At 36.0% G+C, this 72,089-nt stretch overlaps 3 protein-coding genes across 3 annotated transcripts; 1 reads left to right on the top strand and 2 right to left on the bottom strand.

The window, feature by feature from the left end:
* The first annotated feature begins 31,849 nt into the window (after positions 1–31,849).
* LOC139845074 (lysine histidine transporter-like 8) lies at positions 31,850–50,426 on the top strand. The gene is made up of 5 exons (XM_071835299.1): positions 31,850–32,294; positions 48,738–48,871; positions 48,968–49,401; positions 49,502–49,633; positions 49,721–50,426. Exons 1-5 carry the CDS (start codon positions 31,984–31,986, stop codon positions 50,207–50,209), a joined length of 1,500 nt encoding a protein of 499 aa, XP_071691400.1. The 5' UTR covers positions 31,850–31,983; the 3' UTR covers positions 50,210–50,426.
* LOC139839748 (uncharacterized) lies at positions 37,093–37,701 on the bottom strand. The gene is made up of 2 exons (XM_071829895.1): positions 37,348–37,701; positions 37,093–37,255 (listed from the first exon to the last, which is right to left on the bottom strand). The coding sequence occupies exons 1-2, from the start codon at positions 37,694–37,696 to the stop codon at positions 37,239–37,241; spliced, it is 366 nt and encodes a 121-aa protein (XP_071685996.1). The 5' UTR covers positions 37,697–37,701; the 3' UTR covers positions 37,093–37,238.
* Positions 50,427–51,089: 663 nt separating the features above from the next.
* Positions 51,090–58,695, bottom strand: LOC139842607 (lysine histidine transporter-like 8). Its single transcript, XM_071832727.1, has 5 exons — positions 58,148–58,695; positions 53,040–53,176; positions 52,284–52,714; positions 51,719–51,850; positions 51,090–51,578 (listed from the first exon to the last, which is right to left on the bottom strand). Exons 1-5 carry the CDS (start codon positions 58,693–58,695, stop codon positions 51,090–51,092), a joined length of 1,737 nt encoding a protein of 578 aa, XP_071688828.1.
* Between the last annotated feature and the right edge of the window lie 13,394 nt (positions 58,696–72,089).

The following is a 72,089-nucleotide window of genomic DNA, read 5'->3' as shown; positions in this document are numbered from 1 at the left end:
AATAAGAAATTAGCGTGTCGAAACTTAAAAAGTACTAAATACTAAATATTAAAAGTTACGTCTAAAGGAAATAAAACTTAAAGGAATTCTGTATCCAAAACGGCAATAACTTAAAAAGTACTAAAATCTTAAAACGGCGTCGCAAAATTCTAAAGCACCTAAATCTTAGTCTAAATAAAAAGCACTTAAGGGATTTTACGGCAAATCTTAGAAATCTAACAATAAAAATAAACTACGACAAAATACTAAGTTACGAACTAATTACGAACGATAAATATACAAATTACGATTAAACGATTAAAAAGATACGAAATATAAAAATAAAACTTAAAGTTATAAAAATATAATTTTTATAAAAATATTATTTTTATATTATTTATATAAAAGTATTAGTTTTATATATATAATAATAATTATCAAACTTAATAATACTAATTAAAACTAAAAATACAACTAATTTAAACTAATTATTATTTTAATTAAACCCTAATTATAATTAATTATATAATAAAACTAACCCTAATTCGTTGGTCAAAGGTACCAGACCTGTCCAATCAGCTCATGCGATAGTGTTTTAATACCATGTGGTCGCATGGCTTCGGGTACCAGGCCAAATATTGGGCTGCTACAGTGTAGTGGCCCGATTACTTTTATATTTTTTTTTCTGTTTTATCTTTATATAAAATATTTATATAAATAAAAACTTATATTTTAAAAACTAAAATAGAAATAGAAATACTTTATAATTTTTATATATTTTAAACAACTCTTTAAAATATATATATATATATATATATATATATATATATATATATATATATATATATATATATATATATATTTTATATTTTTGTATTTTTTAATATTTAAAACGTATTTTTACAAAAGTAAATTAAGAATTAATAAAAAAAAAATTTATAGCGTTTCGCTTCGGCGTTTAAGATGTTCCCCGGCAGCGGCGCCAAAAATACTTGATGTTATGCGAGGTGTATACGAAATAGTTATATTTTTACTACGAAATACTATTAAATACGATACAATTTTACACAAGTTATTTATTTATTTATAGAGTGGATATACCTAAACATTGCTACAACACTATAGGCAGTGTACCTAATCGTACAGTAGTGTAGTTTTTAGTAAGTCCGGTTCGTTCCGCAGGGAGCTAGCCAAGTTTAACGCTATATTTATTTTAAACTATATTTGTATATATATATATATATATATATATATATATATATATATATATATATATATATATATATATATATATATATATATATATATGTAATATTATTATTGTTATAAAAGGGGGATTTTACCGTTTAATGACCGGTTTGTCGATTTATGTCTTAAGTCGCAATTAAAACCAAATGTAAAATATTAAATATACAAATGACTTAATTTAAATCGTAAAGTAAATAATGATAATAAAAGTGCGATAATTTAAAGTGCGATAAATAAAATGACAGTAAATAAAATTGCGATAATTAAAAAGTACGATAATTAAAAGTGCGATAAGATATAAAATAAAGGAATTATGCTTATTTAAACTTCCGTAATCATGATGTTCGACGTGTTGATTTTAGTTTATTACCATGGGTTAATTGTCCTTTGTCCTGGATTATTCAATATGTCCATACGGTTTTTGTCCATAACAGTCCATCAGTCATAAATATAAAGTGCGAGTGTCCTTGTCAAATTATCCTTATACCCGAAGTCAAATATTCCAACTAATTGGGAATTCGAACTGAAACAAGGTCTTAATACTTTGTTTAATGAATACACTAGGTTATTGACTGCGTGTAGTCCAAGGTTTTAATACTTTGTTAACAATTACACCAATTACCCTTAAATGTAATCTACCCCTGTTTCAACGAGTCCATTGACCATTAATCCATCCCCGTGTCCGGTAAAATGAACAATTATTGGTATTTATAGATATCCCGCCCACCGTACCCGATTAAGCATATGTGGTTATTTATAGATACGTCGAATTGTAACCTTTAATATTAAATTAACGAGGTATCGTTTAGTTAATATAAAGCCCATTAATAGCCCATAGTCTAATTTCCACAAGTGTCGTTCTTTTGTCCAAACCCCAATTATGGTACAAGCCTAATTACCCCGTCTTTAATATTAAGCCCAACATCACGATTACTTCGGCTTAAATAAGCATAATAATAACTTAGCTACGAGTCATTAATTTAAAAAGGTTGAACATAACTTACAATGATAATTAATCGCGTAGTGTTACACGGACAGAATTTCGACTTACAAACTTACAACATTCGCTACCATAACCTTATTATTATTAATTTTAAATTAAAATTATAAATATAAATATATACATATTGAGAGAGTTAGGGAGAAGATTGAATTGTGGTGTATAATATTCGTCCGAAAAACGCTTCAATTTATAGATGTGGCAAGTGGTGGGTGCCATGCGATTGCATGGGATTAAGCCTTCCTGGCCATGCGATCGCATGGCTGTCATTTCCTGGTCACATTGCATTTTAAACGTGGGCTGCTCGTATTTATTTAATATATAATATAATATATATAATTTTATATACTTATATATATATATTATATTATATTCTTGTACTCCGTTGACTTGTAATTTTAGCTCCGTTGCGTCGCGCGTTGATAGTTGGTTCATGTCCCAGTTCCGAATTTTCGAACGTCCTTGCGTACAATTTAATATCTTGTACTTTGCGTTTTGCGGCTCGTACTCTTGTAACTTTTAGACGTTTCTCATCAATAAATTGAACCACTTGGATTGTATTTTGTACTTTTGAGCTTTATGGTCGTTTGCGTCTTCAATTCGTCGAATCTGTATTTTATCTTCACCTTTTATTATTTAAACGAATATCACTTGTAAATAGAACAATTGTAACTAAAAGCTTGTCTTTCTTGAGGGATAATTCTATGAAATATATGTTCATTTTTAGCATTATCAGTCAACCAACTCACTCACCATCCTAGTGTCATTTTGACCCATGGTGCAATTTCGACCCATTTTCACCCTTAACCCTAATATTAGGTCAATTCCGCCAAAACCCTAACACGAGTCAAATATGGTCTTAATACTCTTTTCAACACAAGGTTATTGCATTTCTTACACTCATTAAACAACTTAGGTCATCAAAGACCCATTTGACCCATTTCAAGGTTAACACACCCATTTGGGTCATCAACATACCCAAATAACACTCACTTACTAAATATCAAAGTGTGCTAGTGATTAACTAACTATATAAGACTCATAACACCAATTATCACTTTAAAACCCTAGGTTAGTTCTTCTTGAGTCCCCGTGACTCAATCTTAACCAAAAGCCCCCAAAATCACCAACAATGAGTTTTATGTTCATCACTAATGAAATGTCCCGTTCTTATTGATTAAAAACGTTCCATATTAATTGATTTCGTTGCGAGGTTTTGACCTCTATATGAGACGTTTTTCAAAGACTACATTCATTTTTAAACAAACTATAACCTTTATTTTATCAATAAAGGTTTAAAAAGCTTTACGTAGATTATCAAATAATGATAATCTAATATATCCTGTTTACACACGACCATTACATAATGGTTTACAATACAAATATGTTACAAGAAAATAAGTTTCTTGAATGCAGTTTTTACACAATATCATACAAGCATGGACTCCAAATCTTGTCCTTATTTAAGTATGCGACAGCGGAAGCTCTTAATAATCACCTGAGAATAAACATGCTTAAAACGTCAACAAAAATGTTGGTGAGTTATAGGTTTAACCTATATATATCAAATCGTAACAATAGACCACAAGATTTCATATTTCAATACACATCCCATACATAGAGATAAAAATCATTCATATGGTGAACACCTGGTAACCGACAATAACAAGATGCATATATAAGAATATCCCCATCATTCCGGGACACCCTTCGGATATGATATAAATTTCGAAGTACTAAAGCATCCGGTACTTTGGATGGGGTTTGTTAGGCCCAATAGATCTATCTTTAGGATTCGCGTCAATTAGGGTGTCTGTTCCCTAATTCTTAGATTACCAGACTTAATAAAAAGGGGCATATTCGATTTCGATAATTCAACCATAGAATGTAGTTTCACGTACTTGTGTCTATTTTGTAAATCATTTATAAAACCTGCATGTATTCTCATCCCAAAAATATTAGATTTTAAAAGTGGGACTATAACTCACTTTCACAGATTTTTACTTCGTCGGGAAGTAAGACTTGGCCACTGGTTGATTCACGAACCTATAACAATATATACATATATATCAAAGTATGTTCAAAATATATTTACAACACTTTTAATATATTTTGATGTTTTAAGTTTATTAAGTCAGCTGTCCTCGTTAGTAACCTACAACTAGTTGTCCACAGTTAGATGTACAGAAATAAATCGATAAATATTATCTTGAATCAATCCACGACCCAGTGTATACGTATCTCAGTATTGATCACAACTCAAACTATATATATTTTGGAATCAACCTCAACCCTGTATAGCTAACTCCAACATTCACATATAGAGTGTCTATGGTTGTTCCGAAATATATATAGATGTGTCGACATGATAGGTCGAAACATTGTATACGTGTCTATGGTATCTCAAGATTACATAATATATAATACAAGTTGATTAAGTTATGGTTGGAATAGATTTGTTACCAATTTTCACGTAGCTAAAATGAGAAAAATTATCCAATCTTGTTTTACCCATAACTTCTTCATTTTAAATCCGTTTTGAGTGAATCAAATTGCTATGGTTTCATATTGAACTCTATTTTATGAATCTAAACAAAAAAAGTATAGGTTTCTAGTCGGAAAAATAAGTTACAAGTCGTTTTTGTAAAGGTAGTCATTTCAGTCGAAAGAACGACGTCTAGATGACCATTTTAGAAAACATACTTCCACTTTGAGTTTAACCATAATTTTTGGATATAGTTTCATGTTCATAATAAAAATCATTTTCTCAGAATAACAACTTTTAAATCAAAGTTTATCATAGTTTTTAATTAACTAACCCAAAACAGCCCGCGGTGTTACTACGACGGCGTAAATCCGGTTTTACGGTGTTTTTCGTGTTTCCAGGTTTTAAATCATTAAGTTAGCATATCATATAGATATAGAACATGTGTTTAGTTGATTTTAAAAGTCAAGTTAGAAGGATTAACTTTTGTTTGCGAACAAGTTTAGAATTAACTAAACTATGTTCTAGTAATTACAAGTTTAAACCTTCGAATAAGATAGCTTTATATGTATGAATCGAATGATGTTATGAACATCATTACTACCTTAAGTTCCTTGGATGAACCTACTGGAAAAGAGAAAAATGGATCTAGCTTCAATGGATCCTTGGATGGCTCAAAGTTCTTGAAGCAAAATCATGACACGAAAACAAGTTCAAGTAAGATCATCACTTGAAATAAGATTGTTATAGTTATAGAAATTGAACCAAAGTTTGAATATGATTATTACCTTGTATTAGAATGATAACCTACTGTAAGAAACAAAGATTTCTTGAGGTTGGATGATCACCTTACAAGATTGGAAGTGAGCTAGCAAACTTGAAAGTATTCTTGATTTTATGAAACTAGAACTTTTGGAATTTATGAAGAACACTTAGAACTTGAAGATAGAACTTGAGAGAGTTCAATTAGATGAAGAAAATTGAAGAATGAAAGTGTTTGTAGGTGTTTTTGGTCGTTGGTGTATGGATTAGATATAAAGGATATGTAATTTTGTTTTCATGTAAATAAGTCATGAATGATTACTCATATTTTTGTAATCTTATGAGATATTTCATGCTAGTTGCCAAATGATGGTTCCCACATGTGTTAGGTGACTCACATGGGCTGCTAAGAGCTGATCATTGGAGTGTATATACCAATAGTACATACATCTAAAAGCTGTGTATTGTACGAGTACGAATACGGGTGCATACGAGTAGAATTGTTGATGAAACTGAACGAGAATGTAATTGTAAGCATTTTTGTTAAGTAGAAGTATTTTGATAAGTGTATTGAAGTCTTTCAAAAGTGTATAAATACATATTAAAACACTACATGTATATACATTTTAACTGAGTCGTTAAGTCATCGTTAGTCGTTACATGTAAGTGTTGTTTTGAAACCTTTAGGTTAACGATCTTGTTAAATGTTGTTAACCCAATGTTTATAATAACAAAAGAGATTTTAAATTATTATATTATCATGATATTATGATGTACGAATATCTCTTAATATGATATATATACATTAAATGTCGTTACAACGATAAACGTTACATATATGTCTCGTTTCAAAATCATTAAGTTAGTAGTCTTGTTTTTACATATGTAGTTCATTGTTAATATAATTAATGATATGTTTAATTATCATAATATCATGTTAACTATATATATAACCATATATATGTCATCATATAGTTTTTTTACAAGTTTTAACGTTCGTGAATCACCGGTCAACTTGGGTGGTCAATTGTCTATATGAAACCTATTTCAATTAATCAAGTCTTAACAAGTTTGATTGCTTAACATGTTGGAAACATTTAATCATGTAAACATCAATCTCAATTAATATATATAAACATGGAAAAGTTCGGGTCACTACAGTACCTACCCGTTAAATAAATTTCGTCCCGAAATTTTAAGCTGTTGAAGGTGTTGACGAATCTTCTGGAAATAGATGCGGGTATTTCTTCTTCATCTGATCTTCACGCTCCCAGGTGAACTCGGGTCCTCTACGAGCATTCCATCGAACCTTAACAATTGGTATCTTGTTTTGCTTAAGTCTTTTAACCTCACGATCCATTATTTCGACGGGTTCTTCGATGAATTGGAGTTTTTCGTTGATTTGGATTTCATCTAACGGAATAGTGAGATCTTCTTTAGCAAAACATTTCTTCAAATTCGAGACGTGGAAAGTGTTATGTACAGCCGCGAGTTGTTGAGGTAACTCAAGTCGGTAAGCTACTGGTCCGACACGATCAATAATCTTGAATGGTCCAATATACCTTGGATTTAATTTCCCTCGTTTACCAAATCGAACAACGCCTTTCCAAGGTGAAACTTTAAGCATGACCATCTCTCCAATTTCAAATTCTATATCTTTTCTTTTAATGTCAGCGTAGCTCTTTTGTCGACTTTGGGCGGTTTTCAACCGTTGTTGAATTTGGATGATCTTCTTGGTAGTTTCTTGTATAATCTCCGGACCCGTAATCTGTCTATCCCCCACCTCACTCCAACAAATCGGAGACCTGCACTTTCTACCATAAAGTGCTTCAAACGGCGCCATCTCAATGCTTGAATGGTAGCTGTTGTTGTAGGAAAATTCTGCTAACGGTAGATGTCGATCCCAACTGTTTCCGAAATCAATAACACATGCTCGTAGCATGTCTTCAAGCGTTTGTATCGTCCTTTCGCTCTGCCCATCAGTTTGTGGATGATAGGCAGTACTCATGTCTAGACGAGTTCCTAATGCTTGCTGTAATGTCTGCCAGAATCTTGAAATAAATCTGCCATCCCTATCAGAGATAATAGAGATTGGTATTCCATGTCTGGAGACGACTTCCTTCAAATACAGTCGTGCTAACTTCTCCATCTTGTCATCTTCTCTTATTGGTAGGAAGTGTGCTGATTTGGTGAGACGATCAACTATTACCCAAATAGTATCAAAACCACTTGCAGTCCTTGGCAATTTAGTGATGAAATCCATGGTAATGTTTTCCCATTTCCATTCCGGGATTTCGGGTTGTTGAAGTAGACCTGATGGTTTCTGATGCTCAGCTTTGACCTTAGAACACGTCAAACATTCTCCTACGTATTTAGCAACATCGGCTTTCATACCCGGCCACCAAAAATGTTTCTTGAGATCCTTGTACATTTTCCCCGTTCCAGGATGTATTGAGTATCTGGTTTTATGAGCTTCTCTAAGTACCATTTCTCTCATATCTCCAAATTTTGGTACCCAAATCCTTTCAGCCCTATACCGGGTTCCGTCTTCCCGAATATTAAGATGTTTCTCCGATCCTTTGGGTATTTCATCCTTTAAATTTCCCTCTTTTAAAACTCCTTGTTGCGCCTCCTTTATTTGAGTAGTAAGGTTATTATGAATCATTATATTCATAGATTTTACTCGAATGGGTTCTCTGTCCTTCCTGCTCAAGGCATCGGCTACCACATTTGCCTTCCCCGGGTGGTAACGAATCTCAAAGTCGTAATCATTCAATAATTCAATCCACCTACGCTGCCTCATATTCAGTTGTTTCTGATTAAATATGTGTTGAAGACTTTTGTGGTCGGTATATATAATACTTTTGACCCCATATAAGTAGTGCCTCCAAGTCTTTAATGCAAAAACAACCGCGCCTAATTCCAAATCATGCGTCGTATAATTTTGTTCGTGAATCTTCAATTGTCTAGACGCATAAGCAATCACCTTCGTTCGTTGCATTAATACACAACCGAGACCTTGCTTTGATGCGTCACAATAAATCACAAAATCATCATTCCCTTCAGGCAATGACAATATAGGTGCCGTAGTTAGCTTTTTCTTCAATAACTGAAACGCTTTCTCTTGTTCATCATTCCATTCAAATTTCTTCCCTTTATGCGTTAATGCAGTCAAGGGTTTTGCTATTCTGGAAAAGTCTTGGATGAACCTTCTGTAGTAACCAGCTAGTCCTAAAAACTGGCGTATGTGTTTCGGAGTTTTCGGGGTTTCCCACTTTTCAACAGTTTCTATCTTTGCCGGATCCACCTTAATACCTTCTTTGTTCACTATGTGACCGAGGAATTGAACTTCTTCCAACCAAAATGCACACTTTGAAAACTTAGCGTACAATTCTTCCTTCCTCAATACTTCTAACACTTTTCTCAAATGTTCACCGTGTTCTTGGTCATTCTTTGAGTAAATAAGTATGTCATCAATGAAAACAATGACAAACTTGTCAAGGTATGGTCCACACACTCGGTTCATAAGGTCCATGAACACAGCTGGTGCATTAGTTAAACCAAACGGCATGACCATAAACTCGTAATGACCGTAACGTGTTCTGAAAGCAGTCTTTAGAATATCATCTTCTTTCACCCGCATTTGATGATACCCGGAACGTAAGTCAATCTTTGAATAAACAGACGAGCCTTGTAGTTGATCAAATAAGTCGTCGATTCTCGGTAGTGGGTAGCGGTTCTTGATGGTAAGTTTGTTCAACTCTCGGTAGTCGATACACAACCTGAATGTACCATCTTTCTTCTTGACAAACAAAACAGGAGCTCCCCACGGTGATGTGCTTGGTCGAATGAAACCACGCTCTAAAAGTTCTTGTAATTGGCTTTGCAGTTCTTTCATCTCGCTGGGTGCGAGTCTGTAAGGAGCACGAGCTATTGGTGCAGCTCCTGGTACAAGATCTATTTGAAATTCAACGGATCGATGTGGGGGTAATCCCGGTAATTCTTTCGGAAATACATCGGGAAATTCTTTTGCAATGGGAACATCATTGATGCTCCTTTCTTCAGTTTGTACTTTCTCGACGTGTGCTAGAACAGCATAGCAACCTTTTCTTATTAGTTTTTGTGCCTTCAAATTACTAATAAGATGTAGCTTCGTGTTGCCCTTTTCTCCGTACACCATTAAGGGTTTTCCTTTTTCTCGTATAATGCGAATTGCATTTTTGTAACAAACGATCTCCGCTTTCACTTCTTTCAACCAGTCCATACCGATTATCACATCAAAACTCCCTAACTCTACTGGTATCAAATCAATCTTAAATGTTTCGCTAACCAGTTTAATTTCTCGATTCCGACATATATTATCTGCTGAAATTAATTTACCATTTGCTAATTCGAGTAAAAATTTACTATCCAAAGGCGTCAATGGACAACTTAATTTAGCACAAAAATCTCTACTCATATAGCTTCTATCCGCACCCGAATCAAATAAAACGTAAGCAGATTTATTGTCAATAAGAAACGTACCCGTAACAAGCTCCGGGTCTTCCTGTGCCTCTACCGCATTAATATTGAAAACTCTTCCACGGCCTTGTCCATTCGTGTTCTCCTGGTTCGGGCAATTTCTAATAATGTGGCCTGGTTTTCCACATTTATAACAAACTACATTGGCATAACTTGCTCCGACACTACTTGCTCCGCCATTACTCGTTCCGACACCATTTGTTCCTTTCGTTCTATTAACCCCTGGTCCGTAGACCTCACACTTCGCCGCGCTATGACCATTTCTTTTACACTTGTTGCAAAATTTGGTGCAGAACCCCGAGTGATTCTTTTCACACCTTTGGCATAGTTGCTTCTGATTGTTGTTGTTGTTGCGGTTATTATTGTTGTTGGGATGATTGTTGTAGTTGCTGTTGTTGTTGTTGTTGTTGTTGTTGTTGGGCCGTTTGTTGTAGTTGCGATTGATGTTGCGATTGTTGGGATAATTGTTGCGATTATTGTTGTAATTGCTGTTGTTGTTGTATTGGTGATTCTTATCACCGTTTTCCTCCCACTTTCTTTTGACTTGCTTCACATTGGCCTCTTCAGCAGTCTGTTCTTTAATTCTTTCTTCAATCTGGTTCACTAGTTTGTGAGCCATTCTACATGCCTGTTGTATGGAGGCGGGCTCGTGTGAACTTATATCTTCTTGGATTCTTTCCGGTAATCCTTTCACAAACGCGTCGATCTTCTCTTCCTCATCTTCGAATGCTCCCGGACACAATAGGCACAATTCTGTGAATCGTCTTTCGTACGTGGTAATATCAAATCCTTGGGTTCGTAACCCTCTAAGTTCTGTCTTGAGCTTATTGACCTCGGTTCTGGGACGGTACTTCTCGTTCATCAAGTGCTTGAATGCTGACCACGGTAGTGCGTACGCATCATCTTGTCCCACTTGCTCTAGATAGGTATTCCACCATGTTAACGCAGAACCTGTGAAGGTATGCGTAGCGTACTTCACTTTGTCCTCTTCAGTACACTTACTTATGGCAAACACCGATTCAACCTTCTCGGTCCACCGTTTCAATCCGATCGGTCCTTCGGTTCCATCAAATTCCAAAGGTTTGCAGGCAGTGAATTCTTTGTAGGTGCATCCTACACGATTTCCTGTACTGCTAGATCCAAGGTTATTGTTGGTATGTAGCGCAGCCTGTACTGCGGCTATGTTTGAAGCTAGAAAAGTACGGAATTCCTCTTCATTCATATTCACGGTGTGTCGAGTAGTCGGTGCCATTTCCTTCAAAATAGTTAAATGGAACAAGTTAATCATACAGAATATTAAGAGTAGTTAATAGTATTTCGTAGCATAATATGAACTCATTTATAAAAGCTTTTTCTTCATATTAGCGTTTTATAAGTTTAAATTCGGGTAGTACCTACCCGTTAAGTTCATACTTAGTAGCTAATATACAATTCAACTACTACAATTCTATATGAAAAACTGATTATAATAATATTTCGCGTTCAAACTTTTATACAATATTTTACAAACTTACAATACCGCTTATTTTACATAAAGCATGAAATATAGCACACAATAACTTTGATACAAGATAGTTGTGAAGACAATTCTAGCTAGTACACAAGTCGTTCAGCAAAGGTAATAAATACACGTAATTCATACGTCCAGAAACAAGTCATGCATTCTGGTTTTACTAGGACTACTTCCCATCCTTGGTCTTGTGCAACATAACCGTTATGGCCGTTGATAAGACAGCGTGTTGTAACGTCATCAAAGGGACGAGGGTTACGTAATGTCCAACAGTCCCGTAATAATCTAAAAACCTCATTTCTTACCCCAATTACCGACTCCGTCACTTGTGGAAACGTTTTGTTTAATAGTTGTAGCCCGATGTTCTTGTTCTCACTTTGGTGAGAAGCGAACATTACTAATCCGTAAGCATAACATGCTTCTTTATGTTGCATGTTAGCCGCTTTTTCTAAATCACGAAGTCCAATATTCGGATATATTGAGTCAAAATAATTTCTTAACCCGTTGCGTAAAATAGCATTTGGGTTCCCCGCAATATATGCGTCAAAGTAAACACATCGTAACTTATGGGTTTCCCAATGTGATATCCCCCATCTTTCAAACGAAAGTCTCTTATAAACCAAGACATTCTTGGAACGTTCTTCGAATGTCTTACAAACTGATCTCGCCTTAAATAGTTGTGCCGAAGAATTCTGGCCGACTCTAGACAAGATTTCATCAATCATGTCTCCGGGTAGGTCTCTTAAAATATTGGGTTGTCTATCCATTTTGTATTTTTAAACTGTAAAATAGACAAGAGTTAGATTCATAAAAAAAAAAATACTTATTAATACAAGCAATTTTTACATATATCATAAAGCATAAGAACACTATATTCCATATATTACACCACACGAATACAACTATCTTATTCCGACTCGCTCGTTTCTTCTTCTTCGGTTTTGGTTCGTTTTGCCAAGTTTCTAGGGATATATGATGTTCCCCTAATACGAACCGTCGTTGTCCACATTGGTTTAGAAAAACCTGGTGGTTTAGAGGTTCCCGGGTCATTGTTACAACTTAAGGACTTCGGGGGTTGACGATACATATAAAGTTCATCGGGGTTGGAATTAGATTTCTCTATTTTTATGCCCTTTCCCTTATTATTTTCTTTTGCCTTTTTAAATTCAGTTGGGGTAATTTCTATAACATCATCGGAATTCTCGTCGGAATCCGATTCATCGGAGAATTGGTAATCCTCCCAATATTTTGCTTCCTTGGCGGAAACACCATTGACCATAATTAACTTTGGTCGGTTGGTTGAGGATTTTCTTTTACTTAACCGTTTTATTATTTCCCCCACCGGTTCTATTTCTTCATCCGGTTCCGATTCTTCTTCCGGTTCCGATTCTTCTTCCGGTTCCGACTCTTCTTCCGGTTCCTCTTCGGGAACTTGTGAATCAGTCCACAAATTATTCCAATTTACATTTGACTCTTCATTATTATTAGGTGAGTCAATGGGACTTGTTCTAGAGGTAGACATCTATCACATAATATCAAACACGTTAAGAGATTAATATATCACATAATATTCATATGTTAAAAATATATAGTTTCCAACAAAAATGTTAAGCAATCATTTTTAAAGAAAACACGGTCGAAGTCCAGACTCACTAATGCATCCTAACAAACTCGATAAGACACACTAATGCAAATTTTCTGGTTCTCTAAGACCAACGCTCGGATACCAACTGAAATGTCCCGTTCTTATTGATTAAAAACGTTCCATATTAATTGATTTCGTTGCGAGGTTTTGACCTCTATATGAGACGTTTTTCAAAGACTGCATTCATTTTTAAACAAACTATAACCTTTATTTTATCAATAAAGGTTTAAAAAGCTTTACGTAGATTATCAAATAATGATAATCTAATATATCCTGTTTACACACGACCATTACATAATGGTTTACAATACAAATATGTTACAACAAAATAAGTTTCTTGAATGCAGTTTTTACACAATATCATACAAGCATGGACTCCAAATCTTGTCCTTATTTAAGTATGCGACAGCGGAAGCTCTTAATAATCACCTGAGAATAAACATGCTTAAAACGTCAACAAAAATGTTGGTGAGTTATAGGTTTAACCTATATATATCAAATCGTAACAATAGACCACAAGATTTCATATTTCAATACACATCCCATACATAGAGATAAAAATCATTCATATGGTGAACACCTGGTAACCGACAATAACAAGATGCATATATAAGAATATCCCCATCATTCCGGGACACCCTTCGGATATGATATAAATTTCGAAGTACTAAAGCATCCGGTACTTTGGATGGGGTTTGTTAGGCCCAATAGATCTATCTTTAGGATTCGCGTCAATTAGGGTGTCTGTTCCCTAATTCTTAGATTACCAGACTTAATAAAAAGGGGCATATTCGATTTCGATAATTCAACCATAGAATGTAGTTTCACGTACTTGTGTCTATTTTGTAAATCATTTATAAAACCTGCATGTATTCTCATCCCAAAAATATTAGATTTTAAAAGTGGGACTATAACTCACTTTCACATATTTTTACTTCGTCGGGAAGTAAGACTTGGCCACTGGTTGATTCACGAACCTATAACAATATATACATATATATCAAAGTATGTTCAAAATATATTTACAACACTTTTAATATATTTTGATGTTTTAAGTTTATTAAGTCAGCTGTCCTCGTTAGTAACCTACAACTAGTTGTCCACAGTTAGATGTACAGAAATAAATCGATAAATATTATCTTGAATCAATCCACGACCCAGTGTATACGTATCTCAGTATTGATCACAACTCAAACTATATATATTTTGGAATCAACCTCAACCCTGTATAGCTAACTCCAACATTCACATATAGAGTGTCTATGGTTGTTCCGAAATATATATAGATGTGTCGACATGATAGGTCGAAACATTGTATACGTGTCTATGGTATCTCAAGATTACATAATATATAATACAAGTTGATTAAGTTATGGTTGGAATAGATTTGTTACCAATTTTCACGTAGCTAAAATGAGAAAAATTATCCAATCTTGTTTTACCCATAACTTCTTCATTTTAAATCCGTTTTGAGTGAATCAAATTGCTATGGTTTCATATTGAACTCTATTTTATGAATCTAAACAAAAAAAGTATAGGTTTCTAGTCGGAAAAATAAGTTACAAGTCGTTTTTGTAAAGGTAGTCATTTCAGTCGAAAGAACGACGTCTAGATGACCATTTTAGAAAACATACTTCCACTTTGAGTTTAACCATAATTTTTGGATATAGTTTCATGTTCATAATAAAAATCATTTTCTCAGAATAACAACTTTTAAATCAAAGTTTATCATAGTTTTTAATTAACTAACCCAAAACAGCCCGCGGTGTTACTACGACGGCGTAAATCCGGTTTTACGGTGTTTTTCGTGTTTCCAGGTTTTAAATCATTAAGTTAGCATATCATATAGATATAGAACATGTGTTTAGTTGATTTTAAAAGTCAAGTTAGAAGGATTAACTTTTGTTTGCGAACAAGTTTAGAATTAACTAAACTATGTTCTAGTAATTACAAGTTTAAACCTTCGAATAAGATAGCTTTATATGTATGAATCGAATGATGTTATGAACATCATTACTACCTTAAGTTCCTTGGATGAACCTACTGGAAAAGAGAAAAATGGATCTAGCTTCAATGGATCCTTGGATGGCTCAAAGTTCTTGAAGCAAAATCATGACACGAAAACAAGTTCAAGTAAGATCATCACTTGAAATAAGATTGTTATAGTTATAGAAATTGAACCAAAGTTTGAATATGATTATTACCTTGTATTAGAATGATAACCTACTGTAAGAAACAAAGATTTCTTGAGGTTGGATGATCACCTTACAAGATTGGAAGTGAGCTAGCAAACTTGAAAGTATTCTTGATTTTATGAAACTAGAACTTTTGGAATTTATGAAGAACACTTAGAACTTGAAGATAGAACTTGAGAGAGTTCAATTAGATGAAGAAAATTGAAGAATGAAAGTGTTTGTAGGTGTTTTTGGTCGTTGGTGTATGGATTAGATATAAAGGATATGTAATTTTGTTTTCATGTAAATAAGTCATGAATGATTACTCATATTTTTGTAATCTTATGAGATATTTCATGCTAGTTGCCAAATGATGGTTCCCACATGTGTTAGGTGACTCACATGGGCTGCTAAGAGCTGATCATTGGAGTGTATATACCAATAGTACATACATCTAAAAGCTGTGTATTGTACGAGTACGAATACGGGTGCATACGAGTAGAATTGTTGATGAAACTGAACGAGAATGTAATTGTAAGCATTTTTGTTAAGTAGAAGTATTTTGATAAGTGTATTGAAGTCTTTCAAAAGTGTATAAATACATATTAAAACACTACATGTATATACATTTTAACTGAGTCGTTAAGTCATCGTTAGTCGTTACATGTAAGTGTTGTTTTGAAACCTTTAGGTTAACGATCTTGTTAAATGTTGTTAACCCAATGTTTATAATAACAAAAGAGATTTTAAATTATTATATTATCATGATATTATGATGTACGAATATCTCTTAATATGATATATATACATTAAATGTCGTTACAACGATAAACGTTACATATATGTCTCGTTTCAAAATCATTAAGTTAGTAGTCTTGTTTTTACATATGTAGTTCATTGTTAATATAATTAATGATATGTTTAATTATCATAATATCATGTTAACTATATATATAACCATATATATGTCATCATATAGTTTTTTTACAAGTTTTAACGTTCGTGAATCACCGGTCAACTTGGGTGGTCAATTGTCTATATGAAACCTATTTCAATTAATCAAGTCTTAACAAGTTTGATTGCTTAACATGTTGGAAACATTTAATCATGTAAACATCAATCTCAATTAATATATATAAACATGGAAAAGTTCGGGTCACTACAACTAACCCAAAACCCTAACCCTTAAACAAATTAAAATAAGGAAATCAATATTATGACTTACCACCACACTCCAAACGTAGCTAGGGGCTAGATGAACAACTTTAAAACTCGAGCTTAGGCAAGATTCCTTCTTCTTCTTCCTCAAAGTGAGCTTTCTCTCACTAAAACCTTACTCTCTCTCTAAATTGAATGTGGAAGTGATAAGGTAGATGAAAATGAAGTTATGGCACCCACCAAATTGATCTTGGGGCCTTAAACTTGTCCAACATGTGAAACTACCAAAATGCCCCTTTAAAATATCTAAAAGAAACGAGTGAGCTGTCAGCTCGATACGCGTGCCGCGCACTTCCTGTTTCGCAGATTCCAGCTTCTTTTATTTATATATAAAAGGTACAATTTGGATTCGGGTCTTACATTTAAAAGTTTAAAACTCATAATAACAAGTTTTGCTTATCGTGTCAGAAATTTTCAATCGTATAAAGATTTGACTAAAATAAGTCGAAATTTTCCGGGTCATCATAGTTTGCAAGTTGTTGTTAGAAATCTCACAAAGACGATAAGGTGAGTGAAATATTTATGTATGTATGTATATGATTTATTTTCCCGTATTAATTGTGCACATAGCCTTTTTGTGCACATGGTTGTGAGTAATAGCCGTTATTAAGTGATTCCATAGCCGTTGGAACACTTTGGGGTGATACCATAGCCGTTTTGGGACACCTCGGGTTTAGCATACCATAGCCATTTTTGGGCGCTAACCGAATAGCTGGTTCTTACTCACACGTTGATCAAGTGATGCCATAGCCGTTTTGGAACACTTGGGGGTGATACCATAGCCGTTTTTGGGACACCTCGGGTTTAGCATACCATAGCCATTTTTGGGCGCTAACGGTTGTTATGAACACCGATGACTTGTTCGCGAGGTCATTCCCTTGTGATTTTTGGTTAACCATGGTTTATACTTGTTGATGTTTAGCATTTCATTATTATTATGATTATTATGCTAATGATGTTGCTAGTTGTACGATTTGACGATACTAGCTTTTGTTATGAGATTATATGCGATTAATGCCTTGGTGAATATGTGGACTAACTATGCTATGTTTAGCATTTCATTATTATTATGATTATTATGCTAATGATGTTGCTAGTTGTACGATTTGACGATACTAGCTTTTGTTATGAGATTATATGCGATTAATGCCTTGGTGAATATGTGGAGTAACTATGCTATGTTATGATGTTACTAATCATGCGTTATTTTTTTGGACATCAAGCAAGATGGTTGTGGTACATTTGAGCGTGGCACGGCGTGCGAGCGTAATAGTGAGTCGCGACTACTATTACGGTTGCAAGTCAAGTCAAGTAAGGACGTGCGACAAGTATTGAGCTAGGTGTGATGTGCGTGCGGAAATATATATATATATATATATATATATATATATATATATATATATATATATATATATATATATATATATATATATATATATATATATATATATATATATATATATATATATATATATAATGTTTTGTTAGTGATGTCTAATCCGTTTCGATCTTTAGAATGAAGATGAGAAATGGAACGGAGACAAACAATGGTGGTGGTACTCAATATGTTGAAGAAGATGAAATGACCACCAAAATAGAGGCCGCTCTAGAAAACTACGTCTCGATTTTCTCCCGAAAAGTTAAGCAAATACTTGAAGAGTCAGTTTCGGAACATGTGGTCGATTTGATTCGAGAACAAATGGCCGATTTCGTGAAAGAAGAAGTTGAAAGGAGGTTTCCTAAACCTCAAAATGGGGGAGAGATGGTGTTTAGCTATAAAAACTTTATGGCGATTAAGCCTCCTCACTTTTCCGGGGATCCCGACCCCATTAAAAGTACGAATTGGATCTCCGATGTTGAAGGTTGTTTTCGCACTAGCGAGTGCCCACCTGAAAAGAAGACAAGGCTTGCCACTAGTTTGTTGAGGGGCCATGCTAAATATTGGCTTGATGGTAAAATTGACATGGTGGGTGACGCGGCTTTTGTAGGTTTGTCTATGGGAAGAGTTCAAGAAAGAGTTTTTCCTTGAGTATCGTACGCAAGCGGATCTTTCTAAATTGCGCAACGAGTTAAGAAACATGCGTCAAGGGTCTTTGGACCTAAACACTCTTAAAACCAACTTTCTCGCCAAAGCGCGTTTTTGCCCCGAGTATGTAGGGAATGACCAATTGTTGATGGAAGATTTTCATGTGACTCTTAGAGAAGATTTGAAGGGTAAGATTAGTATTGGTCATGTTGAGACTTTTGCTAAGCTCTTGGTGGTTGCAAAAGGGTTTGAAGCGCAAGCTCTGAGTCTGGTTGGTTATGTGTCGAGTAAGAGAAAATTTGAAGGATCTAGTTACTCCAAAAAGAAAAACAAAGGTATGTCTGAAAGCATCGGAAGTGTGAAAAGAAGTGGTTCGAATACTTTTACACCTACGTGTTATAGTTACGGGAAGAAGGGTCATTTCACCAGCGATTGTTTGAGTAAGACGGTCACGTGCTTTAATTGTCAAAAAGCGGGCACCGGAAGTCGGAATGTCCCGAATTGTTAGGTGACTAAGTGAAGAAGCTAGAGAAGGTGGCGGGTACGGCTAGGGGACGAAATTATTTGATGACTAATGATGAAGCCAAACGATCCAACGAAGTTGTCTCAGGTACTTTCATTGTTAACTCTAATCCGGCAAGGATACTATTCGATAGCGGTGTTAATTTATCGTTTGCGTCTCCGAGTTTTGTGCTAAGCTTACGAAGCCGCTAGCTAAATTAAGTCATCCGGTAGAAGTCGAAATAGCGGATGGCAAGACGGTGCTAGTGGTCGATGTCTGTAAAGATTGTAATGTTGTGTTTGGTGCCGAAACCTTTAAAATCGATCTCATTCCGATGACTTTGGGTGAGTTTGATATTGTCATTGGTACGGATTGGCTCGATCGTCATAGAGCCGATATTGCATGCCATGAAAAGTTTATTCGTGTGAAGACCCCAAGTGGGGAAGAGTTAATTATTCATGGCGAGAAACGGAGAAGAGTTGTGCCATTATGCACTTATGCACGGGCGCGTCGTTTCCTCAATAGTGGTGGCATGGTTTTTCTTGCCCATGTAGTTGATACTCGTGAAGAGCCACCATCCATTCGTGAAATTTCAGTGGTTAGCGAATTTGAAGATCTATTTCCGGATGAGTTACCTGGTGTTCCGGTGGAAAGATAAGTTGAATTTCGCATTGAGTTGATTCCGGGAGCTAATCCCATTGCTAAGACTCCTTATCATTTAGAACCAACGGAAATGCAAGAATTGATAAACCAAACCCAAGAGTTGCTTGAAAAGGACTTTATTCGACCGAGTGCTTTGCCATGGGGCGCTCCGGTTTTATTCGTGAAGAAGAAAGATGGTAGTATGCGGATGTGCATTGACTATCGGGAGTTGAAAAAATTGACGATCAAAATTGTTATCCATTGCCTAGGATCGACGATTTTTTGACCAACTCCAAGGCGCGACTTACTTTTATAAAATTGACTTACGGTCCGGTTATCACCAAAAGTTGGTTCGTGAAGAAGATATTGAGAAAACGGCCTTTTGAACTCGTTACGGGAATTTTGAATTTGTAGTTATGCCCTTCGGTCTTACGAATGCACCAGCGGCATTCATAGATCTTATGAACCGAGTGTGCCAACCTATGTTGGACAAGTCGATAATTGTGTTCATTGACGACATACTTGTCTATTCCAAGAGTATGAAGGAACATGAACACCATTTGCGCGAGGTGTTGAAAATGTTGAGAAAGGAGAAGTTGTATGCTAAATTCTCCAAGTGTGAATTTTGGCTAAGAGAAGTGCAATTCCTTGGCCATATTGTGAATAAAGAAGGCATTCAAGTAGATCCGGGGAAGATAGAGACGGTAAAGAGTTGGGGACAACCGACTACACCTACGAAAATTCGAAGCTTTCTCGGATTGGCCGGTTATTATCGTCGGTTTATCCAAGACTTTTCTAAGATCGCCTCCCCATTGACAAAGTTGACGAGGAAGAACACGAGGTTTAATTGGGAAAATGATCAAGAGATTGCTTTCTAATTGTTGAAAGAGAAATTGTGTCAAGCTCCGGTTTTGGTGTTGCCGGAAGGTGTAGAAGATAAGACAGTTTATTATGATGCCTCATTAATTGGGATCGGGTGTGTTCTAATGCAACGGGGTAAAGAGATCGCTTACGCCTCTAGGCAATTAAAGGAACATGAAAAGAATTACCCGACGCATGATCTCAAATTAGCGGCGATGGTCCATGCTTTGAAAATTTGGCGCCATTACTTGTATGGTGTCAAGTGTACGATTTATTCAGATCACAAGAGTTTGAAACATGATTTTGATCAACGAGATTTGAACTATCGTCAACGTAGGTGGATGGATGTGGTAAAGGATTATGATTGCGAGATACTTTACCATCCGGGTAAGGCGAATGTGGTCGCGGATGCGTTGAGCCGAAAGAGTCAACATCCGGCGATGCGAGTAGGATCGTTACGCATGACTATTACTAACAATTTCCTAGTAAAGCTTGGGGAGATTCAAATCGAAGCCATCGTTAATAACAAGCATGAGGAGAGAATCAAGGGATAAACGGAATCTATTCAATTAGGCCTTCACGGGTTGTTGTCCTTTCAAAATAGAGTGTGGGTGCCAAAGATGGGAGATTACCGAAAAGTGCTTCTTGATGAAGTGCACAAGTCAAAGTATTACATTCATCCGGGTGCAACGAAAATGTACCTTGATTTGAAGAAAGAGTATTGGTGGCCCGGAATGAAATGTGATGTGGTTAAGTATGTTGAACAATGCGTTACGTGTTTGCAAGTAAAAGCCGAACATCAAAAACCTTATAATAAGTTGCAACCTTTAGAAATCCTGAAGTGGAAGTGGGAGCATATTACCATGGACATTATTACAAAGTTGCCAAAGACGGCGAGAACCCAATATGATACTATTTGGGTGATTGTCGATCGATTGACGAAGAGTGCCTTGTTCCTTCCGATTCGTGAAGCGATTACGTCGAAGGCACTTTCAAAGTTGTTCCTTAGGGAAGTGGTGGCGAGACATGGAGCTCCCGTGTCTATTGTTTCGGATCGAGACACCCGTTTTACATCTCGGTTTTGGAAAAAGTTGCATGAAGACATGGGTACAAGGTTGAACATGAGCACGGTATATCATCCTCAAACGGATGGTCAAACCGAACGTACTAATCAAACCTTGAAAGACATGTTACGGGCGTGCGTGATTGATTTTGGAGGTAGTTGGGACGAACATTTACCATTGGTGGAATTCTCGTACAATAATAGTTTTTATACTAGTATTGGAATGCCACCATATGAGATGTTATATGGTAGAAGGTGTCGAACCCCGATTTGTTAGGGTGAAGTGGGTCAAAGGGAAGTCGGGAGCACCGACTTGGTATTAGAGACTAATAGTAAGATCGAAATGATTCGGGCTCGTTTGAAAGCAGCGCAAGATAGAGAAAAGTCTTATGCGGATAAACGTAGGTGACCGATCGAATTTTAAGAAGGTGATATGGTGATGCTTAAGGTTTGGCCATGGAAGGGTATTATACGGTTCTAAAAATGAGGGAAACTTGCTCCTCGGTTTATTGGACCTTTCCGAGTTTTAGCTCGAGTTGGTGAAGTGGCGTATCGTTTGGAGTTGCCCGAAGAACTTGCGAGGATCCATAACACATTTCATGTTTCCCATCTTTGTAAGTGTCTAGCGGACGACTTGGCGTGGGTTCCTTTAGACGAGATTGTGTTGAACAACAAGTTGGAGTATGTTGAAGAGCCGATTGCAATACTAAATGAGAAAGTAAGATGTTGCGAAACAAAGAAGTTAGAACTTACAAAGTGCATTGACGACATCGAAAGGGTTCCGAGTTTACATGGGAACCCGAAGAGTTTAATTTGGTGTATCTTCCAGCTTGTCATACGGCTTGGATCGTGAAGATGCGCTCCGATTCAAGTGGGGGAGAGTTGTAACACCCGTTTTCCTAAGTTACATCGCATGGGACATCTCACGTAGTCCAAAGGTACGTAATTAATCTTTAAAACGCATCTACATAGTTACATATGACTTAAAATGGTTTGAAATTGAGTTTGGGGTGAAATCTGGTAATCTGTCGCGTTTAGAGGTGGTGTATCGCGTTTTGGTGTGTCGCGATACGCGACAAGTATGCTTGAAACGCGACAACTCAAAAACCCCATCCCTGACCAACCTATCGCGTTTTGGTAAGGGGTATCGCGTTTTGGTTATCGCGAATCGCGATGGGGTGTCGCGAAACGCGACCCGCGAGCAGATCTGGTATTACATTTGATTTTTAATGCTACTTTTGAGGGTGTAATGGTCTTTTCACATTGTGGACGGTTTGAGGCCATAAGAACTGACCCAAAGCTTATCCTTATCTCATTTCTTACTCTTTCACCTACACAATTTCATTCTAGAGAGAGAGTTAGGATTTTAGAGAAGGAGAGCTCATTTTGGGGAAGAAAGAGACCAAATCTTGTCCGAGTCCAGGTATTAAAGTTGTTCACTACGTCTCTAGCTATGTTTTGATAGTAGTGGTAAGTGTTAATTCCGAGTTTCAACTCTTAATTGATTTATGACTAGTGATTTAGTTATGGGTTTGGGTGTAAGACCCATTTTCTTGTTAAATGGGTGAACTTGGGTAAAATTGTTGTTTGGAAACTCAAAGATTTATAAACTAGAGTTGATATTGTTAACCTAGGGTTTATGATGCGATCTTGTTGTAAAAATCACTAGCTCACTTGTATTGTTAGTGAAAGATTTATTATTGGGGTTCATGGTTGACTTGAATGGGTCAAATGGGTAAGTTTGACCTAGTGGGTTAAATTGGGTATGAAAATACCCTATCTTTGTGTTAGTTGGTGTTATTGGACTTTAATCACTAGCTTTTAGTGATTAGTTGTGGACTTTGACCTTGTTGGGTGATTCTAGTGCAAATGGGTCATAAATACCCTTTTGGGTCATAAATGCACTAGTGAGGTTAGTTGGTAAATAGTCCAACTTGTTATGTGTATTAATTGGGCATTAATTGTATTAGGTGACTTGCTTTGAAGGTTTGCAAGTTGTTGTTGGAAATCTCACAAAGACGATAAGGTGAGTGGAATATTTATGTATGTATGTATGTATATGATTTATTTGCTCGTATTAATTGTGCACATAGCCTTTTTTTACACATGGTTGTGAGTAATAGCCGTTATTAAGTGATACCATAGCCGTTTTGGAACACTTTGGGGTGATACCATAGCCGTTTTGGGACACCTCGGGGTTAGCATACCATAGCTGTTTTTGGGCGCTAACCGAATAGCCGGTTCTTACTCACACGTTGATCAAGTGATGTCATAGCCGTTTTGGAACACTTGAGGATGATACCATAGCCATTTTTTGGACACCTCGGGGTAAGCATACCATAGCCGTCTTTGGGCGCTAACGGTTGTTATGAACACCGATGACTTGTTCGCGAGGTCATTCCCTTGTGATTTTTGGTTAACCATGGTTTATACTTGTTGATGTTTAGCATTTCATTATTATTATGATTATTATGCTAATGATGTTGCTAGTTGTACGATTTGACGATACTAGCTTTTGTTATGAGATTATATGAGATTATATGCATTATATGATGTCGTGGATGCGAGTAGGTAAATTGTGTATGCATGTATATATTTATTCTACTCACTAAGCTTTAGCTTACCCTCTCGTTGTTTATATTTTTAGATGCGGGCGCGGATCGTGGCAAGGGTGAAGTTGTGGACTAAGCTTTTTCCTCTTTAGTGCCTTGTGGATGTTTTTGGAAGTTCGACCTAATGTTTGGGTAGTTTAACCCCAAACCCATGCTCTAATGATTTTTGGAACTTAAACTAATTGGTCGAAACTTATATTTTTGGGAATTGTAAAATGAGTCTTTGAACCCGAATGTTGATGTAAACTTTTAATTAAGTGTATGCGCCTTTTTGAAACATGTAACAATTAATTATGATGTGATGGTTTGATGTGTATAACGACATGTTATATTTTAAAAAAAAAATATATGCACGTTTTTCTTAATATAACGGGTCGGGTCGTTACATGATAGTATTAGTGTTATTGAATTTATTAGTATAGATATGAAAAATTTTATTATATAAAAGGCCTTGTTTGTATTTGCTGAACAGGGTTCATAATTTTAACGAGACGGCCATGTTCATTTGTATTATTATACGTAAATAATTGTAAGCCTCCCTCAAGACACAATTTATTTTATGTAATTATCTGATTATTGAGTAAGCCACTCGCATCAGTAAATCTCGGTTTCGCCTCTGTTCATCACATTGAAGTTGTATACTAAAATCTACCGTGATTGTTTTTTATTCGAACGGCAAATTATATTAAATCGCGAAAATTATAAAGTTTCACACAAGATGTAAAGCACAACGATACCGAGCTAGAATCATATGCTACATCTACAATTGTACACGAAATAAACTCAAATAACAATGATTACATAACAAATAAACGTGGTTTTTGCAACCAATCGAGCCAATCGAAATTTTTTGTTTTGCACCTCTCCGCGATCCATTCATAGCTCTTCACTTGTATGTCGTTTAACGCAACCGGAGGAGACCAACATGTATTTTTGAAACCCATTTGATTCCGATTATTCCAAATGAGGTAAACGCTTGTCCACACCAATGCTTGCCAAATTTTCATACCCAAATCCGAGCCTTGAAAATAAGAATTACCGCTAAGTAAATTATCAAGGCCATATTGATTTGAACCAATTCCCCACCAATTTAATACTTTATCCCATATATCACGAACCTTTCCACACGAGAACAAAGCATAATCAACCTTTTCTACCACATTACCACATTCTTTTGAACATTTCTATAGTGATTGTTGTTGTTCATTTTCTCCCCATTTGTCATTTTACTTGTTTTCCCTAAACTTATTTCATAGTTGAGAACAAATTTTATTAAATTAAAGTTATATACTAAAGTTTAAGGTGAATGTTGTTGTTCTCTGTTCATTTTCTCCTCATTTGTCTTTTCGATCACGTGTTTTTCCCAAACTTATTTCATAGTTCAGAATAGAATTTCATGTTTAAAAATGAAAGTAAGGTTAGCCTGGATAATGTTCGGGTGATATTAGTGTCGCGTTAGATAGATAGCTATCTTAAAGAGCTTAGACAATCAATTGATCTATCATAGGTTGTAGGTTGGGAAATCCAAGTTACTCATACCAGCCCCTAGTTTCTAATATGTGGTTTTCTACCCGGCCTTAGACTATTACTCAGAAAAGTGAAATCGCATACTCGCCTATCTTAGGGCTTGAACAACACCAATTTAAGCCTTCAAAGCAGCTAATGCTTTTATTGAAGTTCCTTTGACCTAATATTGAGGGTATGGAGCCGCTTTATATATATATATATATATATATATATATATATATATATATATATATATATATATATATATATATATATATATATATATATATATATATATATATATATATATATATATATATATATATTAAATAATAAAATAATAATAATTATAATACTAATACCTCAGAGCAAGGTTGTAAATAACGCGAGATGAGTCGAGATGGTCGGGATCTTAGACCATCGCAACGGTCAAGACGGGGTCGTTGAGATGGATGTTTAGTAGACTTTTTATATATATTTCAAACATGTATATGTAAAATTTAAGGCAAATATTTATGTTTAATTTTAAATATTTTCCTTTTATTTAAAATAATTTTATGTATAAAATATATACTAAAAGTAAACGTTGGTCAAAATCCGTCTCAACTCCGTCTCAATCGTTTTTTAAGATTTTTGACCGTTGTTGACCATCTTTTACCCATTTTTAGTCGTCGATCATTTTCTTGCGACAGTACACAAGTAAATCTACTGCGACAGACGTCGCAGCCATTTTTTTTTTCAACAGTGGCTCAGAGGAGGCTATAATCACCCTTTTATCTCTACTAGGATTCGCCACCTTACTGACACTGTATTGAAGATTTTGATTGGATGAAAATATATATTTATATCGGATCTTGTTTGAAATCTCATTCCATAACATATATTTATATATTTATTTATGTCGTTTTCAGTAATCAGTGCTAATTATTTGCTAGACTTTTGGATCGAATTTATTGGTATTTTATTAGAAGTGAAAGGTTCAATTTTGGATTTCAAGTAATAAAAAAATTACAAAGAATCTTGATGCATTCGTCATAATTTTCACTAATCCTATATTATATTATATTCCTTGTATCCACTGAATTCAATCAATTATGTAACCAGCCAACTTGTACATTAAAAATTATTTCTTGGAGGACATAATTTTTATTTGTGAAGTGCGTCACGGGTCTCATGGGACACAGCTTAAAACATCCACACATTTTAAAACCCTATTCATCGTATCCTGTTTCATTTTGGATAAGAAATACGAAGCAGCCCGTACAAATTATTGTTATTATTTTGATTTTCTTCATTTATCATTTAATTTATTTGTGTATAGAGATGATCACTCATACTGCACATCCTAATCTAGGAATTTAAAACTAGTCGATGTTTATATTAAACAAATAAACCGTATTACTCGGTATTATTTGTTGGAGTGTGAATGAGGTTTAAACAATCGACCCCATTCTTCACTAAATAGCTCTGCTTCATATGCTGAAAAAAACAAAGTATACGAGGATTTCATGACTATGGGAAAAGCTTTGGGTTATGATGTTCACAAAACTTCTAGCAATCTCACTAAAGTTCTTTTGAGTATGCGCGGTTTCAACACAATTTAATGAATTTCATGTCAATAAACATTGGAGGCGGTATTACTTTTAGCAATAAACAAAGCTGGATAAGTAATCTCTGTAAAACTCATAAAATTACGGTGTTAGGAATTCAGGAAACAAAACACCTCTCTCCCAATCACATGGCCATTAAATTTCTATGGGGTAATTTTCATTTCAAGTTTGCTTCGTCTAGTGCATCGGGCCGATCGGGTGGTATCATTACCTTATGGGATCCTCATATCTTCCTTAGTAAGAGGGTATTATCTTTTGCTAATGTCCTTATTGTGGAAGGATCTTTTCATGCTGCTCCAGATCCTTGTTTCCTCATTAATATATATGCTCCCCAATCCAAATCTGGTAAAAAACGAATCTGGGATTATCTTCATAACTTCATCGCCTCAAATCAAGGCGACTTTATCCTTTTTGGAGACTTCAATGCAGTTAGATACCCACACGAAAGATATGGGTCTCGTTTCAGTGTATCTGTAGCTGATGATCTTAACAGTTTCATTAACGACTCTGGGTTAATCGATGTTCCTCTTGGCGGCCGAGATTTCACCAGATTCAACAAATCTTGTACTCAACGTGCCAAACTTGATCGCTTCTTGATTTCAAGTGGTTTCCTTAACCGATTCCCTGACATGGTAGGCACGATTCATTCCAATCTTTGATCAGACCATTGTCCAATCACTTTAACTAAAGACTCTTCGGACTATGGTCCCATTCCTTTTAAATTGTTTCATTCCTGGTTTAATCATGATGGGTTCGACGATATTGTCAAAACGGTCTGGAACGATGGTAATCACACTTTTCATTCGAACCATCAAATCAATTTTAAGAACAAGTTAAAGCATGTTAAAGATTCATTGAAAGTTTGGACCAAGGATCAAAGATTGAAAGCAGAAGGGGAAAAGAAGTCTATCCTCGAAAAAATTTCAGCCATCGATGCTCAGATCGATCACGTCATGTCGTCTTCTACTTTGGCTCAAGACAGATCCAACGCTATCTTTAATCTTCATCGCATTGAGCAAGACGAAAAGGCGAATATAGCTCAAAAAAACCGCAAAATTTACCACAGTCTCGGGGATGAAAACTCTTCCTTCTTTCATTCGGCCATAAATAGAAAACGAAAGAAAATGCAAGTTACGGGCATTATGAATCACGGTACATGGACGACTGACCCGATGCAAGTTAAGTCAATTTTTCTCGATTCATTTGTTAATAAATTTAAGAAACAGGAGTGTTTTACTATTAATTCTCCGAGTCACCACTTTAAGAAAATATCTGGAGAGGATGCAAACTTTCTGATTTCTGATTTTACGGATAATGAAATTAAAGATGCTGTGTGGTCTTGTGGTTGTGAGAAATCTCCGGGTCCGGACGGATTGTCTTTTAAATTTGTCAAGCACTTTTGGGATCTCATTAATAGAGACGTACACGATATGGTGAGTAGTTTCCACTCCTCTTGCGCAATCCCTGTTGGTTGCAATGCATCATTTTTTTCGCTTATCCCTAAGAAGACTAATCCAATTCACACAAACGACTATCGTCCTATTAGTCTCATTGGAATTCAATACAAGATCATAGCCAAGATTTTGGCTAATCGATTAGCCTTGGTTATTAACGGTGTCATCAGCCCTGAACAAACTGCTTATGTAAAAGGTAGACAAATTCTTGACGGTCCTTTAATCATTAATGAGCTTGTTGATTGGTGTAAGAAAAAAAAGAAGAAAACATTGCTCTTTAAAGTGGACTTTGAAAAAGCTTTTGACTCAATTAATTGGGAGTACATTTTCTCTATGATGTACTTTATGGGCTTTCACCCAAAATGGGTTGCTTGGATTCGTGCTTGTCTTGTCTCTTCAAGGGCATCCATTCTCGTTAACGGCAGCCCCACTTGTGAATTTCCAATTGAAAGGGGTCTTCGTCAAGGAGACCCTCTATCTCCTTTCCTTTTCATCATCGGTATGGAAGGTCTCCAAGCAGCTATTAGGGATGCTTCGAGTGCAGCTCTATATTCGGGTATCAGTGTGGGTAACTCTCTGAATCAGGTTACTATTTATAACTGCCTTTTCGCCGATGACGTTCTCTTTGTAGGCGAATGGACAGATTCTAATGCTCATAACTTGTTATCCATCCTTGCTTGCTTTTTTACCGTCTCAGGTTTAAAGATTAATCTTCAAAAATGTTCTCTATTTGGTTTGGGTGTTAGTTCAAATGAGATTACCAGGATGGCAAATATTATGGGTTGCTCGACTTCTACCATTCCTTTTACTTTCCTTGGCATCCCCATCGGCAAAAACATGAACCGAATTGAAAGCTGGAATCCTATTATTGACAAAGTGAAAAACCGCTTATCTTCTTGGAAAGTCAACCTTCTATCATTTGGAGGAAGACTTACATTGATTAAGTCGGTTCTGGGATCTCTCGGAACATACTACATGTCTTTGTTTAAAGCCCCTACAACAGTGATCAACAAACTTGAATCTCTTCGGGCTTCCTTTTTTTGGGGTGGAAAAGATCAATCACACAAGATTCATTGGGTAAGTTGGAATCTCATTCTTAATCCAAAAGATAAAGGGGGTCTATCGGTGGCGAGTCTTAAATCTTTGAACCTAGCTTTAATCAACAAATGGCGATGGCGATTGGTTAATAATAGTGATGCTTGTTGGGCCAAAATCATCGACGCCATTCATGGTCAAAGTCACGGAGGCAATCTCATCCGCGCATATAATGCTTCTGGTACTTGGAGCAACATCGTTAAATGCATTGCATTAATCCACGAGAATAACTATTTTACTGCTGATCGTTTATCTCTCAAAGTGGGTAACGGCTTTAAAGCATCCTTCTGGCTTGACCCGTGGCTTTCTAATATCACGCTTGCTACTAGCTACCCTCGTCTCTTTGCTTTAGAAACTGATCGTTACTGCTCAGTCGCTTCCAGGTTCACAAATGGCAATTGGTGTTGGTCTTGGCGACGTCCTCCGAGAGGAGGTGTGGAAGCTAGTCAACTGACAGATTTGTGTAATGCTCTTCAACCCACCTCTCTCTCTTCCATGTCCGACTATTGGGTTTGGGAAAATCCGCCTTTCAACGAATACACCGTATCAAAAGCAAGACGATTAATCGAAAATCAAATCTCTTTCTCAAGCCAAGTATCCTCCATGTGGTGCAAAACAGTCCCTATAAAAACTAATATCTTCATTTGGCGCCTTAATATCGATCGTCTTCCTACAATCAGTAACCTTAATCAAAGAGACATATTCGTTGAAAGAGATTGTTGCCCTCTTTGTGACGTTTCTGAAGAATCGCGAAACCACCTCTTCATCAGATGCGACACTAGCCACCAAATTTGGTGCAAGATTGGCACCTGGCTTGACATCTCTATTCCCCTCATGGATTCTGTCGAAGACTTATGGTCATGGATCCACTCAATTCCGCATACTGGTAACAAACGCTTCATTGTTAATGTGGTGGCAATCTCGACCCTTTGGCACATTTGGAAGCTCAGGAACGGAATCATCTTCAAAGACCATAACACAAGGAAATCTTACGTTTTTGATTATATTGTTTTGTCGTCTTTTAATTGGATTTATTCGAGGTACCATAAGTCCTCACTTAACTGGACTACGTGGTTACACTCGCCTTTGTATTCCTTGTAACTTTTCCTTAGCTTCTAGCTAAGTTTTTTTTTTATATATATATTGCCGTTCCACAAAAAAAAAAAAGGTTTAAACAATCCAGATCGCATTCGAGAAGAGATCTCGCGACCGCAAGTATGGGGGGTCGCGACCGCGAGATGACAACAAAAGAATCAGCTCATTTGGAAGACAAAATCGTGACCGCGATGTGCCAGGTCGCGATCGCGAGGCTGAGCTGACGGGTAGAAGTTTTCAGAACGAGTTTTGGCTTGCTCCCTAAGTCGTTTACTTGATGAGTTTTGCCTATATAAACATTCTATTGTAACTCATACATTGTATCACGAAAATTATCAATAAAATCCCTCTAGTTTGGTATGTGGATTAAAATAATCAATCCGTTGATTACATATAACCACGTTAATTCTTCGCGTTATTATTTTCTTTATGTTTGCTTCGTTTATCTATTGTGGAAAGGGTGATGTCTGGAATCACTCTTATTGTTGGTCCAATAACCCTAACATTATTTTCGCCCTTAGTGGAATATCAAGCTAGTCAGTCGTGGAAAGAAATATGTCACAACTAGTGGCAAAATTTTTATTAATGCTACTTGCCCCTCAAAATAACAACCATACACCTCGGTATTATTTTCGCCCTTAATGGAAAATCAAGTTCCGCCACTTACTGTATACGATTACATATTCCAGTTCAAATTTGATTTAGAAGACGAGCTTATGTATTACTATCTCGTAGACACTTATATAGTTATATTATATACACACAAAAATGAGTAGACCCTACGTACGTAGTTTTTAATATATATTTTTTTAAATGTGGCAATGTCAACCGGTGGAGGCCTCGTTGAAGTTTATATAATAAAGTGGAGTGAGCCTCCATTGTTTCTCCCTTAAATTAAAACATCTCGATCTTTATTTCTTTGAAAACACAAGTTAAGCAGGTGTTTGTAGAGAGTAAATAAAAAAAGCAACAGAAATGGATCATATAGTACAGGATGGACGTCATGGTTTAGAAAACAGAATTCATATAGTGAACGAGGACGGCCAAGTTGTAAGCAAGCGTATGCCGGAGAACTACTCAATTACACCCCTGGAATTAGAACAAGGTGATTCCAAGGACGACCGCAATCGAACTAACCAACAACAACAACAACAACAAATTGACGACTGGCTTCCAATCACGCAATCTAGAAATGGGAATTCTTGGACAGCCACATTTCATTTGCTCTGTTCCGGAATTGGGACTCAAACACTTTCTCTCCCTCTCGCCTTCGTATACCTCGGTTGGTACTGTTGGAAATATGTTCTCGGGTTGGTTACATTTCAACTGTAATTTGACCGTGGTACATATATTCCGAAGGTATGCCCATGACATTAAATAATATAAAGTCCATTTTATCCTATTCGGTCACACACAAAGGCTAATCGTAAATTGTTTGATACACCTTCTAATCGGGAGTTAATTTATTAATCAATTGGTTTAATAAATTAAATGTATTTTTGATATTAATTAATTAATAATTGATTAATTAATTAATTCTAAGCATGCTTATCTCAAAAGCAACAAAATGTGCATGCTTGTCTTGAAAAGAGCCGATACTTGGCATCTTAAAGAGTATGATACATACATAAGGCTAGCGGAAGCAATTTAAAACTTACAAAATCATACTCTTCCAAAGGATCATTGTACAAAATTTTAACAAACGAAACATAAAATTAATAAAGAGAAAGATAAAGATTACAACCTTTGTAGTCTTTGTTGAAGATCCTAGCTTGGAAAGAACCCAAATGAGAGCTCCTCTAAACGATTAACACCCAAAGTTCCAACCTTGTTTACATTTACACCTTTTAATTCACCAACACCCTTTTTCCCTTATGTTTTCAAAACCACCGAAAAGAACACACACTTGTGTGAAGTATTTTAGATCTTTTTGTTTTGTTAAGCTACTGCCTTTTCTATTTTTAAAATTGACAGAAACTTGAAAAAGGAATCTTAGAAACCGATACTTATCAAGTGTGCTCAATTCTTTTCTTGGTCAAAAAACCCTTTTGTAAAAGGAAAAGGAGAGTGGGGTATTTAAGATGCCAAGTATCGGCTCTTTTCAAGACAAGCATGCACATTTTGTTGCTTTTGAGATAAGCATGCTTAGAATTAATTAATTAATCAATTATTAATTAATTAATATCAAAAATACATTTAATTTATTAAACCAATTGATTAATAAATTAACTCCCGATTAGAAGGTGTATCAAACAATTTACGATTAGCCTTTGTGTGTGACCGAATAGGATAAAATGGACTTTATATTATTTAATGTCATGGGCATACCTTCGGAATATATGTACCACGGTCAAATTACAGTTGAAATGTAACCAACCTGAGAACATATTTCCAACAGACTCCCACTTGCACTGACATTAATAATATTGGTTAGTCTTAAAAGACACACCATGTGTAACAACTAGTCAGTTAAGTTACACTCCTATATTTTGATTTATATCAATCATCCTTTTGTTCTAGATATCTATATGAACGTGTGACATGGTTAAGTGTCAATCATCATCGTTCAAGATTATGTTTCCCGATTGAGATTTGTGGTGATCAAATAGACTGCAATTGCATTAATTCAGTCGTAGCATGGCCATGCATTTAATTCAGCACAAATCAACGAGGGGCCCAGAGATATCGCTTCAACTCGCTAAAAGAAGAAGGAACAAATTGCTTCAACTGTATAGACATCCACCACATTCCATAATGTACCCGATCTATTCCCTTATGACTGGCATTTACGCACAGCGTTAGAAACAGGTCAAAGTGCAACACAGTTTGTGTCAGGATTCCTCATACATATCCACTCTAGGATAAATGATGTTGCCATCTTAGAGCTTACTTGTGACTTAAAACCATGAAGTAGCATCTAAGTGTGGTCATTCCAGAACCTTGAATTAACTATCAAGTTCCTCATGAATGTAGTTTCATATAAACCTATATTACTACACTTCATAACAGCCTTAATTCAATTCTCTCTTCCTTAGAGAATGACCGACTGTGGAGGTTTATGAAATAATATTCATTGGAAGTTAAAACATGCAAAATGAAACATGGTAATATACAATGAAATGATCGCATCGTGCGTATAATATAATCTCAATATATTAATCATCAGATCAATTGCGACATATATTATTACCCAATGTTTAAAGTTTCAAACTTAATATAAATACAATCAAACTTTATCATTAATGACACGAATGCCAATAGACATGCTGTGAGCATCATGCTTAGTCTGTGGCAAAGGCTTGGTGAAAGGATCAGCCAAGTTATTAGTCGTGTCTACTCTACTTAATAATATGTCATTTTCTGCTACAAGTTGACGGATGTAATGGTACTTTCTGAGTATGTGCCGTGTGCGCTTTTGTGACCTCGGTTCTTGTGCCAAGACAACCGCACTCACATTGTCGCAGAAAATCTCAACAGGATCATGGATTGTAGGAACCACACCTAGATCCCCGATGAATTTCTTTATCCACATGGCCTCTTTACCAGCTTCATTTACCGCTATATACTCGGCTTCTGTCGTAGAATCAGCAATAGTACTTTGCTTAGAGCTTTTCCAAGTGACGGCTCCACCGTTCAACATAAATACAAATCCTGATTGTGAAGAGCAATCATCTCTATCTGATTGGAAACTAGCGTCAGAGTATCCTTTGACGCTCAGCTCGTCATTCCCACCATAGACCAAGAACATCTCTTTAGTTCTCCTAAGATACTTTAGAATGTTCTTGACTGCTTTCCAATGAGCTTCACCAGGGTTGGCCTGATAACGACTAGTCATGCTTAATGCATACGATACGTCAGGCCTAGTGCATATCATGGCATACATGATCGACCCTATAGCCGAAGCATATGGAGTTCGACTCATGGTAGCTGATTCCAAGTCAGAATTAGGACATTGAGACTTGCTCAATATCATTCCAGGGCTCATAGGAACACACCCTTTCTTGGAGTTGTACATACCGAATTTCTTCAGTATCTTATCTATATATGCACTTTGGCTTAGCCCAATCAATCTCCTTGACCTATCTCGATAGATCTTAATTCCCAAAATATATGATGCATCTTCCAAATCTTTCATGGCGAAACATTTCCCTAGCCAAGCTTTGACATCTTTCAATGTCGGGACATCGTTTCCAATGAGTAATATGTCATCGACATATAGTACAAGGAAGACTACAACACTCCCACTAGACCTAACATAGACACATGGCTCATCTTCGCTTCTGATAAAACCAAATTCTTTGATTTTCTCATTAAAGCAAAGATTCCAGCTACGAGAAGCTTGTTTAAGTCCGTAAATGGACCTTTGAAGCTTGCACACACTTTTAGGATACTTAGGATGTACAAAACCCTCAGGTTGTGTCATAAACACATCCTCTGTTAGCTTACCATGAAGGAAAGCTGTTTTTACATCCATTTGCCATATTTCGTAGTCATAAAATGCAGCTATGGCAAGAAGTATTCTAATGGATTTCAACATCGCCACTGGTGAAAAAGTTTCATCGTAGTCTACACCATGTTGTTGCATGTAACCCTTAGCCACTAGTCTGGCTTTGAATGTGTGTACATTTCCATCCTTGTCGGTCTTCTTCTTGAAGACCCACTTACACCCAATGGTTTTAATTCCTGGTGTATGATCAATCAAGGTCCAGACTTGATTATCATGCATGGATTGAATCTCATTGTCCATAGCCTCCTTCCATTTGGCAGACTCGGGGCCTGTTATCGCTTCCTGATAGGTAATAGGTTCATCAGAATCTATATTTTCGTCATCACCCTCAAATACGTGTAAACTATATTTCTTTGGTGTTTGACGTACTCTATCAGATCTACGTAGGGGTGTTGGCTGTAGGTCAGTTTCTCTCTCAACAGCAGGCTCGTCGACCTCTTGAAGAGAATCAGTTCTAATATCGGTTTCCATGTCTGTTGATTCTTGAATTTCTTCAAGGTCAATTTTGCTCCCACTGGTTCCTTTTGATATGAGATCCTTTTCAAGGAAGACTCCCCTTCGAGACACAAAGACTTTGTTCTCCTTAGGGTTGTAAAACAAATATCCAAAAGAATCAGTCGGGTATCCAACAAATAAACACTTTTCGGATCTGGGTTCAAGTTTATCTTGAGCTTCACGACGAACGTAAGCCTCACAACCCCAGATTCTTAGATATGAGAGAGACACAGTTTTACCATGCCATATCTCATAAGGTGTTTTGGAAACTTTCTTGGTTGGGATGAGGTTAAGGATCCTTGCGGCAGTTTGTAGGGCATAACCCCAAAAACTGATTGGAAGCATTGTACGGCTCATCATGGATCGAACCATATCAAGTAATGTTCGATTCCTCCTTTCAGCCACACCATTATGTTGTGGTGTTCTAGGAGGAGCTAATTGTGAGATTATCCCACAACCCCGTAGATGATCACGAAATTCATCATTAAGATATTCACTACCTCTATCAGATCGGAGAATCTTAATTCTTTTGTTCAGTTGATTTTCTACTTCGTTTTGGTATGCCTTGAACACTCCCAAAGTTTCAGACTTTTGTTTAATTAAATAAACGTAACCATATCTACTGAAGTCATCAGTAAATGTAACGAAGTATCGTTCATTGTGTCTAGTAGGCGATCTGAACGGACCACACACATCAGTGTGTACCAACCCCAACAGATCCTTAGCCCGTTCACAGTTTCCTGTGAAAGGTGCCTTTGTCATTTTTCCTGACAAGCAAGATTCGCATTCATCATATGATGCTATATCAAATGATTCTAGAATTCCATCTGACTGGAGTTTAGCTATGCGTTTCTTGTTTATGTGGCCTAAACGACAATGCCATAGATACGTTTTATCCAAACCATCTTTGGAATAATCAACATTATTGATTGAACTATCATTTAGCTTTGCTGTGGTTTCCAAGATGCCTTTACAAGGACTAGCCTTGAAATAAAACATCCCGTTTTTGTGAACAAGTATTGATCCATTATCAAAACTAAAATTAAAACCATCATTAAATAAAGCATCAAAAGATATAATGTTTCTTGCCATTTCGGCACTGTAGCAAACATTAGATAAAACAATACATAAACCAGAATCAAAAGAAAGCTTGTATTCTCCAATCATGTCAACAGAGGCAACGTTCTTATTCCCCATGATTAGATTGAGCTCTCCGGTCTTCAGTTTCCTACTTCTTGTGAGTCCCTGCACATTAGTACAAATGTGAGTACCACATCCTGTGTCCAATACCCAGGAATTAGAAATAGTAGTATTGTTTAGTTCAATCATGAACATACCTGAAGGTACGGCGACTCCCTTAGCCCGTAGTTCATTAAGTCCCTTCAAGTACTTGGTACAATTGCGCCTCCAATGTCCTTTATCCCCGCAAAAGAAGCATATTGCTTCTTCAGGAGACTTGGTTTGTGGGATCTTTGAAGTAGAAGAGTTAGCAATGCCCTTAGGTTTAGGTTTGAAGTTGGACGTGCCAACCTTACCCTTGCCCTTGTCTTTGCCCTTTGCTTTGTTTTTCTTCTTCTTAATCCCACCTTCACGAATGGCTAAGACGGTAGTTGCGGGTTTAGCTTTGGCCATGTTAGCCTCAGCGGTTTTCAACATGCCATGGATTTCCATGACTGTTTTCTCCATATTGTTCATATTATAGTTCATAATGAACACTTCATATGCACTAGTCAGCGAGTTCAGGATAAAATCTATTGCAAGCTCCTGACCTATGGAAAAACCAAGACGCTCTAATCGGTCTATGTACCCTTTCATCTTTAGTACATGGACACTAACGCTACTTCCCATTGCCATTTTGCAAGATACGAGAGCTTTCACGGTGTCAAACCTTTCTTGCTTTGCTTGTTGTTGGAACATGTCTTTGAGTTGGTTAAGCATGTCATACGACCCTAAGCTCTCCATGCCCTTTTGGAGCTCTGGAGACATGGTCGCCAACATCAAGCATGCTACCTCATTAGACTCGGAACGACGTTTTTCGAACTCATCCCTAGCCGCTTGAGTAGCTCTCGATCCGGGTTCTGCCGGTAAGGGTTCCTCAATTGCCCTGATCTTTCCTTCCATCCTAAGAACAATTCTTAGGTTGCGAAGCCAGTCCATGTAGTTCAAGCCCGTAAGCTTGTCCTTTTCGAGGAGCCCTTTAAGGCAGAAATTAGTGATTGATGACGGAGTAGGATTTGTGTTTGTTGCAGACATCTGTCATATTTTTAAAGTAAGTTGTATTAGTTAGTTTGATATGTTTAATCCTTGTTAAAATAATTACCCTAGTGTTCAATATTTTTAACAATTATAATTAACAAGGCTAAGATCCATATTTCACTTATGGTAACGACGGGTTTACCGCGGATCGCCAACCATAAGCTATTTAGGTAGGTAACTATATTACCAATTTCATCCATTATGAAATTCTTAGGTTCTGCGGGATTTAGTGATAATCAATTATTTCACTTGGCATGTTTAATCCCTTCTATGCTAATCCTTTCTCGTGGCGGGTTTGCCTCGAACCACAAGTTTAGATTGTAAACCGTCCGTGATAGATACACGTGAAATCCGGCCCAAGACTCTCGGGTATCGCGAAATTCACCTCACCCTTCCCAACACCCAATTAAAGTCCGGCCCAAGACTCTCGGGTATCGCGAACTCTAACAGGTAGTAGGTTCGGATGTGTGTACTACTCATGGATAGCATAAAGTTTACATTTAAAACGGGTTTTTGTTTTTCTTTTAGCAAAAGTAGTTTATACAATTTTAAAACATTTGCTAATTATGTATTGCGTGTTGCGTTTGTTAAACCAATTTTAACCAAACCGTTTAATATGATTATTGTCCTTTTGTTTTTATACTAATTTTCTAACTAGCATGGCATCAACAAATAAGAACACAATAATAATCATGACACGCAATTATCGGTAGTATGCCTCAAATCCTATGTGTTTTTTCGGTGAGCCAACACACGAAAAACGGGGTCAACTAGGGACATAAACCTTGTGTGAGAATAGGCTCCCACTAAAACCGCTATCTCCATTATATGCTCGGATGGGCCGCCTTGTGAACATCATCTTCGTGATTCCAATCTTGGTTGCATTATCTTACAAAATAACTATTCTATTTTCTATGCTATTACAAATACAATATGAAAATGAAATACGACATGCAAGTCGTTTAATAAATATTACATTCATCCCGAATAAATAATAAGAAAGACGACATGCAAGTCGTTTAATAAATTATTACATTCATCCCGAATAAATAATAAATTAAATCACACAACCAAACATTCACACAAGGGTCTAATAGAGGCAATACTACCGAATACATTCAATAACCACACATAACAAATGGAGTGCCAACCGTCCATTTTATAAAACACGTTTCAATAAGGATTGATTTTATACAACACTTAATGGCACACAAAATAATCAATCCTTGTTTACATAACTTATGTATGTAAACTCACTTCATATTTTGTAAGTATGATTTTCATGCCAAAATCATCCAAACAAACATATTAAGTGAATCAAAAACATGTTGGAGATTTATTCATTTTAACAAGGCATAAAGTCTAAAATTAACAATTTTAATTTTATCATTTCATGTAAAACATGAATATATTTTATGTACTTTATTTTCCTAAACATTGAATCCTTTTAGTCAACATGCATGTCATTTTTTTTCAAATTTTCGGAATTCTGGCAGATTCATATATGCTACTTTAAATGGTCATATCTTACTCATTTCTAATCCGTTTTCGATGAATTTTTTTTTTCAAATTTAAGTTTAATCAGTTAGCTTTCAAATGCAATTGGCCTCATACGAAAAAACTGAGTTTTGAAACTCGAAACAGTCCATTAAAGACGGACTGTCCAAGCTGAAAAAAAAACCTTTAAAATGAGATTAACCATTTAACATATTGCCAAAAAACCCAAGATTCAAATATTATTTAGGAAACATAAAAACACAAATTATGATAATAGTTTTGCATGTTTGTTATGTATAATCATCTCCAAGAATCATGCATAACACATTCATCAAAACCGATTATCTTAAGAAAAAGTTTGCTAAAACGTGTACAAGATGGCTCGGATACCACTTGTTGGAGTATGATACATACATAAGGCTAGCGGAAGCAATTTAAAACTTACAAAATCATACTCTTCCAAAGGATCATTGTACAAAATTTTAACAAACGAAACATAAAATTAATAAAGAGAAAGATAAAGATTACAACCTTTGTAGTCTTTGTTGAAGATCCTAGCTTGGAAAGAACCCAAATGAGAGCTCCTCTAAACGATTAACACCCAAAGTTCCAACCTTGTTTACATTTACACCTTTTAATTCACCAACACCCTTTTTCCCTTATGTTTTCAAAACCACCGAAAAGAACACACACTTGTGTGAAGTATTTTAGATCTTTTTGTTTTGTTAAGCTACTGCCTTTTCTATTTTTAAAATTGACAGAAACTTGAAAAAGGAATCTTAGAAACCGATACTTATCAAGTGTGCTCAATTCTTTTCTTGGTCAAAAAACCCTTTTGTAAAAGGAAAAGGAGAGTGGGGTATTTAAGATGCCAAGTATCGGCTCTTTTCAAGACAAGCATGCACATTTTGTTGCTTTTGAGATAAGCATGCTTAGAATTAATTAATTAATCAATTATTAATTAATTAATATCAAAAATACATTTAATTTATTAAACCAATTGATTAATAAATTAACTCCCGATTAGAAGGTGTATCAAACAATTTACGATTAGCCTTTGTGTGTGACCGAATAGGATAAAATGGACTTTATATTATTTAATGTCATGGGCATACCTTCGGAATATATGTACCACGGTCAAATTACAGTTGAAATGTAACCAACCTGAGAACATATTTCCAACAGAAGACTCCCACTTGCACTGACATTAATAATATTGGTTAGTCTTAAAAGACACACCATGTGTAACAACTAGTCAGTTAAGTTACACTCCTATATTTTGATTTATATCAATCATCCTTTTGTTCTAGATATCTATATGAACGTGTGACATGGTTAAGTGTCAATCATCATCGTTCAAGATTATGTTTCCCGATTGAGATTTGTGGTGATCAAATAGACTGCAATTGCATTAATTCAGTCGTAGCATGGCCATGCATTTAATTCAGCACAAATCAACGAGGGGCCCAGAGATATCGCTTCAACTCGCTAAAAGAAGAAGGAACAAATTGCTTCAACTGTATAGACATCCACCACATTCCATAATGTACCCGATCTATTCCCTTATGACTGGCATTTACGCACAGCGTTAGAAACAGGTCAAAGTGCAACACAGTTTGTGTCAGGATTCCTCATACATATCCACTCTAGGATAAATGATGTTGCCATCTTAGAGCTTACTTGTGACTTAAAACCATGAAGTAGCATCTAAGTGTGGTCATTCCAGAACCTTGAATTAACTATCAAGTTCCTCATGAATGTAGTTTCATATAAACCTATATTACTACACTTCATAACAGCCTTAATTCAATTCTCTCTTCCTTAGAGAATGACCGACTGTGGAGGTTTATGAAATAATATTCATTGGAAGTTAAAACATGCAAAATGAAACATGGTAATATACAATGAAATGATCGCATCGTGCGTATAATATAATCTCAATATATTAATCATCAGATCAATTGCGACATATATTATTACCCAATGTTTAAAGTTTCAAACTTAATATAAATACAATCAAACTTTATCATTAATGACACGAATGCCAATAGACATGCTGTGAGCATCATGCTTAGTCTGTGGCAAAGGCTTGGTGAAAGGATCAGCCAAGTTATTAGTCGTGTCTACTCTACTTAATAATATGTCATTTTCTGCTACAAGTTGACGGATGTAATGGTACTTTCTGAGTATGTGCCGTGTGCGCTTTTGTGACCTCGGTTCTTGTGCCAAGACAACCGCACTCACATTGTCGCAGAAAATCTCAACAGGATCATGGATTGTAGGAACCACACCTAGATCCCCGATGAATTTCTTTATCCACATGGCCTCTTTACCAGCTTCATTTACCGCTATATACTCGGCTTCTGTCGTAGAATCAGCAATAGTACTTTGCTTAGAGCTTTTCCAAGTGACGGCTCCACCGTTCAACATAAATACAAATCCTGATTGTGAAGAGCAATCATCTCTATCTGATTGGAAACTAGCGTCAGAGTATCCTTTGACGCTCAGCTCGTCATTCCCACCATAGACCAAGAACATCTCTTTAGTTCTCCTAAGATACTTTAGAATGTTCTTGACTGCTTTCCAATGAGCTTCACCAGGGTTGGCCTGATAACGACTAGTCATGCTTAATGCATACGATACGTCAGGCCTAGTGCATATCATGGCATACATGATCGACCCTATAGCCGAAGCATATGGAGTTCGACTCATGGTAGCTGATTCCAAGTCAGAATTAGGACATTGAGACTTGCTCAATATCATTCCAGGGCTCATAGGAACACACCCTTTCTTGGAGTTGTACATACCGAATTTCTTCAGTATCTTATCTATATATGCACTTTGGCTTAGCCCAATCAATCTCCTTGACCTATCTCGATAGATCTTAATTCCCAAAATATATGATGCATCTTCCAAATCTTTCATGGCGAAACATTTCCCTAGCCAAGCTTTGACATCTTTCAATGTCGGGACATCGTTTCCAATGAGTAATATGTCATCGACATATAGTACAAGGAAGACTACAACACTCCCACTAGACCTAACATAGACACATGGCTCATCTTCGCTTCTGATAAAACCAAATTCTTTGATTTTCTCATTAAAGCAAAGATTCCAGCTACGAGAAGCTTGTTTAAGTCCGTAAATGGACCTTTGAAGCTTGCACACACTTTTAGGATACTTAGGATGTACAAAACCCTCAGGTTGTGTCATAAACACATCCTCTGTTAGCTTACCATGAAGGAAAGCTGTTTTTACATCCATTTGCCATATTTCGTAGTCATAAAATGCAGCTATGGCAAGAAGTATTCTAATGGATTTCAACATCGCCACTGGTGAAAAAGTTTCATCGTAGTCTACACCATGTTGTTGCGTGTAACCCTTAGCCACTAGTCTGGCTTTGAATGTGTGTACATTTCCATCCTTGTCGGTCTTCTTCTTGAAGACCCACTTACACCCAATGGTTTTAATTCCTGGTGTATGATCAATCAAGGTCCAGACTTGATTATCATGCATGGATTGAATCTCATTGTCCATAGCCTCCTTCCATTTGGCAGACTCGGGGCCTGTTATCGCTTCCTGATAGGTAATAGGTTCATCAGAATCTATATTTTCGTCATCACCCTCAAATACGTGTAAACTATATTTCTTTGGTGTTTGACGTACTCTATCAGATCTACGTAGGGGTGTTGGCTGTAGGTCAGTTTCTCTCTCAACAGCAGGCTCGTCGACCTCTTGAAGAGAATCAGTTCTAATATCGGTTTCCATGTCTGTTGATTCTTGAATTTCTTCAAGGTCAATTTTGCTCCCACTGGTTCCTTTTGATATGAGATCCTTTTCAAGGAAGACTCCCCTTCGAGACACAAAGACTTTGTTCTCCTTAGGGTTGTAAAACAAATATCCAAAAGAATCAGTCGGGTATCCAACAAATAAACACTTTTCGGATCTGGGTTCAAGTTTATCTTGAGCTTCACGACGAACGTAAGCCTCACAACCCCAGATTCTTAGATATGAGAGAGACACAGTTTTACCATGCCATATCTCATAAGGTGTTTTGGAAACTTTCTTGGTTGGGATGAGGTTAAGGATCCTTGCGGCAGTTTGTAGGGCATAACCCCAAAAACTGATTGGAAGCATTGTACGGCTCATCATGGATCGAACCATATCAAGTAATGTTCGATTCCTCCTTTCAGCCACACCATTATGTTGTGGTGTTCTAGGAGGAGCTAATTGTGAGATTATCCCACAACCCCGTAGATGATCACGAAATTCATCATTAAGATATTCACCACCTCTATCAGATCGGAGAATCTTAATTCTTTTGTTCAGTTGATTTTCTACTTCGTTTTGGTATGCCTTGAACACTCCCAAAGTTTCAGACTTTTGTTTAATTAAATAAACGTAACCATATCTACTGAAGTCATCAGTAAATGTAACGAAGTATCGTTCATTGTGTCTAGTAGGCGATCTGAACGGACCACACACATCAGTGTGTACCAACCCCAACAGATCCTTAGCCCGTTCACAGTTTCCTGTGAAAGGTGCCTTTGTCATTTTTCCTGACAAGCAAGATTCGCATTCATCATATGATGCTATATCAAATGATTCTAGAATTCCATCTGACTGGAGTTTAGCTATGCGTTTCTTGTTTATGTGGCCTAAACGACAATGCCATAGATACGTTTTATCCAAACCATCTTTGGAATAATCAACATTATTGATTGAACTATCATTTAGCTTTGCTGTGGTTTCCAAGATGCCTTTACAAGGACTAGCCTTGAAATAAAACATCCCGTTTTTGTGAACAAGTATTGATCCATTATCAAAACTAAAATTAAAACCATCATTAAATAAAGCATCAAAAGATATAATGTTTCTTGCCATTTCGGCACTGTAGCAAACATTAGATAAAACAATACATAAACCAGAATCAAAAGAAAGCTTGTATTCTCCAATCATGTCAACAGAGGCAACGTTCTTATTCCCCATGATTAGATTGAGCTCTCCGGTCTTTAGTTTCCTACTTCTTGTGAGTCCCTGCACATTAGTACAAATGTGAGTACCACATCCTGTGTCCAATACCCAGGAATTAGAAATAGTAGTATTGTTTAGTTCAATCATGAACATACCTGAAGGTACGGCGACTCCCTTAGCCCGTAGTTCATTAAGTCCCTTCAAGTACTTGGTACAATTGCGCCTCCAATGTCCTTTATCCCCGCAAAAGAAGCATATTGCTTCTTCAGGAGACTTGGTTTGTGGGATCTTTGAAGTAGAAGAGTTAGCAATGCCCTTAGGTTTAGGTTTGAAGTTGGACGTGCCAACCTTACCCTTGCCCTTGTCTTTGCCCTTTGCTTTGTTTTTCTTCTTCTTAATCCCACCTTCACGAATGGCTAAGACGGTAGTTGCGGGTTTAGCTTTGGCCATGTTAGCCTCAGCGGTTTTCAACATGCCATGGATTTCCATGACTGTTTTCTCCATATTGTTCATATTATAGTTCATAATGAACACTTCATATGCACTAGTCAGCGAGTTCAGGATAAAATCTATTGCAAGCTCCTGACCTATGGAAAAACCAAGACGCTCTAATCGGTCTATGTACCCTTTCATCTTTAGTACATGGACACTAACGCTACTTCCCATTGCCATTTTGCAAGATACGAGAGCTTTCACGGTGTCAAACCTTTCTTGCTTTGCTTGTTGTTGGAACATGTCTTTGAGTTGGTTAAGCATGTCATACGACCCTAAGCTCTCCATGCCCTTTTGGAGCTCTGGAGACATGGTCGCCAACATCAAGCATGCTACCTCATTAGACTCGGAACGACGTTTTTCGAACTCATCCCTAGCCGCTTGAGTAGCTCTCGATCCGGGTTCTGCCGGTAAGGGTTCCTCAATTGCCCTGATCTTTCCTTCCATCCTAAGAACAATTCTTAGGTTGCGAAGCCAGTCCATGTAGTTCAAGCCCGTAAGCTTGTCCTTTTCGAGGAGCCCTTTAAGGCAGAAATTAGTGATTGATGACGGAGTAGGATTTGTGTTTGTTGCAGACATCTGTCATATTTTTAAAGTAAGTTGTATTAGTTAGTTTGATATGTTTAATCCTTGTTAAAATAATTACCCTAGTGTTCAATATTTTTAACAATTATAATTAACAAGGCTAAGATCCATATTTCACTTATGGTAACGACGGGTTTACCGCGGATCGCCAACCATAAGCTATTTAGGTAGGTAACTATATTACCAATTTCATCCATTATGAAATTCTTAGGTTCTGCGGGATTTAGTGATAATCAATTATTTCACTTGGCATGTTTAATCCCTTCTATGCTAATCCTTTCTCGTGGCGGGTTTGCCTCGAACCACAAGTTTAGATTGTAAACCGTCCGTGATAGATACACGTGAAATCCGGCCCAAGACTCTCGGGTATCGCGAAATTCACCTCACCCTTCCCAACACCCAATTAAAGTCCGGCCCAAGACTCTCGGGTATCGCGAACTCTAACAGGTAGTAGGTTCGGATGTGTGTACTACTCATGGATAGCATAAAGTTTACATTTAAAACGGGTTTTTGTTTTTCTTTTAGCAAAAGTAGTTTATACAATTTTAAAACATTTGCTAATTATGTATTGCGTGTTGCGTTTGTTAAACCAATTTTAACCAAACCGTTTAATATGATTATTGTCCTTTTGTTTTTATACTAATTTTCTAACTAGCATGGCATCAACAAATAAGAACACAATAATAATCATGACACGCAATTATCGGTAGTATGCCTCAAATCCTATGTGTTTTTTCGGTGAGCCAACACACGAAAAACGGGGTCAACTAGGGACATAAACCTTGTGTGAGAATAGGCTCCCACTAAAACCGCTATCTCCATTATATGCTCGGATGGGCCGCCTTGTGAACATCATCTTCGTGATTCCAATCTTGGTTGCATTATCTTACAAAATAACTATTCTATTTTCTATGCTATTACAAATACAATATGAAAATGAAATACGACATGCAAGTCGTTTAATAAATATTACATTCATCCCGAATAAATAATAAGAAAGACGACATGCAAGTCGTTTAATAAATTATTACATTCATCCCGAATAAATAATAAATTAAATCACACAACCAAACATTCACACAAGGGTCTAATAGAGGCAATACTACCGAATACATTCAATAACCACACATAACAAATGGAGTGCCAACCGTCCATTTTATAAAACACGTTTCAATAAGGATTGATTTTATACAACACTTAATGGCACACAAAATAATCAATCCTTGTTTACATAACTTATGTATGTAAACTCACTTCATATTTTGTAAGTATGATTTTCATGCCAAAATCATCCAAACAAACATATTAAGTGAATCAAAAACATGTTGGAGATTTATTCATTTTAACAAGGCATAAAGTCTAAAATTAACAATTTTAATTTTATCATTTCATGTAAAACATGAATATATTTTATGTACTTTATTTTCCTAAACATTGAATCCTTTTAGTCAACATGCATGTCATTTTTTTTCAAATTTTCGGAATTCTGGCAGATTCATATATGCTACTTTAAATGGTCATATCTTACTCATTTCTAATCCGTTTTCGATGAATTTTTTTTTTCAAATTTAAGTTTAATCAGTTAGCTTTCAAATGCAATTGGCCTCATACGAAAAAACTGAGTTTTGAAACTCGAAACAGTCCATTAAAGACGGACTGTCCAAGCTGAAAAAAAAACTTTTAAAATGAGATTAACCATTTAACATATTGCCAAAAAACCCAAGATTCAAATATTATTTAGGAAACATAAAAACACAAATTATGATAATAGTTTTGCATGTTTGTTATGTATAATCATCTCCAAGAATCATGCATAACACATTCATCAAAACCGATTATCTTAAGAAAAAGTTTGCTAAAACGTGTACAAGATGGCTCGGATACCACTTGTTGGAGTATGATACATACATAAGGCTAGCGGAAGCAATTTAAAACTTACAAAATCATACTCTTCCAAAGGATCATTGTACAAAATTTTAACAAACGAAACATAAAATTAATAAAGAGAAAGATAAAGATTACAACCTTTGTAGTCTTTGTTGAAGATCCTAGCTTGGAAAGAACCCAAATGAGAGCTCCTCTAAACGATTAACACCCAAAGTTCCAACCTTGTTTACATTTACACCTTTTAATTCACCAACACCCTTTTTCCCTTATGTTTTCAAAACCACCGAAAAGAACACACACTTGTGTGAAGTATTTTAGATCTTTTTGTTTTGTTAAGCTACTGCCTTTTCTATTTTTAAAATTGACAGAAACTTGAAAAAGGAATCTTAGAAACCGATACTTATCAAGTGTGCTCAATTCTTTTCTTGGTCAAAAAACCCTTTTGTAAAAGGAAAAGGAGAGTGGGGTATTTAAGATGTAAATGTAAACAAGGTTGGAACTTTGGGTGTTAATCGTTTAGAGGAGCTCTCATTTGGGTTCTTTCCAAGCTAGGATCTTCAACAAAGACTACAAAGGTTGTAATCTTTATCTTTCTCTTTATTAATTTTATGTTTCGTTTGTTAAAATTTTGTACAATGATCCTTTGGAAGAGTATGATTTTGTAAGTTTTAAATTGCTTCCGCTAGCCTTATGTATGTATCATACTCCAACAGGTACGTCCTCAATCTCGACTAGTTCTTAATTAACGTGCACCGATTCGTTAGATATTGTCACTAATTAACAATCACAAGATAGCATAATAGTTGAGCCCTGATATCCTCACAAAGAGGTCTTAGGTTTAAATCTCACCAGCAGCATACCTTGGTGGCCAGGGAATAGGGTCAGAAATGGTAATCGGATAACCCGATTAAACCGTATACATCTGAGTATAAATACTTTTCTTTTGTGGGTAGCTTGATCTGGGGAAAATCTTATCGGTGTACCTGTATTATTATCATTGATTATCAATAATATGGTACAAAATTTTGTATTGTAGGTTTTGGGGAGTTTTGTGTTTATGTGTGGCATTTATATGGCAGCTATATACAATTGGGTTGCTAGTGAGACTTCATGAATCCTTCCCTGGTACTCGTTACAATCGCTACCTTCAACTCTCCATGGCTGCTTTCGGTATGCGAATCATTCAAAAGCCCTTTCATACACCATTTACAAAACATAGCTACTATGCACCATCTAACTAATTCCATCCTTTATGGACTTTTGTAGGTGAAAAATTAGGAAAATATTTAGCAATTTTCCCAGTTCTGTATCTTGCAGGGGGTACATGTGTAATGTTTATAATCACAGGTGGAGGCACCTTGAAACTATTCTATCGACTCATGTGTGACGATTGCTCTTCCAAAAACCCTTTGACAACCACACAATGGTTCTTGATTTTCGTCTGTTTAGCAATTTTTGTGTCCATACTTTGTCCAAACATGAATTCGGTATCTTTGGTCTCGTTTCTTGGAGCCATCATGGCTGTTGGATATTGTACAGTCATATGGATATTCTTGGTTTCAAAAGGTCGATTAGTTGACACTGCACACGATCCATCAAAGGCTGTCATGTCTGAAGTTGGTCGAGCCCGAAGTATCTTGAATGCACTTGGGCTCATTGCACTTTCTTTTAGAGGCCATAATGTGGTCTTAGAGATACAGGTAGATTGATAACTTTTGTTAATACTAATAAACTTGATTAATTTGTTACTTATATAAAATTAAGACTAATGAAGCATGAATTGATTCTTATGTGTTTCAGGCAACCATGCCATCGAGCCCAAATTGTCTATCAGTAAAGTTAATCCGAAAAGGAGTCATTGCTTCATACCTTACTATTGCAATGTGTTTCTTCCCCATTGCAATTGTTGGATATTGGACCTTTGGAAACAAGGTTAACTTAATTTATTAACAAAATCTTTAATCTTTGATTTGATAATAACCTCGATAATTAACTGATCAATCCTAAAAATGGGTGCAGTTTCCATCAACAGGCGGAATGTTAGTTGCACTAACGACGTCCCTTCATCACAACAGCTCGAAACCAGTACTTGGTCTCATTTACATGCAAGTTATCTTAAGTTGTGTGAGTGCTTTTCAAATCTACAGTATGGTTATCTATGACAATTTGGAGCATGCATACATAAATAAAACAGGCAAGAAATGTCCAAAGATAATCGCGATTGGTTTGAGGATCCTTTTTGGGGGTGTGACCTATTTTGTATCGGTCGCAGTCCCATTTCTACCAACTTTAGGAATAATCATAGGTGGGATTGCGCTGCCTTTGACGTTCGGGTACCCATGCCTTATGTGGCTTGCCATTAAAAAACCACCAACAAATTCGGTTAGGTTTTGGCTTAACCTCGGGCTTGGTTGTTTAGGCATTGGGTTGAGCGTGCTTGTAGTTGTTGGCGGAGTGTGGAACTTGGTCTGTAGAGGTCTAGATGCTAACTTCTTCCACCCTCATTGACAGATTTTGGGTTATAATTCGTTACAAAATAAGAAATCGGAGATTCAAGAATGAATAAACATGATGTGAAGAATCAATGCTAGTACTAATTATGGTATTTATTTATATTTATAAGAGGTGTAAATCATTCTATATAGGCCAGAATGATAATCAAACATTTTTGCTGATTATGATGTGTTGATGATCATGAAATGTATTTGTGTCGTTTAATCAATTGCAGTTTTTTTTTATGTGAATATATATATATATATATATATATATATATATATATATATATATATATATATATATATATATATATATATATATATATATATATATATATATATATATATATATATATATAGAACATGAAAACCATCGAGATTCAGATTAAGCGAAAGTGTACAACTTTTCAATTGGGCTTGGTCAGCCCAAATATCTACAACTTTTCATGCTCTAAAGAATACATATTTTAGTGACAACAAGCCCAACAAGCTTCAAGTCCAGTTACAGTTTGGGCAGGCGTGACTACCATGATCCACCTAAAGTTCCAGAAAAAAGTGTGAATATTTTTTTCTTTAATTTTTGAATGGATTTCTATTTAGTTTTCTTTATAAAGATGATAGATGACAGATGATAGATGGAAGATTATAGATAGATACTACGGAGTAATAGCTCATTAATGTTGTTATTTCTCGAATGAGACTGTTAATTAACTGGTTCCTTCCTTATGAAAATGTTCACGTAAAAGCATCGTATATTTTATTTTACAAAAGCGAAATTCATTAAATAATTATTTTTGCTCGACTACAATACCAAACAAAATTATACACACAATCAAATAAAGAAAATAACAAATTCACCCCTAACAAGTTCTCCTTAATTTCCATCTACATTATTACTCAGGCTTAAAAAATTTATTAAAATTGATACCAGTGTTAATAACAACATAAACACCAGCTGAAATCAATAGCCCACTTAAGCCCATTCCAAGAACACCAAGTCCCCAATTCAACCACCACGAGAGGCTATAAACCTTTGGTTTCTTAACCTTAAGCCACATAAAACACGGGTACACTAACGTCACCGGCAAAGCGATTCCACCAACCAAACCAGCAAGACTGGCTAAAAACGGGGTGGCTATCGCGAGTAAAAAGTTAATGAATCCGAACATTGCCCTCATGATCACTCTGATCCACCAAGTAGTCGGCTTTTTAAACTTTTTAACGTATTCGGACTCCATCTCGTCGAAAGATGGCATTGCATAGATTTGAAATGAGCTAACAGCGTTGATCATTATGAGTATGCATACTAATGCTTGTACAGATTTTGCAATGTCTTGGGAGTGAAACATGAATAATGCTGCCAACATCCCACTTGATGGAATCTGTCAAATAGCAAAAATCTTAATAAATTATCCCAATATTAGTTGGGCTCGCTAGATGGGCTAAAACGTACAACTAAAAGCAGGCTGAAGTTGGCCCACATTGGTACCAATGCATGCTTTATAGAATTAAAAAAACTTACCAACTGGCCATAAGCCCAATAACCTCCAATTGCGAGTGGGAACAAACACATTGCAATGAGTGTGTATGATACTTTAACACCTTTCCACATGGGTACTGCTGATGGATGCTTCTCACTTGAGGGCATGGTGGCCTGCAATTGTTATACATAATTTTAAATACTTTATAATGATAGTTTCACAAAAATATTATTTTTATGTGCAATTCTATGTTGAAATATATGGAATCTAATGTGAACACACAAACATGTTGGAGTATAATCGGTTGTAAAAAGATTAAAGTCATCCCACATCGGAAATACGAAAAAAATAATGCCAGTATATATATAATACTATGACAATTTCTCTATTATTAATTGGTTTTAGAGTACTAATGTATCCGCAAACTTATATGCCCCCCGTGTCGTGTTAGTCAAAAACAACCTATATTTCAAATGAGGCATACTTTTTGTCAACCTCTTTTAGATATGAATCTATTTGATTCATGATTCAGAAGGGAAGAATTGTATCACTACCTCAATTTTAATTTAAAGATGGCAATAATATAAGTTACGAGTATTTAAATACCTGAATTTCCAAAATAAGATTGTGTCCTCTGAATGCAAAAGCAATGATACCAAGAGCATTCAACACATCAAAAACTTTTGAGACTTCACTCCCAACCCTAACTGGATTGTATGACATGTTCGCTAGTCGGCCTTCAGACACTGAGACGGCCCATATCGTTGTACAATATCCGACAGCCGTAATTGCCCCAACAAGAGAAACGCCCGCAATTGAGTTCAGATTAGGCAATTGTGAAAGTAGTACTGCAGCACAAGTGAAGACCAAGTACCATTCTACGGTTGTAAGTGTTTCTGCTTTGCATTCGCTTCCGGCACACACAATTTGAAAGAATATCTTGGCCGTTGATCCTCCAATCATGATACACGCCATACACGTACCCGCTGATAAGTACATGATCGGAAATAGCGTAAGGGTTTTCCCTAACCTTTCACCTGATCAGACACGTTATATGCGTGATTACTTTGACTATATATATATACTGAAAATAATGCATGGCCGAATTTTTTATTTAAATACAATTGATATAAATTTAAAGTATACCTAAGCTATAAAGGTAATTTTCTGTTTGTTAATTGTACTTATTAATAACAATAACTATCATTCTAAAAGAATCGTGGTTAGATTGTTAAGTATAATACGATTTACTTTAGCGTGTTACGTGTACATATAAAGGTAACTATATTCAATTGTTAATATTTAATATTGTAGCTTCTAGCTAAATTATAAAACGACAATTATAAAACATGCATGGCTTACCAAAAGTTGCACTTGCGAGTTGCATGTATCTACTGTATCGCAACCCAGTTTCATGAGATTCATGTAGATTTACTAGCAAATACAAAGTGTAAAGTTGCCATATGAACGCAAAAGTCAACGCTATAATTCCCCAGGCCCTGCAAATAGTTTACAAAATTAACAATAGTTTTACAAGTCATCTTAATTTCAAACAAGTCAATTATTTGTATCGATGTTTGGTACTGAGTGGCATGGAGAAAATTATTTGCCACAAATAAAACAAGATTTCATTTTAATTAAACCGGACATCGCATAGTCACAACTTCTGAGTGAGTCATGTAATTAAGTCCGCACATTAAAAAAAATAATCAATCACTACTACACAAATGAGAATGCAAACCTCCAATGCAAACCGGTTTTTAAAGAAACCCCTAAAAATAGGTTTGCAAAGTGAAACGAGACCGGTTTTAAAAAATCCGGAAATGGGAAACCAGTTTTTACAAAAAACAGGTTTGCAAAGTAGACTTTGCAAAGCTGTTTTTTTTTTAAAACGGGTTTCAACTTTGCAAACCTGTTTTTTTTTAAACCGGTTGCAAAGTCTACTTTGCAAACCTGTTTTTTTTTCTGAAAGTTGCAAACCTGGCGGGGACATCAAACTTTTTAAATATTTCAAATCTAGATCTTCACATTCATTCTACCAAACGCTTCAAAATTCAAACACTTTCAAACCCAAAAACCTCATCGTCACCGCCATATTCGATCTCTTATTTCAATTCGAGTTCATCAATTCATTCAAGCTAAAGTAAACAGGTTATTCAGATTCATCAATTCATTGTTTCATTCAGATTCATCAGTTCATTCAGATTCATAATTCGATTCGTGTAAAAAGGTTCGATTACTAAAGTCTTTGTTTTATTTTGCTTATCTATTTTCGATTCGAGTATTTTGATTTGATTGTGTGTTGTGTTCTTTGTATTACGCTAGAAGAAAGGAACAGATGACTTGACTGGTTGAGTTACGCTGGAAGAAAGGATGAAGATGGATGAACATGGATGAAAATGCTGTATTTTTTAAAAAAATAAAATAAAAATAGAATCCAGACCGGTTTTATGAAAAAACCGGTATCAACTTTCGGAACCGGTTATAAAACCGGTGTGGACTTTGCAAACCCCTACCATTACAAACCGGTTTTAAAACTGGTTTGCAAAGTCCAAAAAACCGGTTTGTAATGTCATTTTCTGTAGTACACTACACCAATTCTGGTCTAATACGGCGACACTATGTCGCCACATTAGGCACACATGTCGCCACAATAGACTGATTTGCGGCGACAAATACGTCACAAAACGGTCGCCGCAATAGATGCGTCACCTTTGATATTATGCGGCGTCTTTTGTGGCGACACATGTGGGGCCCACACAAGGTAAAAGAAAAGGAAAAAGAAATTCTAAAATATAGTTTTTGGCGACAAATTGCGGCGACATTTATTTTTCAAATAAAAAGAAAATTAAAATCTATTATGACGTCATCTATTATTAGCGGCGACTTGTTGTGGCGACATGTCGCCACATATGCTAAAATCTGCACAGGAGGCGGCTGCTTTTTCTGCTTCCCACGTGAAAATGCCGGGTTTTCTTCCCGCATACAAAACCTGTTATTGCCCGTTTTATAACACGCCAATCAACAAACAAATCCAGTACAAACTAAACGATTTTTAATAACACAAATTACAATCGTTTAACATACGAATTACAAACCAAATTGTTCAAAATATCAAATTCTTCAACATCGGAATTACAAACTAAAGTCTAAACACCAAAGTCATGCCAAAGATCCCTATGCACCATCGCCGCTATCTCCACATCCATCGTCTTCATCACTATCACCACATCCGTCGTCTTCATCATTATCACCACAATCGTCCTCATTGTCCTCGGAATCAACATACAAGCAGGGCTCTTTTCCTTTACCTACCGCATCATAGAGTTTTGAGGTGTAATTCTCATGGTAGTGCTTAATTTGTTCCTTCATCTCCTTTCGGATTTTTTTTTCCATTCTCATCATTATCTTCTTCTCATCCACGGCCCGTAAAGCCTCAACCTCGTCCGAAGTATAATATTGTTTGCTTGTTTGGGTTGAGGATGTCGTGGATGTAGACGATGAGGGTATTGTCATCCCAATACCTCTCCTCCAACCACGTCTTGCCCCAAAGCCTCCACCATAATCTCTATCTCACTCAGTTGGGGCTTCTCTTTTTGAAGGCGTTGCATTGAAAGCTGCATAATTACAACAAAAGAATAATTGATATTATATATATAATTTGTGATATATATATATATATACACACACCCATACAGACAAACATATATATACATACATATGTATGTGTTTGTGCATATAGGGACGTAATTGTTGCGTTTAGAACTGTTAGTTTTAATCTAGAGCTGTTCGTTTTTAACTGCTGTAAAAATTAGGTTCTGTTCCTGCTATTTGTATATACAACATGTGTGAATATGGGTCATGTAGCTTGAAAATGGGTCATGGGTTCTCTTCATAATCCCACCCCATTCACGTGATAGGTTTGTATGCACACACACACACATGTGTGTGTGTGTGTGTGTGTTTGTTTGTTTGTGTATATGTATACTAGGAGATTTTATAGCCGTGCATATGCACGGCCCAACAAGAATTGACGACAAGGAACGGTATTTGAAAAATGTGTAAATGTGATACCATTAGTTAACATTTATACACTTATTCAAGTTCGGTCATCACGAATAAGTGTTAGTAGGTCAGCTCAAACCCATATTTACCAGCATTAAGTATCATACTTTGTAACCTAAACTGATTTTGACCCATAACCAAACTGCTCAGCACGCCCATTCTACCACTACTAATTCAGAGTTCGGGTCCCATGTCCCTACTGGGAAGTAAAATTGAGGTCAGCAAAACACAAAAATGTTAAATGGGCTAAGCTACACTTGATTCATGGGCTAAGCTACACTTGATTCGAAGGGGACTTCAGGTGAGACACAAATATAAAGTGAATGTAAATGGTGTATAAAAATAGCATCTAAACTTTGTTACTTGTTTCATCTTGCATACGCAATCCACTTGTTGGTGTCACATTCATAAACACCGCGGCAATTTACTGACAACTCTAATTGTAGGCTGTTTTAGAGCAAGATCGATGAAGAGGTATCACTGTAAAATAAGAATCACATTTCATAATAATCACATTTCATCGGATCGTATATCACCACCACATTCCACAGTCATACATCACCGCCAAACTCCGCCTGCTTACATAATAATCACATTTCATCGTCTTACATCACCACCACACTCTGCCGTCTTACATCACCGTCTCATTCCGCCATCATACATCACCGCCAAATTCCAATGTCATACATCACCGCCAAATTCCACTGTCATACATCACCGCCTCATTCAATTGTCTTACATCACCGCCACATTCTACCGTATTACATCACCGTCTTACAACACTGCCTCCGTTCACAATCATACATCACCACCTCACTCTAACGTCATACATTACAACCAAATTCCACCTTCTTACATCACCACCACAATTCGCCCTCTAATTCCACAATCATACATCACCACCGCAATCCACTATTTTTTAGATCACCACTGCGTTATATTGTCATTCATAACCACCACATTCCATCGTCATATATAACCACCTCATTCCACCGTCTCATATCATCACCTCATTCCACCGTCTCAGATCATCACCTCATTTCACCGTCATACACTACCACATTCCAGCGCCACACAACACCATCACGTTTCATTGTCATACATAATCATCACAATTTATTGTCTTACATTTCCACCACATTTCATCGTCTTACGTCACCACCTTATTCCACCGTCTCAGATCAACACCTCATTCCACCGTCATACACCACCACATTCCACCATCATACACCACCACCACATTTCATTGTCATATATAACCATCACATTTCACCATCTTACATTTTCACCACATTCCAGCGTCTTACATCAATACCTCATTCCACCGTCGAACATGGCCACCACATTCCACCGACTTATATCACCACCACAATTTACCGTTTTAGATTACCACATCATACTACCACATTCAATCGTCATATATAACAACCACATTACATCACCTTACATCACCACCAAATTCCAATGTCACATATCATCACCGCATTCCACCAACTTACATTAACTTCTCATTCCACCGCCTTACATCACTGCCTATCATCACCGCATTCCAATACATTCCACCGTCTTACATAATCATCACATTATGTCGTCTTACATCACCTCCTCATTTCACCGACTTACATCACCACCACATTCCCCATTGTTACAGCATCGTCACATTTTGTTATCTTAAATCAATATGAACCAATTGCGGCGACATTTAGGACGACATGTCGCCCCAATTGAACTAGCGCGAAACTTCCCCGCTACAAGGTGAAATTTTTCAGTTTGATGGGAAAAATTTTATTGGAAAGTAAATCGAAATTTTTTTATTGCAGCGACATTAGTGGCGACTGGTCGCCACAATAGGGATGGCGGGAAACTTTCCCTCCACTTGATAATTTTTACAATTTGGAGAGAAAAAATTAATTGGAATATTAATATAAAATAATAATTGCGGCGACTTTTAGTGGCGACATGTCGCCACAATTCAATATTTTCAAACTTTGACTAGTTTATTATTGAGAAAAAGGAAAAGTAAATGGAAAATTAAGTTTGCGGCGACATTTTTGGCGACATGTCGCCACAAAAATTAACTTTGACTCAAGAAGTCAAGAAGTGAGGAATTTTTGTCGTTTAGCGGGTTGTTTGCGGCGAAATCTATGTCGCCACAAATGGATTCGTGGCAAAAGAACGAATTTCTTGTAGTGGTAGTGAATTGTAGTTCCGTCTCGGTTGTTGGTTATCCACCTATTTTCATAAATTTCAAATAAATACAAGTTAATAACTTATGGATTTGCTAAGGACAGTTCTAACATGTATATATTATTGTAGATAGCAGTTACCAATCGCTTTGTAACTGACAGTTATCACATTGTACAATAAAATAAAATAAAGCACGTTAAATTAATTAAGTTAATTACCAGCCAAGAATGGTGAAAGCAACAGGAAGAATAAGAGCTTGAATCCCAATCCCAGAACAAAGTGTATGAAAAGCAGCATAATAAGCATTCCCATTTCTTGATTCAGTTATTGGTAGCCATGCATCTGTGGGATCCAGTTTGGTGAGCTTAAGAGCCTTTCTTAAAGGACTACCTAAAGGTGTCAAAAATCTTGGTGTCAAATTCCTAGACTTTATGTAAGCCATGGGGGTCCTTGCCCCACTTGGTGGCATGGTCACTGGACGATCTGGTGTCCCAAGAAACGGTGGTGATCGTGACATCGATGGTGAGTGCATCTGTGACGGTGGAGCTGATACGACAGGTGGTGTGTTGGAAAATGTAAGCTTGTGTCCGGTTTTTGGTATCGCTGTCGTTGTGTTTTGTAAGTAGTCATGGTCCGGTGAGTGGAGAAGGGGTGACCGAGATAACGATGGGGAATGAAGTTGCGATGAGAGGGCGGATGTTAGCGGTGAGTGGACCGTGGATGGGGTTATCGGGGCGGATCCAACGTGATCACGGGTAAATTCCATCTTGTAAATTTGATTAGTATATGTGTTTGGGTTTGATGTGATAATCACTTGGATTAAGAAGTTTTGTGAAGTTAGCATATAAATAGAGAGTATTGAGGGTGGTAAATGAGGTCAAATTGGGAATACTTACGATAGGAAACACTAGATATTAGATATGATAGTGTGTACGCTGACCAATGGTTCATGTGTCCTTTAGAAATTTTATTATATCTGAATACTTAAGTTTAGTAGTTAATAATAATAATAATAATAATAATAATAATAATAATAATAATAATAATAATAATAATAATAATAATAATAATAATAATAATAATAATAATAATAATAATAATATAGTCAAATTAATAATTTATATAAAAGAATGATAAATTCACACAATTAAACTAATACTTATACAAAATTAAGTGGACTAATAATATAAAGTGATAAAAAAATAAAAAAAAATAAAACAATTTCATTAACACTTAGAGTGCTCCCAACCATGACACAATGTCTTCCAGGGCTAACTAACTATTCAGCGCCACATCAGCACCTCCATCTCACTTCCTTCCCAGGACTAAACCCAGGACTAAACACTCCCAACAAAGACACTCCTCCTTCCATTTTTTTATTTTATTTTTGAATTATTTTATATTATCAAATAATTATTAATATTTATATTTATATGATAAATTAAAAATAAAAAACATAAAACTACCATTTCATTAAAATTAAAAAAAATACAATAATTAAAATTTAAAACATTACGACAATTTTAAATTAAAAGATTACGACAATTAAAAAAAAAATACTAGAAAGCTACCGGACGTTGGATCTTGAACTACCGGACGTTGTTTCGTTTTTCCTTTGTTTGGTGTTTTTTTGGAACTCATTTTTTTGGTGATAGATGTGAGAAAAATTAATAGAAATGGAGAAGTAATATGATACTTGTGTGTAAAATGGGGTTGAAATGTGGAGTATAAATAGAGTAAAAAAAGGAAGAAAAAAAAAAGGAAAATAGCCGTTAGGAGCCGTTGGAGGGGAATATAGCCGTTGGTTGCTGTGAACGGGCCAAAATACCCATATTTTTTCGCCCTCAAATCTGCTGAGAATAGTAAACCACTTGGACGAAAAGGCCTGGGCGACTCGAGGGCGGTAGCTGGGCTGGGTTGGTGCCAACGGCGCCCAGGGTGGGCGAGGGTGGGCGGGTCTCCAGGACGTAGCGTTGGGAGCACTCTTATACCATGTCATTTTTTGAGACTTTAATTTTGAAAATTTTATTAAGAGTAGCATTTATCATAATAATAAATTACATTACATTACATTACACAAATATATATATATATATATATATATATATATATATATATATATATATATATATATATATATATATATATATATATATATATATATATATATATATATATATAAGCAACGAAAAGTAGATAATCGAAAAATACTAAGACCATTGTTATCGTTGTCTATACTAGAGTCGCTCTCATTTTATCCCTCGAGGGTGTCGTGTAATGCTCTAAAACCCGGTGCATTTTTAAAATATTTATAAAAAGTTTTTAAGCGACATACGTAAATTTTCAGATTTACGCGCCTACAGTTTTGAACATAACTTACTGTGGTGACTTAGATTGAGGTGAATCAAAAGCCCAAAGGTCCATAAGTGGATGGGGTACAACTTTCATGTTTATGGTTCGTCGATATTAGGTCTGAGTTGTCGAATAATGTGCCGAAAATACTCGTGGTTTGGTTTGGGTAGATTTGTAAATAGCTGAAAGTTAAAGGACTAAAAGTGGATATTCATGAATGTTGATTTTAGTGGAGAAATGCAGATTGGATTAGTCATTTTCTTCATTAGAGCACAGGGAGTCGACAACGTTTTTCACCGTCGACGAAATCCGAAGCCGGGGACGGTGGATTCGTCCACTCCGTGCCAATGTTAAACCGGCGTCGCTGCTTGCTGTTGCCGACCATTGTCGCCTACGCAATGTTCCAGATTTCTGTTTTTTTATTCTTTTTTTTCCTTTCTTCTTCTTTTACTTTATTCTTCTTCTTCCTCTTTTATTCTCTCTTTTTTGATTCCTTTAAATTGTAATAGCAGAATATTTTGCAGGTTTGAAAATGAAGAAGAGAAGGAGAGGAAGAGACAACTCGCAACAAATTAATTCCGAAAAAGATAGAAATTTTTATTTGGAGAGCATTAAAGAAAAGATTACCTGTGATGATCCGTCCAAAACCCTTTGGACGAATACATCATTCATCGATTTCACAGTGAGGTACTGACCTCTACATGATACGTTTTGTAAAAATTGCATTCTTTTGAAAAGACACACCATAATTGAATATCAAATTCTAAGGTTTTTGACGTTTGATGATTTCTACATATAGACAATCACCGTAATTAATTGTTTACAATACTACATCCGTTGATAATGCAGTCAAAATAAGATACATGGTGATGATTTTGTGAATGCAACGTTTTCTCGAATAAAGCATGTATGACTCCATGCACATAGCTTGTATCACATATAAGCAAACAGCGGAAGACTTCTAGGAACCTGAGAATAAACATGCTTAAAAGTGTCAACACAAAGGTTGGTGAGTTCATAGTTTTAATGTTGCGCATAATCCGTATATAAAGGTGGATCATAAGATTTCAGTTGTTTCATCCAGAAACGTTTATCAAAATATTCTACAAGATTGAGCACCCTGGTAACTAAACTTTAACATCTATATAATAAGTAAACCTGTTTTAACATACATGCAACCAACATGTACAATACACGCAAACTAACGTGTACTAACCTCAAATAGCATACGTTTGTTTTATAGTTCAGTCTAGGGTTTCTATACCTGGAACAAACGGGGATGTCAAGCCCTATGGATCCATATACAACTATTCGCGCCCACCAGTTCTTATAACCGGCAGCTACTAGTTACCAAAGTTAAGGGATTTTCGGTTCAAACTCGGTGTAGAATTTAGTATGTACTTGTATCCATTGCGTTTAAAATAAAGTGAGCATATGAAACTCACCTTAGCAGCACATAAAGTCGTTCACTGAAATGTGACCGAAACTTTGAATGTCAAATAACTGTAGATCTCAACCTAGAGAACATATGTTGGTCAATAAATGTCTAACAAGCTAGGTCAGATCATAGTTGATATTGCTCTAAACATACATATTATTCGACGCAATATCAGTTATATTTCATCAGCTTTTATCATTTACAAAGACATTCAACGTATAATATTCAAGAAAAACGACAAAAGTAGACAAGAGCTTGCTATTTGAAGAAACAACGATAAACGATGAGTTTAAATCAAATATATATCGAGAAAACGTTTATCCGAGTTCAAGAATAAAAGTACAAGATAAAAGAAGAAAAGAGTTCAAATGGGAAGTGCCAAATCAGTACACGTCAACACGGGATCAACAAAGAACAAACGAAAAAGGAAAATAAAGAAAACTGCCATCAACTCATACGCGAATCGTGTAGGATTACATGAAACGTGTAGCAAGTTAGCCTTACGCGAATCGTGTGAGTCTACACGAAACGCGTAATATTAGGCCGAATTAATCATGAAACTGAAATGGGGCGGCTACTTTTGGTGTTAAAAATCAATTCTTTTTTTTCTCAAGTGCTGCAGAAAGTAAAGGGCATAGTCACCTACTACTTCAAGATCAAATATAAATACGGAGTACAATCAGACACATAAAAGGGGGGCAGAGGAGGAGAATACAACACATGTTTATACATATCAATTACTATACATAAATACTACTGTCATTTTATTACTCTGTAAAATTAGTTTCAAATATTTAGGGGGTATTGTTCGTGATTAAGGGTGTATTTGTACGCGTGAAAGGGGTGTTATTATTGTAATTTTCCTACCGTTTGAAGTTAATGAAAGTGAAGATATTTTAGTAAGTTTACTCTGTTAAAATTAGCGTTGTTATTATGTTTGCATATCTATATTTTTATGTTTACCCTAGTGTAATGAATAGCTAAATTTCCCTAGTGTTTGCTTAAATGTAGAGCCCCTAGTGAAATGGATTGTTACCATTTGTAAAAGTTAAAAATGTAACTTTAGTATTTTTAATATTGAGCCTAGTTAAAAGAACCATTTTTATGTAATTAGGTATTTAACCCTTGCCACTTAATTTATTAAATTTAAATAACGAAAGTTGTTTTTATTTACATAAATTAAGCTTCAACATTAAAAATGATCTAGACGAATTTATGGATAAGTTATTAACACCAATTTAGAAATAAACTTCGGTGGTTTGGGTAATATCAATAATTATATGACAGTGAAATTGTAAAAAGGGAAACCGTTACGATTTGGGTATTGGCGAAAGTCAAAACTAGGCTAGGTCTCAATTTAAATACTTAAGGAATAGTAGCTATCTAAAAAGAATCCGATGAAAATTAGATTTTATTTAGTTAGTCTTAACCTTATATTTATTCGAAAGAAAAATATAAAGTTTATTACTAAAACATTTTAAATAGGGTGTAAACTCAAAACAATCCATGGACCTAGGGGTGACACATTTAAGTAAACACTCCCTTTTATCCCATTATTATTTCTTGTAAACGTATTATTATCATTATTTACGAATTATTATTTTAAAATATAAAAAGAATACATAAAAGTACTTAAAATTCGCAACAGATTGTTTGTCACATCGTATAAGTCATACGCGAATCGTGTATGGTATACGCGAAACGCGTATGCCTGTAAATCAAACTGTACGACCAGATTCACACAATTCGCGTAGGTTTTGAATTATACGCGATACGCGTATAAATACGCGAAACACGTACGGTCTACAACGCGGCTACAGTACCAGTAGGGTTAAAATTAGGGTTTTAATTATTTAATTATTTATATTTAGGTTATTACTATATAATTAATATTAGTTATTATAAAATACCTTAATACATGTTTTAACCTTATAATTAGTGTTAATTAAAAGTTTATAACTTATAAATAGTTTGTAATTAGTTAAATTACTATTCTTAATAATTATTAATATAATTAAAACTTGTCATTTAGTTGATTTAAATAAGTTTATATTATAATTACTCAAAATAAAATTCTAAACATATAGTTTTATTAAAAATTACTATTTTACTAATTACCATCTAGTAATATAATTAATGCATCATAATTAGCATAATTTCATTTAGTTCTTTTTTTTAAGTTATTTATTGTAATCTTGTAATTATTTATGAAGTAAATTAGTTAAGTTATTTTCTGTTACTGTTATATTATAAATTCCTAATCCAAAACCCCCTTTAATTAAGTTTGACATCAAAGACTATTAAAAACCATTAAACACTCCATCTCCCTGTGGAACGAATCGGATTTACCGACAAACTAAACTACATGAATAGGACTAGTTGCCTATATATGTGTGAAATCAACCTGAATACAATAAAATACCACATATACAATAAATCAATTCGTGTAACAAAACAACTCAAATCCGTTCATAAATAAAGGTTACGATTCAGCACATCAACTTTTTGGCGCCGCTGCCGGGGAGTTGGCAGTTAAATAAATAGATAATTTTTCTGATTCGTAGTAGTAGTTGGATTTGTACGTGGACCGGGTTGTTGGATCACCAATTTTATTGGTCAATAGAAGGATCCTGCCCCTCTGCTGCATCTTTTGGCTATTCAAAACGTGGGCAAAATCAGAAGGAAAATCTGTTTGTTTAAGGGTTTTTATCATTGTTTTTATGTTATTCGATCCTCTCGAGGAAATTCATTTCCAAGAAAGTTTAAAGTTTTTGAATAAATCCTTTAATTCTTTGTACAATTTCCCAAATTGTATGATCCGTTCAATCCTAAACTCGTTAAACTTAATCCGGAACCTCAAAGAATTAATAAAGGACAAAAACAACAAAAAGAAATAGGAAGTACTAGTAATTTTAAAACACCGAAAAACACTAAAAAAAAAAAAGAGAAACAAGTAGGTAACCCTAGATAAACCTTTAGTGAAGTGATCTCATAATAGAAATTAATGTATGAACTTACGTTCCTCCAACGCTGAATTAACTCCCTCACATCCTGAACCCGAAAGAAAATTCCACGAACGCTTAATGTGATGACCCGGAAATTTCGACTAAATTTAAACTTAATCTTAAATGATTAATGATTTCGACACGATAAGTAAAGTCTGTAAAACTGAATCTCAAAAATTTTAAACTATTCAAATACCCTTCAGTTGTTCTCAACGATTCGCGAACCATTATATGTAAATAGATACATATATATACTATAACTTGAAAACGTAACAAAGTTTTAATTGCATGTTACCGTACATTAAACTTATTGGTTTATATATCTATTTGAATATATATGATTTCAAGTTATTTAGTAAACGATAGTAACATTCGATTATTGATTCGATTGATATTTAGATAAGTTAACTAAAACGTTTAAGATGAACAAGTAAAACACTAATTTGCTACAGTATTTTCAAATTGCTACAGTACCCAAAGTGCTACAGTGTTTTCGAAAATCACTATTTGCTACAGTAAAATTTACTTTGCTACATTGAATTGCTACAGTAAAAATTGACTTTGCTACAGTAACTTTGCTACATTAAATGATGTATTTTAACAAATAGTGAGACGATGATTTATAGAAGTAAATGACCAAAACACTCTAAAGTTTAAGATATACTTTGAGTGGTATAGTTTATGGATAACTTAAGGCTATATTTTGACAAAGGTACGTGACACGAAACGTAAAATGCAAGTTTTCTAAAGGTACGAAAGGACATTCGAAAAACCGAAACCGGGACATAAGTCAAGTGATGACGTACGACTTATCGGAACAAAAATTACAAATCAACTATGCACGGGAATAAAATATAATATATAATTAATTAATTTAAATTATATATTATATATATATTATTTAATTATGTCGACAAGCATTAGGACAAAATTATGTGAGCTGGAAAAATGGGCCATGCGATCGCATGGCCAATGGCCTTCAGAACCATGCGATCGCATGGGGTCTGGGGACAGGCCACACCTATAAAAACTCGATCATTCTGCTTCTATTTTAACATATATTACTCCGTATTTATTTTATTTATTATTATTATTATTATTATTATTATTATTGTTATTATTATTATTATTATTATTATTATTAATCTTATTATTTTTATTATTAATGTTATTATTTTTGCGATACAAAAATAATAATGTACATAAAATATTAAGACGGAGTGCTGTCCAAGTAATTTTCAAAACGAGTTTCCGAGCGAGCTAGAGCTAAGGAAAATATGGGTTATTACCAAGGAGGTTATGGGTAATGTTCGGGGGTATTTTTGTGAATCAAACCTCGTGTTTATCATCTCCGATACGTCAACGTGCTTTCCTGCAATATTGTATATCAATATAAAACAGTGAGTTTCATATGATCCCTTTTACTCTCTACATTTTTGGGCTGAGAATACATGCGCAGTTTTATAAACTGTTTTACTAAATGGATACAAATACTAAAACTGATAAAGTGTGAGTTTCATTTGCTCCCTTTTTAAATGCTTTTGCAATATATATTTTTGGGCTGAGAATACATGCACTTTATTTTAAACGCAATGGATACAAGTACATACTTAATTCTACACTGAGTTTGAACCAAAAATCTCTTAGCTTTGGTAACTAGTAACTGCCAGTTATAAGAACTGGTGGGCGCGAGTAGTAGTATATGGATCCATAGGGCTTGATATCCCCGTCCGAGCTAGAGCGCTAGCCTTTTAACGGACGTATGCTATTTGAGAAGCGTACACGTTGGTTTGCGTGTATTATTAAGATGATTATACAAAGGGTACAAATTATATAAACGTTAAAGTTTAGTTACCAGGGTGCTCAATTTTGTAGAACCGATTGATAAACGTTTCGGATGAAACAACTAAAATCTTGTGATCCACCTTTTATGTAAAACCTATTGATAAACGTTTTGAATAAAACAACTGAACTTTTGTAATCCACATTGATATACGGATTATGTGTAATATTAAAACTATGAACTCACCAACCTTTGTGTTGAAACTTGAAGCATGTTTATTCTCAGGTTTCTAGAAGTCTTCCGCTGTTTGCTTATACGTGATACAAGATATGTGCTTGGAGTCATACATGCTATATACAAGAAACTTGCATTCACCAAACCATTACCATGTATCTTATTTTGACTGTATTGTCAACAGATGTATTATTGTAAACCATTTAAATGGTGATTGTCTATACGTAGGAATCATCAGATGTTAAAAACCTGGAATTTATATATTCATTTATGAAATACCTTTTCAAACGAATACAATGTTACAAAATGTATCACATAGAGGTCAAATACCTCGCAATGAAATCAATGAATGACGTGTTCGTCCATATGGATTTGGAGCGATCGTCACACTTAAGAGCTCAAGAAGTAGAATCTCTTGCTAAAAATTTAGAGTCACTTTTCTTAGAATCCGACTCTGAACCAATAATTCAACCAATCATAGAGCCGATTATTAAAGAAGAAGAAGAAATGGCTGATACAAATCAAACGATGGAAGCATTAATGAAGGCCACAAGAAAAGGTCAAGGCCACGCAATCATCTAACCCACGATGAGTGATGGCTTTGAAATAAAAGGTCAATTTTTACACATGGTAACTAATACATGTCAATTCGGTGGAGCCCCAAATGAGGATGCTAACGAGCATCTTCGTAAGTTTGTAAGCATTTGCAAGCTTTTCAAAATCAAAGATGTCACCGATGAAGTTGCATGTTTAAAAATCTTTCCATGGTCCTTAAAAGATGATGCAAGAGATTGGCTAGACTCATTACCAGAAGGTTATATTGAAAACTGGAATGATATGATGGATAAATTTTTGTCAGAATTCTTTCCTGCTTCAAAAGCAGCAAAATTACAAAGTGACATAAATCACTTTAAACAAAAGCCTAATGAAACTCTTTATGAAGCTTGGACCCGATTCAATAAAATGCTTCGAATATGTCCTCAACACGGGTTGAATACATTCCAAAAGGTCCAAATATTCTATAAAGGAGTCAATGTGGCAACTAGAAAAGATATAGATGTTGCAGCCGGAGGTTCGATCATGAAGAAAACACCTGAAGACGCTCACACAATCATTGCTGATTTAGCTTCCCATTCTCATAATTGGCATCAAGAAATAGAATTTTCTAGATCATCAAATGTTGCTAGTATTGAAAGCAATGATGAAATTGCTTCTTTAAAAGTTCAAATAGCAAATCAAGCAAGGCAAATCGAGAAAGTAACCAAGGAAATGCATGCTATCAGAGTAGGATGTGAACTGTGCCAAGGTCCCCATCTTACTAGAGATTGTGATCAAAGTACAATGGAAGAACAAGCAAATTTCTTAGGATACTTACGAAAAGGTGAAATGAACTTCAGTGATTTTCCAGCTATAGAAGCAAACAACCGAAAATATCCTCCTATAAACAGCTATCAAGTAGGAGGACCTTCAGGATCAAATAATAATAACTATCAAGGAGGAAATCCAGGTTACCAAAATAACCGAAATTTCCCAAATCAAAATCAAAGAAATCCGCCACCAGGTTATAATAACCGAAATCAACCTCAACGAAATTATCAAAATAATTTCCAACACAATCAACCACAACCACTAGCATTCAATCAACCACAACCATTAGCAATTATGCAACCTCAACCTGAGAGGAAATCTGGTTTAGAAGATCTCTTAAGAGATTTTATGGTTAAGCACGAGCAAAATGCAGAGCTCCAAACTCAGCAAATCCGAAATCAACAAGCCACAATACAAAACTTAGAAAGGGATGTTGGAAGGATATCACAGTTACTATCAGAGAGACCACCAGGTACTCTCCCCTCAAATACTCAAGTGAATCCCAACAACCCCCAAACAAGGAACGAGCATGTAAATGCTATAACTACTAGAAGTGGCTTAACTACTAAACCGGAGACTCTTAAGTCCCCGGAAGTTTCTTTATCTCCTTTTGTTTTACAAATACCGGTTGATGAAAATGAGCAAGTTGATAAAGAACAAGAGAAAGATGATCCACCTGAGGTCATACCAAAGAAAAGTGAAGAACCACCAGTAAAGGTGCATAAGGAACCTATTCCTTACCCGAAAGCATTAAAGAAAGACAGACTCGCAAGGCGGTATGAGAAATTTGCGGACATGATTAAGCAAATTAGCATTAACATGCCACTCGCGGAGGTTCTTAGGGATATGCCCAATTACGGGAAGTTTTTAAAGGATCTCATATCCTCGAAGGGTAAATACCACGACGTTTCTGCCACATTCCTCCATGAGGAATGTTCGGCCATCTTAAAGAAACAAAATGTACCTCCAAAATTAGGAGACCCTGGTAGTTTTATCATACCATGTATGATGGGTGATTCGGTAGTGTACGATGCACTAGCCGACCTAGGTGCAAGTGTTAACTTAATGCCTTACTCGTTATATTTAAAACTTGACTTAGGAGACTTAAAACCAACCCGGATGGGTATTCGATTAGCAAACCAATCATTTGATACTCCCATAGGTATAGCCGAGGATATACTTGTAAAAGTTGGCTCACTTATCTTTCCCGTCGACTTTGTTATTCTAGAAATGCAAGAGGACACAAAAGTTCCTATCATTTTAGGACGTCCTTTCCTAAACACTGCAGATGCTATCATTAATGTCCAAAAAGAACAATTGAGTCTAGGTGTGGGAAACGAGAGAATAATTTGTCACATTGACAAAGCCATGAAAAGACCCACTTCTACCGATGACTCTTGTTTTCAAATTGATGTTATAGATCTTTGTGTCGAGAATGAATTGAAGGAGCTACTTGAAATTGATATCCCGGGGTTAGCCCCGGTAAGTGAGAATGAATACTTCAATATTGATAAAGATTTTGATGAGTTGATGAAGGTGGCCACGAATGACGAGACCATAATAGAAGAAATTCCCATGGAAGAGGAATCGTTTGAGGAAATCAAAAATGAAGATAGATTTCGTATAAAAAATTCCTTAGAAGAACCACCCGTACTAGAGCTTAAAGAGCTACCCAAACACTTGGAGTATGCTTATCTCGAAGGTACATCTAAATTACCAGTAATTATTGCTTCACATCTTTCAGATAATGAGAAGGATAAGCTAATTTCTGTATTAAAAACCCATAAAAAGGCTATAGCCTGGAAAACAACCGACATTCCGGGAATAAACCCGTCTTATTGTACACATAAAATTCTCCTTGAGAATGACTACAAACCCGTAGTACAAAGACAACGCAGGCTAAATCCCAACATGAAAGAGGTTGTTAAAAAGGAGGTCGTCAAGCTTCTTGACGCCGGGTTAATCTACCCCATCTCCGATAGTCCATGGGTTAGTCCAGTACAAGTAGTACCCAAAAAGGGGGGTACAACGTTATATTAAATGAAAAGGACGAACTCGTCCCAACTAGAACAGTTACCGGCTGGAGAGTCTGTATTGATTACAGACGTCTAAATGATGCCACTAGAAAGGATCATTTCCCGTTACCTTTTATTGATCAAATGCTTGAACGATTAGCGGGAAAAGAATATTATTGCTTTTTAGACGGTTTCTCCGGTTACTTCCAAATTCCAATTGATCCCAACGACCAAGAAAAGACCACATTCACTTGTCCTTTCGGTACCTTTGCCTATCGCCGCATGCCGTTTGGTTTATGCAATGCACCCGGAACCTTTCAAAGGTGCATGATGGCAATCTTTGATGATATGGTAGAGGATTGTATGGAAGTCTTCATGGATGACTTTTCCGTGTTTGGAGACTCCTTTGAATCGTGTCTTTTCAATCTAGAACGTATGCTTATCCGATGTGAGAAAGCAAACTTGGTCCTAAATTGGGAAAAATGCCACTTCATGGTGAAGGAGGGCATTGTACTTGGTCACAAAATATCTCGTGCGGGAATAGAGGTAGATAAAGCTAAAATTGAAGTTATCTCTAAGCTACCTAAACCATCAAATGTTAAAGCAATTAGAAGCTTTCTTGGTCACGCAGGATTCTATAGGCGATTTATCAAAGATTTTTCTAAAATCGCCCGCCCATTGACCAAGCTTCTTGAAAAGGATGCTCCATTTGACTTTGACACTAATTGTGAGAATGCATTCTCGATTCTAAAGTCAAAACTCACACAAGCTCCCATTATGGTATCTCCAGATTGGAGTATGCCATTTGAGCTAATGTGTGACGCAAGCGACTATGCTTTAGGTGCTGTTTTAGGACAACGTCCCGATAATCATTTTCTTCCGATTTATTATGCAAGTAAAACTCTAACGGGAGCCCAAATTAATTATACCACCACAGAAAAAGAACTCCTAGCGGTTGTTTATGCATTTGATAAATTTCGGTCATATTTGGTGTTGTCCAAGACCATTGTTTACACGGACCATTCGGCACTTAGGTATTTATTCTCGAAACTAGATGCAAAACATCGTCTCATACGTTGGGTTCTTTTACTTCAAGAATTTGACATTGAGATACGTGACAAGAAAGGAGCTGAGAATCTAGCTGCCGATCATTTATCCCGACTTGAAAACCCCGAATTAGATAAACTTGATGACACAATCATCAAGGACACATTTCCTGACGAATCTCTAATGAGGGTTGAAAAAGAATCTGAAATCCCATGGTTTGCCCATTTTGCAAACTATCTTGCTTCAGGCATTCTACAAAAAGGACTTACTTATCAGCAAAAGAAGAAATTCTTTGCGGATTTAAAATCTTATTTCTGGGAATACCCAGACCTATTTCGTGTTGGTGCGGATCAAATAATTCGCCGTTGTGTGTACGGACAAGAAGCTCAACAAATTCTTGAGCATTGCCATCAAGGGCCAACCGGCGGTCATTTCGGACCAAACCACACTGCAAGAAAAATCCTTGAATCGGGCTTTTATTGGCCCACGATCTTTAAAGATGCCCATGATTTCGTTCGGACTTGTAACGCATGCCAACGAACGGGTAACATCACGAAAAAGGATGAGATGCCTCAGACCGGCATCCAAGTTTGTGAAATCTTTGACATTTGGGGAATCGATTTCATGGGACCCTTTCCAAGTTCACATAAGTGCAAGTACATACTAGTAGCCGTTGACTATGTATCCAAGTGGGCTGAAGCAAAAGCTTTGCCTACAAATGATGCTAGGGTGGTGGTAAACTTCTTGAAAAATCTCTTCTCACGCTTTGGAATCCCAAAAGCACTCATATCCGACCGAGGAACACATTTTACCAACAACCTTCTTGAAAAGGTGTTGAAGAAGTATGGCGTAACTCATCGTTTCTCTACTTCGTACCACCCGCAAACAAGTGGTCAAGTGGAGAACACGAATCGTGCC

The sequence above is a fragment of the Rutidosis leptorrhynchoides genome, chromosome 4, assembly GCF_046630445.1.
Source record: "Rutidosis leptorrhynchoides isolate AG116_Rl617_1_P2 chromosome 4, CSIRO_AGI_Rlap_v1, whole genome shotgun sequence".
NCBI lineage: Eukaryota > Viridiplantae > Streptophyta > Magnoliopsida > Asterales > Asteraceae > Rutidosis > Rutidosis leptorrhynchoides.
This window is presented reverse-complemented; position numbering and strand designations above follow the sequence as displayed.

What these genes read in the sequence shown, in the direction of transcription:
- LOC139845074 (XM_071835299.1), top strand. Translation starts at nt 31,984, where the DNA reads ATGGATCATATAGTACAGGATGGACGTCATGGTTTAGAAAACAGAATT. An exon ending in ACTCTCCATGGCTGCTTTCG is followed by an intron (nt 48,872 to 48,967) that starts GTATGCGAATCA and finishes GGACTTTTGTAG; the next exon opens with GTGAAAAATTAGGAAAATAT. An exon ending in ATTGGACCTTTGGAAACAAG is followed by an intron (nt 49,634 to 49,720) that starts GTTAACTTAATT and finishes AAATGGGTGCAG; the next exon opens with TTTCCATCAACAGGCGGAAT.
- LOC139839748 (XM_071829895.1), bottom strand. Translation starts at nt 37,696, where the DNA reads ATGGAGAAAACAGTCATGGAAATCCATGGCATGTTGAAAACCGCTGAG.
- LOC139842607 (XM_071832727.1), bottom strand. Translation starts at nt 58,695, where the DNA reads ATGGAATTTACCCGTGATCACGTTGGATCCGCCCCGATAACCCCATCC. An exon ending in GCTTTCACCATTCTTGGCTG is followed by an intron (nt 53,177 to 58,147) that starts GTAATTAACTTA and finishes AACTATTTGCAG; the next exon opens with GGCCTGGGGAATTATAGCGT. An exon ending in ATTGGGCTTATGGCCAGTTG is followed by an intron (nt 51,579 to 51,718) that starts GTAAGTTTTTTT and finishes GCTATTTGACAG; the next exon opens with ATTCCATCAAGTGGGATGTT.